Here is a 72,089-nt window from a genome sequence, read left to right on the forward strand (position 1 = left end):
GGGACATGTAATATACTTTTTATGTTGAGGAGTCTTTAATGACAATTTGATATGATTAATTAAATTTGGTTTAGTGAGTTTAACTAAGCTGCCTTCACAGTTTGTTACTCTATATTTACCTTTTTTTCATCAGGTTTCATATTATTTTTGTATGTGTAGTTTTGGGCTATGTGGTATAGACACATGTTTTCCAAAGAATTACTTCTGTTTGGGTAGTATGTGTCCAATAAATATTTTTTAAAATGTCTTGGCTGTTGGGATCATGTTTGGCTATTGTTTCTATATCTTCATATGATTTTAGAACTCTTTTTCTAGATTTAGCTGGACCAAGACTTAGCCATACTATATTTTCAGATTTACCATACAATGCAGTACCAGTTAAACGATCAGCTGCTTCATATGATCCACATTCTCTATGGGTGAGCATTTTTATGCCCAAGCTGTATAATTTCTGAGATACTGTTTTATCTGATGACAGGTCATTCCAGAGGTCTTGGAGCTCTGTCTTTTCTGCTTTAGTTAAGTATGCTGTGACATATCGTGCAACTGCAGTAGAATTGTCTGCAATGTACTGCACATCTATGTTTACATTCCATAAGTGGGCAATGATTGCATTATAATCATTGATATATTTTTCTTCTTCTTTTCTTTTTATGTAATATGTATTTTTAGGTGACTTACCTTTAAGACTATGTCTAACTGAAGACATGAGGTTGTTCACTTGACCTGCATTTGTAACTGGTCTAGGGAAACCAAATCGCCATTTGGTGTAGTATTTCCCTTTGTTTTTGTATTTGCGACGACAATATTTTCCACATTTGTGTCTTTGAAATTGTAAAATTTGTGCATGAAGATCACTATTTGTGGCTTCTGATGGAATTTCACAAGTGACATATTTTTCAATAAACTGTAAAACAGTGACATCACTGTCTTGACCAAATTTAGGAGTATTTTTAATCCATAAAAGCATGTGGATACGTGGTGCTCCTCTGGCTTGGTATTCTTTTCTCCAAAAGAAGTGTTGCACTTCTCCAAGGGGAGGAACAGTTTTATTACAAATAAAATGTAGCATAGCAATGAAGTGATTATGAAAATATCTTGAAACATTAACAGGATCCAAAGAACAAAGTTCTCCAGGTGTTAGTATATCTATGTTTGTTTTGTTTTTATTTGATATGCGTAGGAAAACATGTAAATCTTCCCATGCATATTCTGCACAACTTAATGTAACAAACCAAGTGGGTGGGCCAAGGTTTCTGATCATACAACGTACATCTCCATGACGTCGAAACCAGTACTCTTTAGTACCATGCATATTTGCTAATAGATTTGTAATATTTGATTGTAAAACCTCATCCTTTTGTTGCACTTTTTCTAATAATTGTGTAGCTGTCATATTTTGAAAGTGTGATCCTGATTTTAATATGTGTGCAACTCCGTAACATAAAGTTGCTAGTTCACTTTCAAAGAGTAGGTGGAATATGTATTCCACATTTTGTCTAAATCTGGGATCTTCAGAATACATCCATAATGAGCGGTATTCTGAAGCTGATATTTGAATAGGTCTAACATCATACCTTTCTCCTTTGCCAGTAGGAAAGAGTAGAGGAAAAGCACGTGCTTCTATACTTTTTTCCCATATGCTGATTGGTGATCCTTTTGTTTGACGCATTTGGTAAGTTTCCAGTGCATCTTCTACGGTGTCATTACAGTGCAAAGGATGAATTGTATAATGGTAAAAAGTATTTGATATTGTAGCAGGATCTAGTAGCTCAAATTGACCAGCTTCTTGTGTTTCTTGAATTATTTCAGTTGTATCTTTCAAGTTTTCTTCAATTTTAATTTCTTTGTAATATTCATTATTCTCTTTAAGATATTGGAAGGCTTGTCTAACTTTATATAAATCTACCAGCTGTTGCCATATTTTTTTGTCTTTTGTAGGTACTCCATTTACTAAGATAATTAAAGATTGCTGCATTGGACGTTGCACTCCTAGAGTATGCACATTTTCTTTTAGATCTAATGGTAAATAAACTACTTTTCCACGAATGCCTTTTACCAATTCAGAAGGAGGTAATTTTGCTGTTTTCGGTTGAAGGCGTATTATTGCTTGAAATGGGTGTACTGTTTGAATTATGATGCTCTCATATAAATTAAGTTGTTGTGGGGGTTTTGGTACTGGGTATAATTCCAAATTATTTGTGATTGCACGTGAAGGAGTTTGGTTGTTGTCAAGTTTTGTAGTGCAGTAACTGCAAAGTATTAAGGGGCTCAGTTATTTCGTATTTTTTTCTGCTACAAGGTAGAGAGCTAATTCAAACCATTTAGAATCTTCATTGTCTTCTATTTTGTATGATAGGTCTACAGTTTTTGTGTTACTTTTATAAAAAGTTCTACGGCAGCATACACATACATGGTTTGGTACTTCAGCTGATGTACTTTTAAATTTTAGTATTTCTTTTTTGTTTGTGTTTAGCAAAAAGTTGCCATGTGTAGAATTGTTGCTTAATTGGTTTAAAGCTATTTAATTCTGTAAATGGCTTTCAATTCCAAAATATTTTTTCTGGATTTAGTGAATTTCTTCAAGTAGGTCTTTTGCTGTACTATGTAGAAGGATGTTATTTAACTTTGCTAGTGCTAAAGCAGGACTTTTAGCATAGTACAGTTTATAGACTAGATTTCTTATAGTTGAATGATTTGTTGATATCCTTTTGATATCATGGAAAGTGGTTTTACAAGTAGGTCCTGTAATGCAGGCCAATGAATGTCCTTGTAGTCCTGTGTACTTGCGCACTGGACAGGTATCCAAATTTTGCAGTAATTTAATTTTTATTTTGTCTTTGCTTTTTACATATTTATTGAGGAATTGGCGTAAAGATTTGAAAGATTGGTTGGGAATGTTACACATTGACGTGCATGGCCATTTGTACACTAGACGTTCTGATTCAGTTGAATGGAGGGGTAACCCTAAGTTTTCAGGGCATATTTTTGTAAGGAGTACTTCTTGTTCCATTATGGTATTATTCACTTTTTCATAACCTCGACCACTGCTATGTATGGCAATTGTATTTGCTTGCTTTGTTTGTACGCTTCTTCATTAAAATATGGTTCTGTGCTCGTAGTGTGATTCCATTCACCTCCGCAGATACTTAAGAAGTTCTTTCTGTTTTGCATTTCGCTTATTGAGAATTCTTATTTGTAATTTAGTTATTAGTTTTGTTAGTGGTTTCATTTTGTTTAACAGTAAAATAAATAACTTTCTTTTCAGAAGAATTGCACTGTCCATCAACGCTTCTAAGATTAATTTCCTACGATAGGTTTTAAGCATTGAACCTGATTTCTCTCCTGTTTTTATAAGATTTTGAAGGACTTTGTGATGGTACATTTTGGCTAAAAAAAAATTCTGTTAATTGTTTTTTGGTTTGTTTTACATTTTGATAGAGGAGGCAAAGTTTTTGTACTTGAAACTTCTTGTGTTTCACTACATGACTGTATTAGCTGTTTTGTTTCAACTTTTTTTTACAAATTCTGCTAGAGATGGATGCTTATGTAGGACACTTTTATTTTCATTTGCTCTACTTTTGCGTTGCTTTCTATGGACTTGACTTTTGGTAGGCATTATTTAGGGTCTGTTGAAAAAAATAAAGAAGATATGGGTTGGTGTGTTCTGGAATATATGTGTGCTGTGTGCATGAGTGTTTGAGTAAGATGATAAAGATGTATGTAATGGTGTGTGATTGTGCATTGGGAACTACAACTAGTAGGGATAGGTATTCTTGAATTTATGTGTTACTAAACTGGGGTTCAGATGACAAAAAAAAGTAAGCTAGTGGTGTGGAAAAGTACAAATAGTAAATCTAATGTATACAATTAAAACAGTTGTTTGTTCTATAATATGAAAATTGTAGCAGTTCAGTTGGGTAATTTGTGTGTCCAAAAATAGGAATTTGTCGGCCATTCTGGCTGTAAATCGCTGTTTAAGACATGGAGATTTCTGGACAAAATGGTACACAATCTCTATTTTTAGACACCAAAATAGCTTGTATTAATGTTATAGTATGTTTGATTAATAATACAAATATTATGGTGATATTCTACTTACTTTTTTTCTTAAATTAACAGATAACTTTTTAGTTCTTCTTTGTTCTTCGAATTCGGCTGCTTCTTTTCAGTAGACTGGTCTTCACTGCAATTGTAAAAGCTTCAAATTAGTAACTTTGTTTCTATATAGCCCTTTTTTTAATTTAGATATTGATTTTTTTAATTGAAATCCTCAGTGCCTTCTTTAAAACCAATAAACTAATTTATTTACATAAGATACATTGCATCGGTTCAGTACATATGATATGTTCTTAATGAACAAATTGTATTGAATGACTAACTGTAGCAAAAAAAAATATCTTTACTATGTCTTGTGAAATTTATAATATACCAGTGAATACTACTATTTCTGTAAGTAATCTGTTCTAGGTAATAGCGCCTCAATGTCATGTCTAAATTAAAGTAATTAAGTAAATAAATAAATAAAAACAAAAAAATATGAAATTGTATAAGTATTTTTTTTTAAGATTTAAACATAGATTGTGCTTGCATGCAATTTTGTTTGAATATATGTAGTCTATATATTTCATTTAAAAAATGTTAGTTTAACATGATTTGAGTGTGTGTGTATAAAGAAAGTAAATAGTATAAAGGTTTATAAGTGACAGTTGATTTTAGGATATTGAAAACAATACAGTAAATTCATTTTACAGATTACACAAGCTAAAAGTCTGTTTGAAAATGTGTTCATCTACTGTACAGAAGTTTGTGTTCATGCATATGGATATGCATGGAGCTGCAAGTAGAAATCTTGGTGACTTGTACAGTATTTCTCGTGGATGGTGCTTGCCAATGATATGACACTTGTACTCAGAGAGATTCACAGTACATTTGCAGTGCTGATCTATGATGATGCAGTTAGATGTAGAGGTCTTGAATGTGATTGGTGCATGGTCATGTGATTTTTTAGCTACATCCAATGAGGGAATGGCAGAGAGAGTGAAGTGGAAATGGTAGAAGGGCTTGACATATCATTTTACGATATGTCCGCGGACATGGCGGTAGTTCACGGACATCAGGAGTTACATCCGGGGATTTTTGGGTTCAGAAGTCATGCAGATGAGAATAAGCACTGAAAGGGATTGGTCAGGAAAGTTTAGTGGGTGTGTTGTGCCAGGAGAGAATTTCTCAGATACTCTTTTTGCTGAGAGAACAAAAGATAGCTATGGCTGTGTGTTTCAGAAAACAGATTGTTTGGATTTTGGGAGATTCGTGGATACATTGGTTGAAGGTGCATGCAGAAAGCTGTGGAGTAGCTGTAGATCTTGGATTCCCACATGTGGAAGAACACTGGCATGGAGTACGTGGAATTAAGTGGTTGGACTTGCTACCTCTCTGTGCTACTTTGGAGACAGAGCAACATCCAGACATAATTGTAATTCATTGTGGAGGGAACAGTTTAGGACATGTGACTGGATTTTTTTTGCAATTTGCTATGAAAGAAGGACTTGGGAAGATTATGGACATGTTTCCTATTTCTCAAGTGATATTTTCACGGATTGCGCAGAGACAAATGTGGCTTCGTTCTTCTTCATTTGGTCCACAAATGGAAAAAGCAAGGCGCAATGTTAATAAGGCTGTTTGTGCCTTTCTAAGAGATTTTGGAATGTCCTCTTTTCACAATGAAAATATTATGTTTCGTAGTACATACATTTTTCGCAGAGATGGAGTCCATCTTACTTATGCTGGCAATCAGATTTTTCTGAGAAATGTACAAAATGCATTGCGACCTTTTCTGGAATTACAACAACCATTTTGAAGTAGGTGTTAAGCATTTATAGTTTTTGACTTACAAACACCACCCAAAGGCTCTTTTCAGAGCCACCACTTCTTCCCAGAGAAAATTGCAATGTTTGTGATGGGGTAGCAACCCAATTTTTTAAATGTTTGTGAACTGTCCGCGTACTTCTAAAAAATACAAAGGGCCCTGCTTCATTTATTTTCACTTCTATTTTTTAACTGTGAAAGGCGGCTCTGAAAAGAGCCTCATTTTTTTTTTTGATTTTTGATATTTTGTATTTTTTTTGTTTTTTTATACACGACACACTCGGAGAGGAGGGGAAAGGAAGGTAAAGGGGGGACACCAACCACAGGGATAAGAAAAGGCGAGCTGAGAGAGGAAGATGTAGAGTGGGTTTTATTTGGGTAGTGAGCAGATCTTCTCGTGCTCTGAGACGATAGTCTCAAAAGCACTACGAAGTCTCTCACCCCTGCAGAGTACTGTGTCACAATACATACATACAACTGTGACCCTCGAAAGGTAAGGGTCATCAGCATTCTGTATGGCATGTGAGGCAGCTTGAGGAAGACGCTGTCCCACAGAGGTGGTCCTTGTGGTGACAGGATCAGAAACAGAGGATGAAGTAGAGGAAATCAACCTGCTACGTTCTTCGCAAGGTACAACCCTGCGAATAGCCCCAGAGTGAAATGACCTCAGGTGTCGCTTCATAGTAGTGGTCCCAAAGCTGTACTTACCGTGCTTCCCACGACTGAGTATCATTTTGCACTCATTGCAGGTAACACGGTTCGCACGAGCCTTAGGAACATTACCATGAATGGTAAATAACCGCCACACCCAAGACTCACGCCTAGTGCGGGTAGTAGGGGTTTCCTCTACCTCATTCTCATCATCCTCTTCTTCCTCCTCTGCATCCTCACTCCCGTTCCCCTCTTCAGGCCCTTGGGGAGGTGGTGGTGGTGGAGGGGGTGGAGGTGGTGCTGAAGCAGATGCAGCACCAGGTGGCAGTTCTGCAGCCAGGGATGCCATCTCGATGGTTTAATCAGCAAGTTGCTGGAGAAATAGCTGTGCTCTGAAGAATAGCCAGAAACACAATGGGAATAAGCTCTAGGGCATGGTCTTTTATAGGGGTACTTGCGCGCAGTTCGCGGACATGCGCGCTGTCCGCGGACAGATCGAACACAAAAAAAAGTTTGAAAAGTTTCAAAAGGTATGTAGAAACTCAGGATTACTATGTGGGACTTGTGCCATGGTGAGATTTTATTGAAAAATATTATGGATTAATTGAAAATGTACTTTTAATTTGTTCGGGGACCCGAACAGTGTCCTCATTCAGAAAACGCGATCAGCGTGGGCGCGGTCATATGATCCATTCGCGAACAAGTCTGCGAAGGAAGCGCATGTCCGCAGGACACCAAATGCACGGAGATTGGCTAGCGCATGCACGTTGGTGTTCTACGGACACTGTTCGGGTCCTGAACTAATTAAAATTGTGTCACACGTGAAACGAACATTTCAGGACACTGCGTGTGTTCTTAGAACAGTTTAAATTTGCTAGCGAACAGTAAAGACAGATATACTGTTCTTCAGGACATGTTCAATTTCGTTTATGTACAAACATTTCAGGACACCAATTGTGTTCTTAGAACATTTTCAAGTTGCTAGCGAACAGTACGGACAGGTATAGTGTTCTTTAAGACACCTCCATTTTCGTTTAATTACGAACAATTCAGGACACCGCGTGTGTTCTTAGAACAGTTTGAACTTGGTAGCGAACACTACGGACATATATAGTGTTCTTTCGGACACTTTAATTTTTTTTTTTTTACGAACATTTCAGGACACCGCGTGTGTTCTTAGAATAGTTTCATCTTGCTAGCGAACAGTACAAACAGGTATAGTGTTCTTCAGGACACCTCCATTTTCGTTTATTTACGAACATTTTAGAACACCTGCACTGTCCGCGGACACCTACGCTGTTTTTTTTTTAAAAAACGAAACTATTTACAACACAATATAAAAATTAAACTTTATTTAACATATTAATAATTTATGACAGAGAAGGTGACAGAGGAGGTGAGGCAGAAACAGAAACAAAAACAGGAGAATTAGGGGTTTCATCATGATTGTTATTAGGTGAAGAAGGGATGGAAGTCTCATCAAAACGTTTTGGGTTATGGAGAGGGTTTGGGGATAATTGACTGGGATATGGTGAGGGGGGCAATGGTATGACGTTTTTGCTTTAAAATGATCTTCAACAAAAGTTTTCAAATTATTAAAATTGGTCAACAATAAATCAATTTTTTCTTTTATGCTGACAAGCGGGTTTTCCATAACAGCTTCTTCATATGTAGTTTCTATTTTGTTATGCTCTGTACAAATAAAATATATATATATGATAAATGTATACAAAATAATAATAATTAAATGGTTTATATTATAAAGTGTTTACCATTAGTTTCACTATCTTGTGACATTTCTTCATGTGGGAAATGTTCCTCTGGCCATTCCAGAGTACTAGACATTTCTGTGAGAGAAAAAAAAAAGATAATATATTTTTTTATCTAATACAGAAAGTTTATAAATATATGAATACAATTAAGTACACTTACTATTTCAGGTAAGATGTGTCCTATGTACTCAGTGGCTCTGCTCTTGTTCTCAGTTCTGTTGTGTTTGTGAGGTAATTATGTTGGAAGCCAATTTATTTTCTTGTGGTATATTCCATTTTAGAACATAGTGCATTTAAATGAATGGTTAGTGTGTTATATATATACATTTCTTATGTATTAGTACATATAATGTGTTTGTGTGCTTTTTTTGAATTTGTTAAATGTTCCTATGTTATGATATAACAATCAAACATACCCCCCCAGAGTTTTTTAGGTAGTGGTACTGTTCTTCGAACATGTCCGCGAACATTAAATGAGTTTGCGGACATCAAGTACAGTAGAAGAGATTCAGTCAGTTCCATATGATATGTATATAAAGTGAAAGTCATTTTTGTTAAGTTGCACTACTAAAAACCTACGAAATTCAATGAAAAAACTTTGTTAAAGGGACGTTATGGTTAAGTTGCGCTACTAAAAACCTATGAAATTCAGTGAAAAAACTTTGGTAAAGGGACGTTATGGTTAAGTTGCGCTACTAAAAACCTATGAAATTCAGTGAAAAAACTTTGTCAAAGGAACGTTATGGTTCCAAGTAAAACCGAAAAACCCTTGTAATTCGCCAGTTATGGTAAGCTAAGCAACCATAACTCGCGCCACCAACGTGCACTGCTAAGACTAACACCCAGGACATCAAAGATGACATCACTAATGTCATTGATGACATTACTGATGACATCACATGTGTAGGTACTTTTCATGAAATATGTGTACAAGGGATTCTTATTATAATGTCGCGAAACAAGTGGCAAGGATCATTGCAATAAATATCATACCCTAATTAGTGCATTGAACAATGCATTGATATAAATAGCATTCTATTACGGGGTTCTATCTGGTATACTAAGCTACTCATCAAGAAACATAACATTGTGTGCAGCGTACAAGATGAAGGTATAATATTCGTAATGTTAATATGTTGAATAATGAAATGATAATTGTTTTCTTAATAGATTTTTGTGTACTGTGAAATATGTAATACATAGCTAATAAAACACATGTATTACATAATTGCATTACTATAGACAAAACACAAAGACACAAGAACACATACCAGTATGGGTATATACAGGGAAAGTGAAGTTAGCAAAAAAGCACTAGTAGTAGCAGAAACAATTCATAACTTAACTGATTATTTTCATGCAAATAAATGATTGCTCTGTTTCAAAGCTGCTATTCACCCTATGTATATGTATCACTTGATGTGATTGGACCCACAGGGAAAGTACAGCCATAAAAAAAAACAGAACTATCAGGAAGTGCTCATAAGTCTATTGATTATCTTTATGCACAAAAGGGATTGCTGTCTTTCAAGCTTGTGTCTTCGGAAATCCACGGAATGGGGTGGGGTGTTCAAATGTCATGTATCCAGTAATGTTTGGAGGGTCCTAACAGGTAACCATGTACAATTTGGTGCAGATTGGTGAAAAGGTGTGAAATGGTATAAGGAACAACTCTTCACCAAACAACAAACCCACAAACACACAAAAACATGTTGACTTGTGTTTAAATCCAGGGAACCGGGTGGGGTGTCCAAATATCATGTAGCCAGTAATGTCTGGAGGGTCCTAACAGGTAACTATGCAAAATGTTGTGCAGATTGGTGAAACGGTGTGGAACTGTATAAGGAGCAACGCTTTTCCACAAACCCACAAACACATTTTGACTTTTGTTGCAATCCGAGGAAAGGGGTAGGGTGTCTAGATGTCATGTACCCAGTAATGTCTGGAGGGTCCTACCAGGCAACTATGCAACATTTGGTGCAAATTGGTGAAACGGTGTGGAATTGTATAAGGAACAACGCTTTGCCACAAACAAATGTTCACTTTCTATATATATATAGACATATTTTTTAAGTTACTGAATTTCCATGTGGTCCTGTGTCTTGTGGAATTCCAGTAATGTTTAACTCTTTTAACTGCCAAAACCATCCTTGGAATGTCAAAGAGTTATCTGACATTTGAGTGTTCATGCATGATTTTTATGCATTTTAAGTAGACAAGATTAATGGTAACATAATTTCTGGCTGGAACATCATGGAAGGGGTTGTCACCCCACATTGGGCTAGAAGTTGAAATAAAATTGAGATTTGGCCAAGAGTCCATAGAAGAGTGTAGTCAGTTTCCATGTTTGGATGTGAAGATACAAAGGTACTGATTTGAGTTGAAATATCATTCTCCCCTTACAAAAGATGTTTTGGGTATTGTGGCATACCAGAAAAAAGGACTGTGACCAGAAGACATGTTGTTATAAAAACATTTTTATTTGAGGTAAAGAAAATGCCTTACTGACTCTATTGCTAATGGGGAATCTTCTTACCTATGAAAATAAACTAAGGGTGCTTGTCAATATTGGTCTAAATAATAGAGCTTGTCCTCTGTCAGAATCTTAAGATTTAATCTGGCCCCACCACTTAGATAAACAAGTAAACAGGGAAAGTGGGTAATAAAGGCTGTCCTCATTATTGTTTGTACTGCTTTCTCCCAGTTCGTGAAGGAATCTCCCTTGCTTTAAGTCTCCAGAAAGATTTAATAGGAGGCAGATCTCCTGCCCTTATCAGTTGTAAGTCATCTTGTCAAAGTTCCAAATGAAGAGTAAGATTTCCCCCAGGGATATAAAGTAAAGTCTGAAGGTCCAATAAAAAGATAATTCTCTCAGTTGTCGTAGATGAAGGGATATCTCTATTATCTTTCTCCACCAACTACGTGGGTATTTCCCCATGAGATTCCAGTCTTGCTTGATTCTGAAATCCCCTTTGAATAATTCCTTGCTTATTTTATAGTTCTTTCCTGTTTCTCTTGTTCCCAATTTCTCATTTGAGTCGCAGAGGTATGGCTGCACCCACAAAATCTATCTTCCTCTTGTGTTGGATGTGCGACTTTGAGCCATTTGGCTAATTCCAAAGCTCTGGTTTGTAGTGCTCCGATAGCCACTGGTAGTATTTATGTTCCTCTCCCTCTCTAGACATTGTTGTCCCTCTTAGGGATCTAGATTATTTGTTCCTTCTCATGTTCTCACAGTTTGGTCTCTATGTTCCCCTCTACTGCGAGCAACCTGCATACCTTCTCCATTGCAGGTCATGCTCTAGTGAGGTGGCTTCTACTCAGTGATGATTGTCTTCTCCCCAGCTCATGGGTATCCTCTCCTGAACACAAGCAGGATGGTTTGTTTGCTCATCGCTGTGTTGCTCTCTCTCTGGTTATGCAAAGTGTTACCAGAAAACAGTTTCCTTTCTCACTCATCAGATTCAATGTTGTTTCCTGAGATCCAGGACCATTGTGTCCTACCTGTGGTCCAGCCTTTCCTAAGGGCTGGCTCTGCTAGGCCTCCCTGACTCTTCACAGCCCTGTGCCTCATCAGTCACATTTCTTTTTCTTTCAGGTTTCCTTCCCAGTTTCTCACTGGGTCTCTCTCTGGACCTCCTTCCGAGTCCTTCTCCGCACCACAGCCAGCTCTGCCTGGCCCAGTGGCTCCGCTTCACAATGACATCAGCAAGTCAGATTCAAGTGGGGGGAGTCCTGGTATTCGTGTTAACAGATACCAAAGGGTATATTTAAATGCCAATGCAGGCTCACCTTCATAGCCTCGAAGGGGGTTGCTCGCCCCAAGAAAAAGGGACAAAACCTCCAAATTCATCAAATGTATATGCAATGAGGTCGGCCCCCAGGGGTGCCAAGAGATGATCTAGCACCTCTGCGTCTCTCCCCACCATCCAGGCACAATCAGGACAAGAGTCCCTCCCATATCCCCCAAAGGGTTACTAATGTGACCCCCCCCTGTGGAGCCTGAACCCTGAGCAATGTGGTGAACAAAGAATGAACTCAGAGCACTGGAGATTGCCAAACTTCCAGCCCCGAAACGTACAGCGGTGCCAGTGCAGATCGGGGCCACTCCGCAACACCCTGCTCCCTCACTTGACAGCGTGGATTGCAGCGGGCCCAGGACAGTGGAGTGTGAGGGGTTCGGTGATGGGGTTGGATTTTCGCCCCACTCCCCGGCCAGTAACAGCAGAGAAGTGCAATGGCGGGCCTCGCCCCTCCCCAGCCATCCTCAGATTTGTTCACAGCATTGCTGGTGAGTGAGACTGCGTGAGCTGAACAACCCGGTTTTATAACCCAGCCCACCCGCCTGTGCACATCACCCTATGGAAACGCCAGCACTGTGTAATACTGAAATCCACGGCCCTGAGCTTGTTGTGTCAGCTCTGGCAATAGTAAACGCTCATTCGGGCCTCCCTTGAACACCAGACACCCTGCAGCAGAATGAAAAATTGGGCACTGGCATAGATTGAGTGCCCATACAGCAGGGATGCTTGACCTAGTAGGCCCCCTTCCGTGGTTCCCTGACCACACGGCCACCCTCTGAGTGGGTGGTACATGGAGGTATGGAGAACGGCACTCTGGTGAGGCACAGCAGATACTCACACCCAGAGAAAGCGCCTGAGCAATTGCAGTGATTCCAACCACCCCAAGTGAAATTGCCCCCTGCTGCCAGAGAATTCCTCTGCATTACGATCTCCCCCGTGAGTCACTGCGAGGAGTCAAGGGCAACCAAGTCTAACTGGGGACCCACACTGCTGTCTGCTCCTCCAACCCCGGGACCTGTACTGTGCCTGGTCCCAGGGGAGAGACCTGGGGGCCCGCACTTATCCCTGAACAGCAAATGAACTCCTCCAGAGGCCTTCTTGAGCCTCCCCCGGACCAGCTACAAATCTAACCTTGCACTAACCGGCCTCACGCAACCATATCTAAAAGAAAAGAACAGGACGTCACATCCTTTGGAGCCCACTAAAGGTGCAATCTGACCTCCACCACCTGAAGCTCAGAAGGCCTTGAGTGAGAGAGCTGATCTGTACCTCAGGAAGGCCCCAGTCCTTCCCCAGCTGTGCAGTGAGTCGTACACACCAAACCCTGAGCTTAGCACACCCAAACACAGTCCCCTGACTGGCACTCACACTCCCACTGGCAGACCTTTCCCAGCTGACCCGGAATTGCCTTGAACCAGCACCCCACCCATGAGATGGGCAACAGCTCTCCAGAAATTCCACTTTGTACAATGGCCCCCACGACCTCTGGGAAAAATGCCCACCATATCATCACCAGATGCAAAGGAGTCCCAATCGATGAGCAAAGGTATTGCAGTGTTTCTTGACAAAATAAAAGGATTCTGGGCGGATATCAGCAAAATACTGGACGGGCTGGATAAGAAAGTGTATAACATGGAGGATCGTATCCAAGGGCTCAAGGCAAATTGATCATCAGTGGACATACTGGAGACCCAAATTGATGTGAGGCTGTCGGAGATCGAGAGAACAGAGGAGAAATGTGCATTGAAAATGGCAGACTTCGATAAATCAGGAGCGCCGCAATAATCTAAGGTTTTTTCGGGTTCCCGGAATGAGAAGGAGAAACACAGACCAACATTATCATGGCCATAAATGAAGTCGTCAGGAAGATTTTCCGATGAGGACTACACCAACGAGCCAACTGTTGATAGGGCTCACAGGGCAGGCGGAGGCGCCCGAGGCCCACGATCTGTGCTGGTCAGATTTCACTTTTATAGAGGGAAATCTATGATTCTGGAGATGGTGAGAAAGAGAGGCCTTACGGACTAGGGAGCCTCGCAAATCACAGGCTAACAAGACCTGTCTGCATTCACCATGAGCAGGAGGAGACTCTGTGCACCCCTCACAAAATGGCTCACCGTCAAAGGAGTACGATACAGATGGGGCTTTCCCTTCTCCTTACCTTCGAGTTCGAGGGCTATAAATATAATCGTGTAACAGAAGATGACATAGGTAGAGAAACTCAAGTGATTCTGGGTTAGTCAGCCCTGGGGCCCTCCCCCAGGGATCAGGGAGGAGTGCAGAGCAAAGCTCCAAAGAACAAAGGCTTTGTTGACAGGAGACGTGTCAGAGGCCATCACAAATTGAAGAAACTCAACCCGACGCTCCCCACCCCCACAGACCTAGAGGGATGCAGCTTGGAGGGGACAACGGAAATCTTTTCTCCGGGACTCTGAGGGATTGTGTAACTCAAGCCCTGGATTGACATCAGAAGCAGGGCAGTTACGTAACAATTGTCAAAAGATAAAGAGGCTCTTTAAACCTCTCACAGTGGTACAAGGCTCCTGTCAGCTGATGTGATAATCGAGATGTAGTTGTATCCTTAAAATCCACAGGGGACCGGGGTGAGGTGAATGTGAATGTTAATGAATCAGGTTTATTTGGGGGGGCTCAGAGGTGATTATTGAACCCAAGAAAGCCCAAAGATGGGGTAGAAAAAGGTGGTCTAGCACTGCAACGTTCTCGATGTCGCCAGTAGTCCAGAAGCCAGGAAAGGGAGTGGGGGGGTTGGGAAGTTTGTTGTTGTTCAAAGGGTTTTTAGGTTGTACCCGTCAATTAAAGTTAGGACGGCTCGACAGGAGGCTATGGTAAAAAACATTAGTCAACTCAAAAGTAAGGCACTGGACCACAGATATCACTGCACTAAAAAGAGGAGGTACTTAGCTGGGGTCATGATAGACACAGTGAATACTATGGCACTGGGTTCCCTAAACGTTAGAGGGCTAAATTCCCCACACAAGAGATCTCTAACAATCTGTGAGTTCAACCGTTCGAAGTTAGGCCTCATGTTCCTGCAGGAGACCCACTGGCACCAGGAGAGGGAGCCATCCCTTAAATCTAAGTTCATAAGTGGGGTCTTCCATGCTTCATGCATGTCTAAAAAAAAGGGGTTGCCGTGGTAGTAGCCAATAACTTTAATTTGACCCTGACAGCGCAAATGAAAGATCCTGATGGCCGTTTTTTAATGGTGATGGGGAACATCAGTGGTCAAACACTAACTATGATTTCGCAATACTGCCTGAACGCAGCCCAAGAGCAATACTGGGATTCAGTTGAGGATAAGATCCAAACATTTGCTGAGGGTTCACTGATAATAGGGGTCAATTTTAATATGGTTCTAGATCCCAACCTAGATAGGAAAAGGGAGGACCCCCACGTAGCCCACCAATCACAGTACAGGAAGGCTTCTGCCTTACAGCGGATTAATGCAGAACTGGGGGTGGCGGATGCTCATACTCAGATATGTGGCCGGGACCCCCCCGTTCATGTACTACTCAAGGGTACATGATACATTTTCAAGGATCAACTACAGCCTTCTCGACATCCCCTGCAAAATAGGATATGGGAATCTACAACGGAAACCATACCTTGGTCAGACCATGACCTGATGAACATCAGAATAGGTGAACTACCCCCGGTCAGACCCATGTCTAAATTGTCATGCAACAACTTCTTGCTGAGAGATAAAAAGCTTGCTCTTGTGCTGCTGAAAATAATTAGAGAATATTTTGAATTAAACGACAATGGTGAGGTAGCGATCCCGGTAGTCTGAGAGGCCTTCAAGGCCACAATTCGGGGAGTCCTGATAGGGATGGGAGCCAAGAGAAAGAGAGACAGAGCAGTGGAGGAGGGAGCACTTAGGGGGACAATTGAGGCTCTTCAACCAGGAGGGAAACTGAAATCCCAGATGTTCCCGGGGAAATGGAACAAGCTCCAGAAACATAAGGCGAAATTGAAGGCCCTTTTGATTGGCCAATTGGAGCGTAAATTAGCTTTCCTGAAACAGAAATACATGGAAAAGGGGGAGCGTGCCAATAAGATACTGGGTTGGAAGTTGAGGGACAAGAGGAAAGCCAGAAGAGTGGCCACCATACACACATCAAGAGGAGAAAAGCTTCTCCACAACACACAGATAGCCGAGGAGTTTTGAGTATTTTATGAAACACTCTATAGAGCAGAGTATACAGGCGATTGTGCAAATGTAGACAGCGTCCTGAACTCCCTTCTGATCCCGAGCCTCCCCCAGATAAGGCAGTGTCTTGGAACCTCATATCACCGAGCAGGAAGTAGTGGATACTATCTGTGGCTTGAAGGGGGGCATTGCCCCGGGGGAGAATGGGTTCACTGTCTACTTCTTTAAAAGGTTCTTCTCCACCTTAGCCCCATTCTTGACTAAATAATAACGCAATGGAAACAGGCTCCCTCCCGAGCACCATGCTCTCGGCTTTGATTATAGCCATCCTGGAAGACAGAAAAGACCCACGCAAATGCCAACATTATCACCCAAATCTCCTTACTTAATATGGATGTTAAAATCATGGCGAAGGTGCTGGCCAATAGACTCCACCATCTTATGACCACCTTGGTAACCAAGTGGGATTTCTTCCAGACTGCCGGGGCTCCAAAACATAAGGAAAACTATAGATCTAATGCATGAGGCACTACGTCTGGGAACAAAGGCATACCTGATTTCCATAGATTCTGAAACATCCTTTGACTGAGTGGAGTGGGGTTAAATTGGGAAAAGTCTTATATTGGTAGTAACTTCAGGAGGTAGATTTCACCCCTATGCCATAACCCCTCCGTAAAGGTGGCAGTGAATTGCATCATCTCATCCCCACTCCATTTCCCCAAAGGTACGAGACAGGGCTGGCCCATCTCACCCCTGTTGTTTGCCCTCACTATGGAACCCCTGCCAATCGCAATTAGGGAAAACCTGGGGATCACAAGAATCCAATGTGGTGCAATGTCACTGGGCCTAGTAAGATCACTGTTGTGTTCTCCCCTCTTCCCCTCCCTTTCCTTGTCACTCTCTGAAACACTTGTGTACGAGCGCAATAGAAATAAAATATCAATCAATCAATCAATCAATCAACTTTAAACTGTCCCTATTTGCTGATGACATCCCCTGTTAAATGGACTTATGTCGAAAAGTCCCTTCCCAAGCTCTTTGGCCAAAAAGAGCGATTCGGTAGATTTTCAGGCGTGAAAATAAACATCCCCAAGTCCGATGTGATGTCCATTGGAGTCAACAATGCCATAACTAGAGGTAGACACGCCATATGTGAGAGGAGAATCCAGAATACGTCAACCCCATACCTGGGTGTCAGTCTTCCCAGCGACCTCTCGAGGTTGATAGAGCTTAACTTCCTCGCGTTACTAGACAACATTAGTTTGGACCTCTCCCGGAGGGCACCCCTTACTTTTTCTTGATTCAGGTGCATGGTGTCTGTAAAGATGAATATTCTCCCTCGCCTCCTATACCTGTTCACAGCACTTCCCACACTCCTGCCAGAATCCTTCTTCGTTAAATTAAAATGCATGGTATCCACATTTATGTGGAAAGGAATGAAACCCAGGATTAAATACGATACCCAAACTCTCCCTAGGGATTTTGTTGGCTTTGGTCTCCCTGATTTCGAACAATATAACAAAGCAGCACAATTGCAAGTCATGTTGGAACACCTCCGAGACAATCTGGGCACCTACTGAACCTACATAGAAGATCTCCTTACCCACCCTAAATAAGTCAGAGATTTGTTACGGTCCCCGGGCAAAGCAATCCCTACCCCCATTAAAAAGCACCCTACCTTGGCAGTACTCTGGAGTTTTTGGAAAAAGTTAATGCCCCCCTCTCCTCCTGGCCATCACAACTGAGCTCGGTATCAGGTGGCCCACTAGACATGGGGAAGAGGGGCTTCTGTCAAACACAAGCCTGGTCAGACAGGGGACAAAAGAGGGTGGCCAACTGTTTCGAACGGTCACTTCATTGATTACGAGGCCCTATCCAAGATCTTGTGAGCAAACATTCTGAGAATCTTGGACTACCTGCGCTTGAAGGGCATCATGTCCGACCCGAGATGGTGGGCTAAGATCACACGTCCCCTTACACCTCTTGAAAAGACCCTAAGTGAAGCAACCTCGAGGAAGGGGATTCTCTCTAGAATTCACAAGGTGCTTGTCACGGAAGAACTAGGAGGTAAATATATGTTTAAACAAGTGTGGACAGCCCATACAGGGGGGGGGGGAATTCCAGATAACACTTGATATGATTTGATAGTTTATTTATATAGTGCCTAAACACCATGTGTTTCAAAGCGCTTCAAGGCAAGGGAGGGAACAATGAGATTTTTAAAGTCCATGAACAGTAAGGATGTGCAATTAAATACGGTACTCAGCCTGATGACATTTCAGATAGTGCAAAAACTAAGACATAGATAAGGAAGGGAGGGGGAGAGTGGGAAGGAAATGGAAACAGACAGGTGACTGCCTTACTAGGCCTGATAACATTTCTGGTAGAGCCGGAGAAAACAAAAGGTGAGGGAGAGGGGTGCAGAAAGGGAGGGGAGGAACAAAACACATGACTATTATACAGGCCTGACAACATTTGAAATAGTGCTGGGAGGGGGGACAAGTAAGTGGAGGGGGAGGAGACAGACAAGGTTGCTATCATACTAGGTCCAGGGACAATTCTGATAGAGTAAGTGCATAGAAGAAAGTAAGGGAACGAGGGGACGAGATAGGCAGAGGGAGAAAGTGAGAGGAGGAGAGAACAGAGAGTAAGCAATCAAAAAGAGTGGAGAAGCAAGAGGGGAGAGCAAATACAATGGCAGAAGTCAGTAGTAACACATCATGTTGCAAGCCAGGATACAAGATGCAGATGAGAACAGCATGATTCAGGGCCACCATGAGTACAAGATGCAAAGGAAGTCCAGCATGAGAGTTGAGAAAGGATGACGCACCGTGAATCAATGAAGTCCATAAAAGTCAAATCCAGCATTGGCCACAAGACGGTGATGGTGAAACCAGAATCTATCAGGACAGACTCCTGCAGAAGTAGGCTGGAGGGGGCGAGCAGGGTAGAAGAATTAAGCAAAACAGGCAACACCTGTGTGTGAGAAGGGCGGGGGCAAAAGGGAACATCGCAGAGGGGACAGAGGGGACCAGAGGATGGCCTGTTGGGACAGAGGGATTAAACACAAAAAAGAAGTGATTGTTGTCGGTAAACATGTATGATTGTTTTGTCTTCCAAAAAACTGCCACTAAACATCAAAGTGAAGAAAAAAAAATGTACATGCAACTACATTATCCAGACTAAAGTGTACTGAAATAAGAATGAGAGTCAAAAGCCCTCCAGTGGGTATTGAGTTTGAGGACAACAATCAGCATATGCAGTATTGTCTAATATGTGACAGGACATTTTGCCAATATAGGGCTCTGCACCTCAGCGGTCAGCCGTCCACATGTTTCTTTATTGTTCCCATCTCCACTGGTCAAACTGAGAGCCACTCCCCACTTCTTTGAAGATGTGGCCCTCGATACAAACCAAACTATACATGTGAAAGCTTTTAGTCATTCCCAACATGTGCCTACTGCCCTGGAGGGTGGGTACATAGCCAATGCAACCACCAAAAGGCATCAAGCAAATTTTGACATCGTGCTAAGTTTAAGATTGTACCAATATGTACCTGCGTTTTGAGCACAGCATTGAAAATTTAGAACATTGAACATCATAACTGTGAAAGGAAACAGCAATTGTATCTAGCTTGGAAGACTCCAGGCAATTTTTTTTTTTTTTATGTGAACTGTTAATGGCCTAAAATGGTGTAAAATTAAAACATAATTACCATAATATGATCATTTGAGCAAGTTATTTTTCCCCACCTTAACCAAGAAATGCTCTTCTAATTTTTTTTTATCTCTGAAATGCCACTATGCAATGATTACCAATTACAGAACACCTTGAGTGAAATGTATGATATTGTTTGTGAACAGATAATGCAATTTCCAGAATTTGATCAGTTCTGCTGAAATTACAACTAAAGAGGTACAACAGGGGTTCCAGGTACAGGGAAGTGCCAAAAAGCAAGACACCCCGAGAGTGGGGCTCAACATGACCTGCCAGACGTCTACTTTATTTCAGGGGTGCAGGGCCACGACTGGCATGATGGGGCAGTGGCAAGAGTTGGAAACCTTGCTGTGAAGTCTTTCTGCCATGCCATTTTAATATTGACTGTGGTGCCCCTATAATATGGAAAGATGTTTTAAGGTCCTATACAGTGCATGGCACTGCATAGTGTTTTGAGGTACTGTGGCCTCTTGCAATGTGATTGTGAACTTTCTGATGGGTGATTACAATCTTCCCAGGATGAAAATCCAGTTGGCCGTGATTCGTGAAGCCCCACACCAAGAATGCTCGGTTCAACCCAGTACTCTGCGGATTGTGTGTTTTTGTTTTTTGAAATGTATTGACTGGAAAAGATAACGCTGAGAATTGCCATTACAGGCAGTTGCCAAATGGAAGTGGTGTCTTTGTTACAGTTGTTACTGCCCCAAACCCCAACGGCAAATGCAAAGGGAAAAGTGCATTTTTAGAGGCCACTTCCTTTCAAAATCTCCCACTCCCCAATAACACCTAATGCACAATTAAAACACACTTGAATTACTGACGGGGTTCACCTGGAAGGCTGGGATTAATGCCTTCCAAGAGAAGCCAATGCAATGGAAAGCAATGTACTTTTCTGTCATGCAACTTAGTTTTTGTTTAGGTTTAATGATATAAATAGCCTTTCTTCAGCCAATATTTAAATTTTGTATTTAATTGATGAGACCAAGGACTGCAAGTCCCATAATGCATTTGGTTGATTAATAAAATCCAGCCTTCTATAGTTTTGTATTGTATTGTATTGTATTTATTTATAATGCGCACCTAACCCAGGGGTAGCCAGGCGCAAAGGCAGCAAGAGGGTTGCAAAAACATAGTTACATACAGAAGGGTGAGGTCCAGCTGCGGTTACAGTGCTGGACGTATCACGCCGAATAGGAAGGGTGGAACATATACACTATAAGCAATATTATATACATATTTACATACAATGAGGTAAAAAGCCAGGTGGTAGTGGCGCATCCAGGCATCGGAGAGTCGTTATGAGTCGAGTGTTTTAAGCCAGTGGATGGTTCTGGCTCTGAACTGGTGGTAGGGTAGGTCCTCCCTGCAGGTAGGAGGAAGGGAGTTCCAGAATTGCGCTGCTTTTACTGGGAAGCTGTTGCCTCCAGACATAGTACGTTTGAACCTGGGCACCAGAAGAAGGTTGGAATTGGCCGTTCTCGCGGGGCGAGAGAAGGTGGGTCTAGTAAATCTGGAGATGAGGTATTGAGGGGCTGCTTGGTGGAGGCATTTATGAATCAGAGACACCGATTTAAGGAATATCTTGTCCTTGGTGGATAGCCAGTTGACGGATCTTCTGGAATCAGAGATGTGGGCTTTCTTCAGGATACTGAGGGCCGCTCTAAGGGCATTATTTTGGAGGATTTGGATTTTGTTTGAGATGTATTTGTTACAGCCTACATATAGAGCGTTGCAATAATCCAACTTGGAGAGGATCAGCGCCCTGGCCAAGGTGGTGCAGTTGGTAGGGGAGAGAAAGGGTTTGGCTGCCCTAATGAGTTTGCAAGTGTACGCGGTGGCGCAGGCCATTGCGTTCACTTGTTTGTTGAAGGTGAGGGAGGAATCTAGATAGAAGCCGAGGGTTTTAACCTCCTTAGCTACCTTGATCGTGTTATCATCAATTTTGAACGATGAGTAATTGTGGCCCAGCTTGTTGAGGTAGTGTGTTGAGCCTAGAATAAGGAGTTCCGTCTTGTCATCATTCAGGCATAGACCGTGTGAGGCCATCCATGCCTGGATGATGAGGTACACTTTATTAACGAAGGCCAAATCCTTGTCATAATCCCCCGACAACGGGATGAGGATCTGGGTATCATCGGCGTAATTAGTGTAGGTGATTCCCAGATCGTCTAGATCATCAAAAAGAGGCTTCTTGAAGATGTTATAAAGTGTAGGGGAGACGCAAGATCCTTGAGGCACGCCGCAAGTGATAGGTGTAGGGTCGGCTGCTGCTGACAATAAGAAGACTCTCATCGAGCGGTTATTAAGGAAGGATTGGTTCCAATTGGTTGCTTCTTGAGAGAAGTGGGCAGCTTTTTGTAGGTGATTGCACAAGATCTCATGGTCGACCAGATCGAAGGCCGCAGAGAGATCAAGGAGTAGCAATAGTGCTGTTTTACCCTGGTCTCTCAGCTCGTCTATTTGTGCCTTGAGATCTATAAGTGCAGTTTCGGTTCCATGCTTTGGCCTGAAACCAGATTGTCGGGCGCCTAGGAGATGGAAGTGCTCAAGGTAATGTTGGATCTGTTGGTAAGCTATTTTGTCGAGGACTTTAAGAAGGAACGGTACTGTGGTGATGGGGCGGTAGTTAGTTGGAGTGGATGGGTCTAAATTCGGTTTTTTAAGCAGAGGGAGGACTCAGGACTGTTTTAAGTTGTTAGGTACGGTGCCTGATGTGAAGGACGCATTTATTAGTTTGGTAATAAATGGTGCGAGATCACGGGCTGCATCCTTTATCAGTTGAGCGGGGCATAGGTCTCCGTGGCAATTTGAAGGTTTGAGGGTGAGAATAGTATTTTCTACCTCTTTGGTGGATACTTTATGGAAATTAAAGGGGGGGTTGTGCGCTGGGGGAGCTGCTTGAGTCAGGTGAACCTTATTGTGGGTGACGGTACTCGGTTTAGTAGAGGCGAGCAGAGATTCTTTTTTAATGCTTATCTTAGTCTTAAGGGAAGAGTGCATTTTGTATGCCCGTGCACCAGTTTTTATCTTTGATGCATGAGTCAGGCACTTGGATCGGGGATTCAACCTCTTTAAGTATTGTGAAAAGCTCTCTAGTGTTAGATTTAGCTTGAGCGATGCGTGTACTATAGGACGTTTGTTTGGCCAGTATAATTTCTTTTTTATATTGGGAAGCTAGACTGCTCAAGTTTTTTTTGTTGTTTTCTGAAGGGTGAGCTCGCCAGATTTTTTCCTGGCGTCGTTTTTCCTGTCTGAGGGCTTTAAGATGAGGTGAAAACCAGGAATTGATGTGTTTCCGGGGCTTACTCTTTTTTTAACTTCAAAGGGGCTATGGCATCAAGGGATGAAAGCATGATTTTATTATAGATGTCCACCATCATGAATGGATCTGTATGATCCGGGATGGCATTCAAGGTTGGTGTGATTAGCGGGATCAAGTTTTCGGGGGTGATGTTTTTTTTTATTTCGGGATTGGACAGCTAGAGCTATGCTGTTAGCTTGTGCTGGGATTGCCTCTAGGGTGAACGAGATCAAGTAATGGTCTGTCCAGGGCTGTGGGAGTATGGCAAAGACTAGGACTGGGCAGTTGTGCACCGCTAGCCAGTCCAGAGTTCTCCCTTTGATATGTGTGGGCTCGGTGATCTTCTGGGTGAAGCCCAGTTCCTCTATAGTGTTATTAATAGTACTTGCATTTGTGTCTGCGGGGTCGCTAAATCCGAGGTTAAAGTCTCCTAGTAAGATGCATTGTGAGGAGTTTTTAAGATTGTTTGATAAAATGTCTGTGAGGTCTTCTTCAAATGACCCTAGAGGGCCCGGTGGTCGGTAGATAAGGTGGATGGAGATGGAGATAGTTACTTGTGTGATGAGATGTGCAGTGACTGGACACACGTTTGCCCCAAATATTTGTGAAATGCAGTTTAACATGATGGACTCCGAAGTTAAGGCCAGATTTGTAAATGAAAGGGCTCTTTAAATGACAAAATAAGCATAGCATTTTCAAAGCTATTCTGAAATTCAGTTGCTTCCACCAATTTCTGCCTTCATGTGCTTTCACGACATATTTCTGATTCCCAATTTCCATATGATTTGTTTTGTTTAATACAAGCACCTTTCAGGTGCATTACGTTATAGATGAGCCATTGGTTCAACATTGAACGTTTGTGACCATGGTTGCAATGTGCTGACACAGAAGTTCTAGTCTCCAAAATATTTATAAACATATTTGCCCCATTTCCTACATCACCCACCCCACTGACACACATCAATCTAGCAGTGTAAACGATCAACCCCACCCAATTCGGACTCTTTCCATCGCTTGTCACATAAGGAGCTGGAAGCAGATACATAGCTTCCATACCCAGCGAACTTCTTCGTTACACCTAGTGATGCATACATTGGGTAAAGCAGTGCTCTAGACAATATCATCTACTCCAAATACCAGCATAGCACAATTCTGTAGTGGATTAATCCAGACCATACAATCCAAATTAATAATGGTTATGGCAATACATATGGGCCCATGTTCTGATCCTCCCATACATGCACACGGATTTGATAAAGGGCAACTGTGTATCCAATAAAATACAGAGAGAGATCACATTTAAAAGATCAGAGCTACTGACAAATGATGATTATAAGTAAAAAGCAACACATTATATAGTGATACACACGAAAAAACAAAATTACAAAAGTTACAAATAGATGCCTAACAGCTATGGTCACCCAACTTAATGTTTCACAGAGAAAATCACATCATGCCACTCTAACGTCAGAAATAAGCGGAATAGTGTATGATTAAAATTAAAATGAAGAATTGTGCATTTAGACAGCGTTATTTTGAGACTTAATACAGTGACCACAAACCCATTATGGAAAAACTTTTTTTACCCACTGTTTTTATGAAAATCTTCTTTTTAATTCCATTTTGATATTTCAACAAGTCATAGTATAATTAGGCATTAGGCCCTCAACCGCTTTCTCAATACAGTAAATATTAGAAATATGAAATACTAATTGGCAAACTACTGGTACCGATGCATAGCGCTATCACACTGATGCGGTCACCGTTCCCAGAACATGGCCGCCACAAACATTAGGGAACGTGAAAACAAACGTTAGGGAACGTGAAAATCAAAATCAAGGTAGGACTAACGTAACTATGGAGGTCATTACAAGGTTGGAGGTAAGTAACTGTCCTTACCGGCATGGAGCAAATACCGTGTCCGTGTAGGTAAGAGCCCGCTAATAGAGGGCTAATACGACTTCGCGGGCATGAGCTTTGCGTCATGCCGGTAAGGACATTACCGGCATGCTGCTAAAGACCCAAACTGGCCCTTAGCGGCATCATGTATAGCGCAGATTACACTACCGGCATGAATCAAGACAGTTTTAGGGGCCATCGCTAATAGCAGTGACCGCTAATAACGGTCACCGTAAATAAGTGGAACCGGAAGTGGTGTCATCGCACAGGAACATTAAAGAGCACGGCGGCCATCTTTAAAAACACAATCCATTGCCATCCTCAGCAGCCAGGACCTGTAGTATAATGCTGTGTGCCAAATTCCATCCACAACTACATCACAATGCCCAAGGCTGTGAAAAAGGGCGCCTTCCGCCAGCGCAAGGAGCGCTTTAATGAAGATGAGCTAACCATGCTTGCCGAGACCCTGGCAGAGAATGGCGATGTTGTTTTTGCCCAGAGCCTCAAGAGGGAGGCTGTAGTCCGAAAGAAGGAGATCTGGGCACTGGTGGCAGAAAAAGTCAGCGCTGTTGGCAACACACCCCGTACAACTAAAGACTGCAGGAAGAGTTGGGATGACTTGTGCCTGCGAGTCTGCAACATCCTCTCAGCAAACAGGAGCCAGGCCATGGCAACTGGCGGAGGAGCAAGCTCTCCCATAAAGCTGTCCCGGTGGGAGGACATATGTGCAAGCCTGATCTGCATGAAGAATTGAAGACGTTGGTGATATGGAGTGTGGCGCAACATCATTGGTGGAAGGAGGTGAGTGTCCTAAGAAAACATTGTGATGCATAGTCTGATGATAGTCCACCAATGTGTCTGTCTGAGGAGGCAAGCTATGCCCTAATACACACACATTTCAAGCCTACTTGTCTGCAGCACAGACACATGCAGATGCCTGCAGCAAGACAATGCCATACCTTACACAAACCACACTAAGGTGTTAATGGTATAGGTCACACTGCATGCAGGCCACAACCAATATGCATGTCACATAGCATACGTCTGCCCCAACATGACTGACCCTGACGGATTCCTACATTACCCACCCATATAGCAAGCAACGTGATCATCTCAACTCCACTGACTATTACCCTCTATTGTGTAGATGAGCAATTATAAAAATGTATGCATGATGCTTCTCAAACCATCACTCATGCCGTCCCTCTCTTCGACCCACACAGGCTCAGATCATGACAGAGAGGCCCGGGACTCACCCCCACAGCCGACCACACCCCGGAAGAGGGCTCGGGATGAGGGCAACAGGCCTTCATCTCAAAAGCACAACACAAGCCTCGGCATGCACCACAGAGGAAACCACCTCTGGATGCCACGGCACCGGTGCAGCCAAGGACCGTCTACACAGAATCCACACCTCCAGTCACACTGGCACAGGACACTGTCAAAGCCACACTCTCAGCAGAGAACAGTTCTGTCAGGGAGGCGGCAGCTATGGCACCCCTGGCTGAGGACGAGCCACAGGAACAGGTGTGGATGCTCGTGGAGGACTACTACTCCGAACAGCCTGCACACCAAGTCCAGCACCATCCCCGCAGCTCACATCCATAGACTCTGACCACGCCACCACCCGGAAGCAGTCTGGGGGGAGTACAACCAAGGGGCCATGATTCCCATAGGGGATCCAATAGAAATTGTGCATGATCCACAAGCACCCTCCACCTCCACAGGTATACCGGCGGGGGTGCAGCGGCAGGAGGAGCTGACTGCCCTGGTGCGACAATTCGTAAATGACAATGCCCAAGCAAGGCAGAGTGGCGCGAAAACACTGCCTTTCTGGGCAAGATCATTGCCGAGAGCACAACTAGACTGTGTGAGGAGGTATCAACCCTGCGACAGGTCCTCTGCCACATCGCTGATGCAATGGAGGCTGAGCATCCGGCACCCCAAATGGAGCAGGCAGCCACCCCATCGTCCTCAAGCTCAACACAGACTAGCCCACTGCGCAGGTCGGCACGCACCCTGTGCCGCCCGGACCTGCCGCCACCAGGTGCAGGGAGTGGCAGGAAGTAGACTAGCCTGCCTGATGAAGGCAATAGATACTTGTTTGGACATGTGTTGGGGAGTTGTGGGGGGAGGGGAAGGGGGTGAGGGTGTGTTGGGGAGTTGTGGGGGAAGGAGGGGGAGATGGTGTGTTGGGGAGTTGTGGGGGGATGGGAGGGGGTGAAGGTGTGTTGGGGAGTTGTGGGGCGAGGTGGACGGGGGGAGGATGGTGGGGGTTTAGTGCACTTTCATCTTCATTGTAAATTTCAATACACCAGTTGTGTGAAAAAAAACATCTTGAGTGGACATTCATCATTGTGCATGTGTCATTAATTCATATACAGTGCATAGTGTACATGTACTCCCACACCCAGTGCCCTCTGTCAAACTATCATGTGACCCTCTGCAGCCATGTGTGTCAGAAATATTGTGCTATCACTGACTGACGCACATCACGTCCCTCCTGTGCATCGGCACTGCGATGATGTGCAGCCACATCTTCTCCATCCCCTTCATCATCACCAGGTGGTAGCAGTTCAATGTCAGGGGGCAGGGGCACGGTCCGTCGGATGCACATATTGTGCAGCATTGCACAAGCCATGATGATCTTGGCCACCTTCTCATGCCTGTAGAGGAGTGCCCCACCCGACCGGCTAAGGTAGCGAAATCGTGCCTTCAACAGGCCAAAGGTCTGCTCAATAACCACACGGGTACGGGTGTGTGAATGATTGTACTCCTCCACACGCCTGTTCTGTGGGTTTCGGACAGGGGTGATAAGCCACGGCTTCAAGAGATAGCCACTGTCACCTGCATGGGAGGCACAAAAAGGTATATGTCAGTCGATTCATGATGGACAGCTGTACTAGTCACACATGCCTGCAGATTATCATTGGTCACATGCACATGTCCATGGTTGTATGCACAGCATTTTCAGGCCCTCAATGTGTCCTGTGCCATGGGCTAATGGTGTGGGTTGCATCTTCAAGATGATACACGGTGTGCACTGCCGTCTTGTTGCACATGCATCGTGTACGCATACAGCTGTGTTCGTTTCTAATTTGTGATGTGTTGTGTTCTGTAGTAATTGCTGACTGGGAGTGTTGGCAGTAGGCTCTGCAAAGTTTGGCATTCCCATGGTGAAATGCTGCATTCCTGTGGTTGTGGCGGCCCTGTGACAGACAGTGGATTCCCTTGGTGGTTTTGTTCAGTGCACTCCCAGGGATGCTTGTCCTGTGTGGTGATTTGCTGGAGACAACAACATAGTGCATATTCACTGCATGTTGCTGGATGGTGTTACGCAGGGTGAGGTCCACTGATGAGTGGTACACGTGTAGATGGATGTCGGGGGGTTTACTGTTTGTCATGTTGTGATAGGTGTCAACCTTACTTCATTACTATGGGATTTGGATGTCATGTTCTGTTTGGGATGCTTTGGGGCACAGTGTTTAGTGATGTGCACATTGTGCTGTCACATCAACATTGACACCATGGTGGCATGTGCATCTCTCCCCCCAATTCAGTGCCATATGCCTGTCATGCAATTTACCAAGCAGCCAGGCATGTCCTCCAGCATGTCGCTCCATGTAGCGTCGTAGTGTGGAGTTCCGCAGGACCATAGAGTCATGGGTTGATCCGGGATATCGGACACAACAATGTGTCATGATCTTGCTGTCGTCACATACCATCTGCACATTGATGGAGTGGTATTGCTTGCGGTTGCAGTACACCAGCTCAATGGCATGTGGGACCACCAACTCCACGTGGGTGCATTCGAGGGCATCTATACAATTTGGCATGCCTGCCAGTGCATGGAAGCCAACATTTGTATCAAGAATCTCCTGGGGAGTCCGTGGAAGGGATATGTAGTCCCTTGTGTGCTTGAGGAGAGCATTGAGCACTTGGTTAAGGATGCAAGAAAATAAGGGTTGTGATATGCCATGCATGCGACCTCACTGTGTCCTGGAAGGTGCCTCTGGCAAGGAAGTGGAGCACCGACACTACCTTGAGTAGTGGGGGGATGGCAGTGCGTACTTCAATGAGGCTGAAAATGTCATTGTCTATCATGTCCACAATGGCGGTGATGATGTCCCGGTCCAGACGGTACAGGGTGTGGATCTGCTCAGGGCTTAGGTTGAATGGACTGGCTCTGATGCGAGGGATTGAGGGCTGCCTGCGTGGTACCAGTGGCTGCACTGGTGGGGCATGCTGGGCCTGTCTCCATCTCCTTCTCCTCCTGCGTCTCCTCTGTGGTGCCTGCTGTTGTTGTTGTAGCTGGCGTTCCAATGCAAGCATGTCTTCAAGCCCCAGTATTGCTACTACTAGTGGAATCATTTTGGTGTGGGAAGGGGTGTGGTGTTTGGGTGTTCTCCTTTTGTGCTGGCTCAGCTCCATTGCCTCCACCTGTGCTGATTGTGTGCACCTGTGGCAGTTGGGAACACTGCACATAGCATTTAATGGTTGGTTTTCGATGCCGGTATTATCGGCATGCCGGTATCCCCAATTAGCACCTTCATGATGCCGCTATTTGCATGTCCGCCTGACTTGTGATGTCCACGGATTTGCGGCATGCCGGTATTGCCGGTATGATGGGCCGCATGCTCGCGCATTTGCCACTATTAGCGGCACCATTATTAACGGTGCCGCTAATATCGGGTTGTTAGGTCAGAATAGCCCGGAGCGGAATGCAATGCCGGTATTCCTTTACCAACATCGTTTTTCCATTACCTCTAACCTCGTAATGACCCCCTATGACTACAATAATAAACAGGAGACCGATAAGAACGTATGGCGTCTTTTGGGACTCGCCCTACAAGCAGGGACCATACTGAATGCTGGTAAGGTAAGCGCAAACTCAATTAGCGTAATCAAGTGGTCCTTGCTCTTTAATTGAGCAAACCACACATCTATAAGTAGAAGAATCGTGTTTGAGGTGTCTATGAATTAAAAATAGTAAGAGAGCTCATATTTACAGATTTGCAGCGTATACACACACAGGATTACTTCCTTAAAGAGCAACTGTATAAAAGGTTACTCCATGAGCTGTAGTTTTAAACACAACGTGTTTTCGCATAACAACAGGGTACAAGGTATTTAAGAATAAAAAATATACCGGAACCTGTGCTAATTAATAGTTCAATAGAACACTATTTATTTTTTATACTCCTGGCGAGAAATAGTGTGCATTCAGCGGGCAAATTTGGGGTAGTTTAAAATGAAAGGTCATTGGAACATTAAAGTCTTCTATGAAAACCCACTATTTTTTTTTAATTCATATTTTTTTTCTAAACAATAATACTGTATATATTTTACAGGAGGGATTTAACCCAGGACTCAAGCACTGACCATAACCATATATAACACCATACTAATTATAAACAACAAGAAACTACTGGTAAGAAATTTTGTTCTCCTTAATAATACACAAATTTGGATTTCAACAACTCATACTACCAAATAATGTAACAAGCAATGTGTACTAATTTCATGTTTCATTCTTTTTCCATTTTTCTTCATTACATAAACATCCACCCTTCTCCCCACTTCCTAATCTCTGTGGTCAAACCATATTATTTAAACCTAATATGTCATAAAAGTTTTCTTTCTGATTATCAATGGTGCCTTTAATCAATATGTGATTTTTTCTGTGAAACATAACATTGGGTGACCATACCTGTTATGCATCTATTTGCAACTTTTGTAATTTTGTTTTTTCGTGTCTATCACTATATAATGTGTTGCTTTTTACTTATAATCATCATTTGTCAGTAGACCTGATTGAAAAAGGCCCAGTACGTGCCGAAATATGTGTCTCTTATAAGGGCTACCAGATAAATAAACTAACCACTTAATTACTATAAGCAATTTTTGCTGTACAAGTTTTCTTTTACTATAATGGTGCAGCCCATGTGTGGAAGCTTCATGTGACAGAAATACTATAACGGAGTAGGGGTAACTCCTTACTTACACGGGTTTGCAACACATTTCTTAGGTTTGGGCGCTGAGCAACCAGAGTTGATATACCAAAAAACCCCAACAGTCATTGTCACATTTAAAAGATACTACATTGAATCCCTGATAGTGGGGGTGTGAGGAGAGATTGCCATTCTAATTGTGCAATACACAAAGTTAATTTCCTCATTAGCACATATATACGGAAGGGAATCGTTTCCTAATACGTGTTCCCAAGATTTGCTTGGAACAAAATGGCATATGAGATGCCAAATCTTTCTTAACTTCAAGGAATGCTTTTATCATTGAATTCAGGGACAGACTCTACTTAGATATTACGAGGAAATTAGATGGCTGCTAGTTGAGTTCCTCCATATAGCTTGAAGTCATTGGGTTCAGGCTCTGGCCTAACGATACAGAATTCTTACAATGATGGAACATCCTGGATTGGTGATTTTTTTTTCTTCTAAATACATGATATGATATGATATTTTATTTATATCGTGCTCATACACAGGTGTTTCAAAGCGCGACCAGGCAAAGGGAGGGGAACAGTTGAGAGAACAAACACAACGATTTTACTAGGCCCAGTGACATTGAGAACGCGCAAGTGCATGGGGAAGGGAAAAGGGAGAAAGTGCATGGGAGGGGGGAAAAATTGGAAAGTGCAGAGCATAAGAGAGGACAGGATAAATAATAAGTAATGAAATAAATAAATACGGTCATCAGAAACAGTGGTAGTGCAGCCTGTGCGGGCCAAGTGCAAGGGTAGTCAGATAGGGAGTATCTGATCAGTGCAGACAAAGAATAGGGGGCCTTTATGGGTACAGATACAGGCCCCAGTGCAAGGGGTGGCCAGGGGGCAGTGCAGGAGGGCGACAGGGTGAGCAGGTACCTCATAGCTCTCAACTCACCCGCTTTTGGCGGGTGTCACCCGCCTTGTAAACAGGTGAGTCACCCGCCAAGCCTCGTGCACGCCCATTACTTTCAATGGGCCTCTCACCCGCCAAACACAAAATCGGGTGATTTCACCCGCCTTTGCATCGAAAAAGGTTGAGAGCTATGGGTACCTGGGCCCACAAGGCAGACGGTGGCTAGGTGCAGCATTGCTGAGAGAGAAAGCAGATCAGCAGGGGAGAAGAGGGGGAAAGGCAGAGGCGAAGAGGAAGGTCTTGAGGAGCTTCCGGAACCGTAGGTGGTTCTCCTCAAGTTTCAAGGTAGCGGGTAGGCAGTTCCAGAGGGAGGCCCCCGCAGAAGACAAAGATCTACCAGTAGCTTGTTTCTTTGAGAAACAATTGACCCTGAGGGAGTTGGAGGTAGAGGAGCGAAGGGCTCTAGAGGAGAGGTATTTAAAGGGGGATAGTTGAAGGTAATTTGGACTCATTTGGACTAATATGAAGAAGTTGCATGAAACCCGGCTTACCCAGCAATGCTGTTAGCAGTTATTTGAGGCAAACCTCTAGTGGGGCAATCGTGAAAGACTCTGAGATCCAAACAATCCTGATATTATTAATGCTTAACCTTTTTTTCAGGTCTTTTGTGCTGGGACTTAAGTGTAGCCAAGCTACTTTTCAGCATATCTGTCTCATGTTCTGTTCCCTGTTGTGAATCCTATGCCAATCCAATTCTCTGCTCTGCCTCCCATACATTTTTTTTAAACATTTTTCCAGTTGACACTTCCTCCTTACATTTTGGTGCATTCAATTTCTGATCTTTACATTCCTTGCTTTCTTTCACATATATCAATATGGACACAAGGTCAATTTAAGTCTTTCCTTGCCTGTCTGTGCTCCGTCACTGGAGGCTCCTCCCTGTAGTCCCATGTGATTGCTTCTGCCTAATCCTAATATGGTCAAGTTTCACGTGTCACTTACATGACGACAGCACGTGGCACTAATACCAGTACATTAAAAACCGTGATTAGGCCGCCTGAGTCTCCAGCAGTAGTTTTTGTAGTTACTTTTCTGCACCAGCACACAATAAATATACATGGCACACTCACAGGCAAATGGTTGTCACTATAGATGAGCATGGAATAACAAAGACATTTGTCAGGTACATGTTCATGGGTGTAGGACATGGGGGGATAGGGGTGACAAATCCCCCCACAATTTTAAGTGGGGGGTATAATGGCATTTACCCCCCCCACCAGAATATGTCTGTGTTATGCACAGTTCACTGTTTCTCTACCACTATCTGCTGCACATTCCAGTTGCATGCAGCGTGTAAAAATACTTCTTGAGCCATCAGCATGAAAAAGTACACGTTTTTCAGGCTAAAAGTACTTCTGCTCGCAGTCTGCCGTGCACCTGCACATTTGGTACGTGCCGGTGAACAAACTGCACGTGCCCCTGTGCAGTGCATTGCTGTGCAGCCTGCATTTGTCCAGTCAGTGTGTGACTCATTGTCAAAGCGAAGTGGAGCAGCCATGCAGCAACGCATGCTGAGACTGAGCAGGCAGGCTGAGCCGGCCTCCGCAATGGCATTTGACTGATTAGCGAGGGAGAGAGACTCGACTCGAGCTAAGGTAAGTGAGTACTAGTGTGTGATGTCGTGTGAGGATGAGGGGGGACAGCAAGGGAAGGCCCAAGTGAGAGGAGATGAATGGAGCATAAAGATGCCACTGAATTTGCTAGAGTGGTATATTTTATTTATTTTTACATTTGTAAAGCGCCATACAGCCCAGAGGCATCGGGGCGCTGTTGCACGAAAATGACTTAGTTGCAGTGCAGGGAGGGGTAGATTGAGGGTGTTACAGCGAGATTGTGTCTACCCCTAGCCTGGAAAAAAAGGACATTTGTCTTTACAGAGGTTATACAGTTGACAGGGCCCAGGTGGGGTTTATACAAACAGCATAGTTTGTATTGCTTTCCTGAAGCCCAGGTGGGATTCGATGCCTCTGATCTTGGTGGGTAATAGGTTCCAGTTGGTGGCGGTGAGGACTGGGAAGCTAGCGCCCCCTGCTCTGGTTCTGATGCTTTTTGGAATTGCTAGGCGGTTAGTGTGGCTCGACCTAGTTGGTCTGTTAGAGGGGGTATCAGAGAATCTCTGAGCAAGGTAGCGCGGTGCTGTGTCGTGTCAACATTTGTGGGTGAGTGCCAGTGATTTGAAAAGGATCCGTTCCTTGATCGAAAGCCAGTGGACAGATTTTCTGGTGGCTGAGATGTGGTCTCTTTTCGAGATTCCTGTGGCTGCTCTGAGGGCATTGTTCGGCACCGTTTGAAGTTTTTTAATGTTTTTGGCTGAAGTGCCTAGTAGGAGTGCATTGCAGTAGTCTAGGCGGGAGCCGATGATGGCTCTTGCGATGATGAGGGAGTTTTCCTGTGAGAGGAAGTGCCTTGCAGTAGTGATGGGTTTTAAGTGGTAGGCTGCTGCTGAAGAGATTGCGTTGACCTGTCTGTCCATGGGGAGGTTTGAGTCCAGGTAAACTCCAAGGGTTTTGACTGCTTTGGAGACCGAGATGCGGCAATTGTCGATGATGAAGGAGTCATATTGTGGCCCCATTTTATCGATTGTGGCTGGTGATCCGATGATGAGTAACTATGTTTTTTCGCTGTTGAGGCAGAGCCAGTTTTCTGTCATCCAGGTTTGGATGGTGGTGTAAATGGAGATGAGGGTTTGTTGGTCGGCTTCATAGTCTCCGGTGAGAGGGATGAGGACTATATAGGTTAAGGGTTCCCTTGGAACCTCAGCAGAGGCAAGTATTGGCCGTTTGCATTGGTATTGTATGCAGTGCTGTATTCAAGAGCAAGATACGTAAGTGCACTTGTGCACTTTCAGCGTCTGCCGCCTGGGATTGTTCAGGTGGGAACAGTGTGGTGTGTCCGCGGCTGCCCCTCCCCGCCTCTGGTTCATTTATGAACCATTGTCTTTGGTCAAAGAACATAAACCTGCCGTGTCGCATTCTTTTTCTTACTCCCCGACATAAAATTAGCAACACTTCATTATGTACCGTTGAAATACGGGACCGTTCATAAAAAGACGCTACCTCTTAAAAGAGGGTATGTGTGGGGCACGATCATTCACGTATCGGGCGTGCCTGACTCCGATTTTCATCCTTGTAAGGATGAAGACATGAGTAAAAGTGAGATTGGTAAACATTTAAAGGTGGGATTTAATATTACAAGTCAGAACCTCTACGACTCTGGAAGGGCTGGGGAAGAGACATGTCTGCCACGTGTAAGGATTTGCATTGCTCAGGCTTTCATACATTTTAGTATGATATGATATGCTATGACATTTATTATGCGCATGTACCCAAGTGTTTCTAGGCGCGACAAGAAAAGGTATGGAAGGCAGAGGGAGGACAAAACCACGGTCTTACTAGGCCTTGTGTCATTCATATTGTGCAAGTGCAGGTAAGAGGAAGGGGAGAGGTGCCAGGGGGAGAAGTGGATAACATGACATTAAAATCAGCACTTGGGAATTTTCATGACAGCCCAGAGCCCCTCAAAAGCCATCAGGGCTCAGGTACAGCCAGTCCTAACTTTCAGGCAAATGATTGGCACATTAAAAGGCATTTTACTTCTGGCATCCACTGAAAATGCCATTCTAACTAAGCCATTTTAATTGTACCTTTCAACCCTCAGTTGTTGCTGTTGAAATGTGGAGTGCTGGGAGCAGGTAAAACACACTCATGTCTCCAAATATGTGAATACTGGAAAGAAGACCCCTTCAGATATTTTACTGGGGTCGGAACCACAGACGCACACACCCACACACCCTGTAGCCTGGGGCCGGCCTCACCCCTGGCAGCGCCCGGGCCAATACAAAATGTGTGTACACCCCTGCTCAAGGTGGCAGGGGGCACCAAATTTGGGGTTGCGCTGCCACACCAGCATAGGGCCTTTCAAATGTTTCTCTGTGCTATTGTAGCAGCAACGCTCTATTAAAATGAAAAGCATTGGGATGACTGGGAGCATTTGAAATCATGGTAGAGAGGCAATGGCAGAGCTCTATGGATGTGTCGGCAACCGGATACCAGTGCATAGAGGTTAAGCAAGAGGTTGTTCCTGTAAACCCTGTGGATCTCTCACGACTGCGGTAACAGAATGCACTTAAAGGCAGGATACGACGGTATTGCAAAAGCTCTGCAGGCGTCTCTGTACTGGGAGACAGGTGTGGAAAGAAGCACAGTGAGGGAGCATGGTGGCTGTCTCAATACATGTATATTACTATGTGATATAGGTCAAAACAGAGGTGGATTGTATGAGCTCTTTGGATGTCCCAGAACTAGGCAACAAGTGCATACTGCAGGCCAGGCAATACATGAATTGTGAGAGCTCTGAAGAGGCCTCAATACATTGATGCAAGGCCTCCACGAGGTCAGGCAAGATGTACATTGAGAGAGACCCATTGGTATCACAGTACTTGTATAAAAGTGCATTCCACAGATCAGGAAAAGGTGCATTAGAAAATACTTTTTTTTTTTAAAAAAAGCAAAGTCCCCAAGGTTTCCCCTGTCTGCCCCAGATTTTATGTGTCTCCTACACCCCTGTACGAGCTGACACTAAAATGACACTTTGTAAAGGAGGGTTCACACTTCTCTGATCTATTCTCATGGCTAAGGGGAGATGGCCCAACGCGGTGGCCTAATGCCCCAGCCAGCAGTGCCCTACCAAACAACAAGATTTGAGTGAAGATTCAAGTCACGGTCCAGGTCTGATCTCCAAACTGCCTACCTCTAACATGTCTCTGCTGCCTCAGACTTTTCCCGCCATTATTTGCCCTCTCTTTCCGTATAAGCCATTGGCTATGACTGAGGACTATAACAAATTAAAAGAACACATAACGGCGATATACCCCTGAGGAAAATATTTTTTTTGTAAGTCCCATTAGTTTGACCGAATATATGAACATGTGTTGCAAATATACCTGTGAGGTACGGCCTTGGGGAGGCGTTGTGCAGGGGCACGGGCGCAGCGCGCAGCGGAATAAGACCCAGATATAGGGCTATGAGTGTCTGGAGCAGGAACTGCCTTTTGGCAGGCTCTACCCTTCTTTTATTTGCTCGTCCATGTTACAAGGGTCACATGCACGTCACATCCCTTTCTAACTTTGGATGAACAAAACAAACACAGTTAACATCAGAGAACAAACACATGGTCACAGACGGAGCAGTGGAGACAGGGTTGTCCTTGACTGTGTTGCGGAGCTTGTCATGTTGTTCAGCCTCCCTTGCGCACGTAGAGGCCGTTCAATACATAAGCTTGCAGTCTAGTTCACGGCGCTAGTTGTTTTCGGAGTGAGTAATGTTCCCCTTGCTCTCAGTGTGGTGTTTGGGGTATGGCCGTGCTCCTCTCTTCTTCTTTCTGATCTGGACCCTTCCGAGTTGGTTCCTCATCTGGCCTCTCGCTTGCCGTGGGGCTGCCTTCATGTGAGGGCCGTGCTCCTGTGGGGCTAGGGCTCATGCTCACTTCTTACCATAGAGTTGGTGGGATCCTTTGGAAGTGTGAGACATTCCTCGACACTGTTTCGCATCTTCCCCTTTTGGGTCCTGTTCTTCACGAGTACCATGTTTCCTACTTGGAGCTCATTAGGGATGGCTCTTCTGACCTGGTCTTCCTTGGCGTTGTGTTTGCACCTTCTGGCTTCCACCTCTTCTATGTCCACCAGTGGAGGCTTCCAGGAGTGGTGTAGGGGTAGGCTTCCCTGGATGGGGACACCAAAAATCATGGCTGCTGGACTGACACAAGTTGTTGATTGGGGAGTCAGCCGATAGGCTAGGAGAAAACTGTAGAGCTCTGGGAGCCATGGTCAACCTTTGTCTTTGGGAATTCTCACTGTCTTGTTAATTGATGCCATGAACCTCTTGGCGTCTCCGTTGGTCTGCGGCCAGTACGGGCTGATGTGGTGGTGGCGTATTCCTAGACTGTCCATGAAAGTTCTGAATCCTCTGCTTGTAAAGGGGGATCTGTTATCGCTTCGGATTGAGGATAGGATGCCGTGCGTCGCAAACATCTTTTGAAGCACAGTGGTGACTGATGTGGTGTCTGTTGAGGCAACAGGTTCGACTTCCGTGTATCTAGTGTGTTCATCGATCACTACGAGTAGGTACGTCTCGTTCACAATTGTGCAGAAATCGATACTTATGGCGTCCCACCTGCGTTCGCTCCGGGGGGGAAACTCCATGGGTTCCGGTAGTCCTGGTCGGCGTGTGGACAAGCATGCAGTGCAGGCTTCTACGAGTGCTATGACTTTACCTTGCATGTGGGGTAGCATATGCAGGACTTGAGAAATGCCTGCGTTTTCACTATTCCCTGGTGTCCCTCATGCGCCAGTCTGAGGGCTCTCTCGTGGAGGTAGGCGGGCAGCACGATTCGGTGTCCTTTCAGGATTAGGCCATCTAGTGAAATGCATAGCTCGTGGTGTATCCCAAAGAGTGCCTGTATCAGCTCTTGAGCTGGGGCTGTTTTCCGTGCGACTGCTGTCAGAATTGTTTTCCATTTGACTGATATGATTGCTGTCTTTGCAAGTTGCAGACATGGATCCTTGTCCGTCTCGACTTAGATCTCTTCAATGTTCATGGTTTTAGGCCTGGCACATGCGATGATCTGGCATACATGTTCTTCTGTCACTTTCGCGGCTTCATGTTCGGTGGTGGTGGCCGGGCAAGGGTGACTTGACTGGAAGTCCGCCGGATTGTCAGCACCTGCTCGGTACTGAACGTCCAGGCTGAATTGTTGCATCTGAAGTAGCAAGCGCTCGATCCTGGCGGGGGTGTGGTGCTGATCCCCCGAATATAGGAATGAGTGGCTTGTGGTCTGTCATCACTTTTGCTGGGTGTCCCAAGATGTATACGTGGAAGTGTTTGCACCCCCAGATGATTGCTAACGCTTCTTTTTCAATGTTGGCATAGTTTCTTTCTGTTGGTGTGAGCGCCCTGCTCGCGAATACGATGGTGAAGATGGTCCCTTCTTTCTCCCTCTGCGTTAGCACTGCTCCTAACCTCACAGGGCTTGCGTCAACGAGCAGTTCTGTCATGCGGGTCATGTCAAAGAACACCATGGTGGCATCACTGGAGAGGGAGTCCTTGATCTTCTTGAATGCCTGTTCTTGTTCGATGCCCCACTGCCAGGGAGCTTTTGCTTTCATGAGTTCACGCATGGGGCAGCGGTGGTGGCTAGGTCAGGAATGAAGCAACCACAGTAAGTGGCCATGCCTAGAAAACTTCGAATGTCGGTCGCTGTGGTAGCCGCGTTCTTAATGTCATTGACTTTGCCAGGATTGGGTGATACGTCATGCTTTTTGAAGACATAGCCAAAGAAACTCAGCGATCGTTTACCAAATTCTCACTTTTCTTCATGGAGCATGAGCCCCGAGTCTTCTAGTCGTTGAAGGGTGCTGCCAGTCATTTGGTGTGTTTAGCTTCCATTTTTCCATAGACCAGGATAACGTTGCTGATGTTTGTCACTCCTGGTAGGTCTTGTAGGACTTCCCGTATCTCATGTTGAAAAAACTCTGCCACCGAAGAGATCCCGAAGTTGGAGAGGCGGTAGCGTTGGAGACCCAGGTGTGAGGAAAACGTGGTGTTATAGCGAGATTCCGTTGCAAGGCGGATCTGGTGGTAGCCTAATCGGAGGTCAAGCTTGCTGAAGATGGTTTCACCAGTCAGATCAACAATCAGTTCAACTATTGTTGCGTGATGTGTCTCTCTCACCCAATCAGTGTTGGGGAGCCACATATCAATACATATGCGGAGCGCATTAGGTTGCTTTGGTTTGGTTGTGACTACACAGGGGTGGGCCCTGAGGTTTTCTCAATGATCTTGAGGTCTTCTAGCTTCTTGAGCTCTGCCTCTACTGCGGCCCTCATGTGAAATGGTACCCTTCTGTGTTGTACAACCTGTGGCTCGATGGAGGGGTCGATGTAAATTTTCACTGACCTGCCTTTGAGACAGCCGATTCCTGTGAAGAGGTTATTGTGCTTCGCCAGCAGGTGCTTTATGTCCTCCGATTGGATTGCGAGGTTGAACTGGATAACCTCCAGGCATTCTGCTGTTGCACAGCTGAGTAGGGATGCATGTTCTACAGCTGATTCCCCGGTGAGAGAGTGTTGTCTTGATGTAACCAGCCACAGGGAGAGGCTTTTTGTAGCCGTAGGGGTAGAGCAGGACTGAATGCCGCCAGAGCGTATGTTTCACGTCGTGTGTGCTGAATCTGGAGGACGGCATGATATTCACATTGGCCCCTGTGTCGATCATCATAGTTACTGGGACCTCTTCTACTAATATCGAGCACCGCCATGACCGGGTCCCGCTAGGCTGATTCTCATATCCAGGTTTTACTGCTGAGATCATGTGTACCTTCTCCCTTCTATGGTTGTGGGGCCTGTCGTCGTGGTTTGGGGATTGATCCCTGCTGGATCGCTCTTCATCTCTGCTAAAACTGTCTGTGTTCTTGCCGTCAATGGCACGGACGCGTCCTCTTTTGGTGTTGCGTGACCTGTCTGGCTGTCTTTTTTGCTGGTGGTAGGGTCATTCTGGATGGCATGGAAGGGGTCTGCAGAGTCCTGTATTGTTCCTGTGGTGCGGGGTGAACTCCCAGGGTGCATATTATTTGGGTTGCTTGGAGCTCAGGCACACCGATGTATAGTGGTTGATTTTTCCAAATTTATGGCACGTGGTGCCAGATGCTGGGCATGGGTCAATTCTGCCATGCTGTCCTCAACACCATATGCAGTCCTTTTGCCGGGTGGTAGGCTGGCTTTGTCAGGGTTTTCTGGTGTCTTTGGCCGTTGATTGTTGAAGTGTTGTTCTTCGTTAGCTCAGTGTCCAGTGGCAGGCGACTTATTATTTGCTCCATCTCAGTTGCATGGTCATCCGTCCTATCTCGTAGTCGTCCCATGGTCAGGATGGTGTTCAATTGAAGGTCTGTTTCTGAGAGAATGGCCCATCTGAGTTTTTCAGAGGACAGGCCATGTATAACTTGTTGTCTCACCGAGAATTCTTCGTTTGTGCCATTTCTCTCAGGCGGCTGTGGAAGTCATCTATGCTTTCCTGTGGGTGTTGTCTGGCCTGGCTCATTTTAAACCGTTTGAAGTCGGGGTTGACCTGCAGCTTGAATTTTCTTGTGAGTACATCTTTCGCTGTCTCATAATCATCAGACGTGCCTCGGTTTGTCAGGGTGTTGAATATGCGGAGTGCCATCGTGCCTAGATTGAGCATGAGGAATGCTCTTTTCTTTTCTTCACTGTTAATGTCGCGTGTGAGGGGGCATGACTCAAATCGTTGCATCTACAGCACTCATCGAAGGCTAGTGCATGCTCCAAAGGGTTGAAAAGGCTGCATGAATGTTCCTTGCATGGTGTCTAGCCACATGCTATTGTCTGGGTTGCGGCCCTGTAGCCTTTGTGGCGTTGTGATGTCATCTGTCATGTTGTGGTGGGCTTAGGTTCGTTGTCGCTGTGCTCTTGTGTGTCAACCCATTGTTGGTGTCCTTGCTGTTAGGGGGTGCAGAGACTGTGGCCTGCTGGTTGTGGAGCTTCCCTGGATTGTGGGTCTTTTGCCCGTAAGGCTGGAGCTGGTGCGTGGTGTTTCTGCCGTGCTGGGCGTATTAATGGTGGTTTGGCAGTCACAAGGGAGGTTTGTAGTGGTCTGCCCTCCCCTGGGGTTGTCCTTCTGTGAGCTGCTGGGCTCGTGTGCATGTGATTATGCTGTCCTGTAGGGATGAAGTGTTTCTTTTCCCTTCCCCTTTTCCAGGCTGCGTGATTTGCCTGGCACTCTTCACTAGTTGCTGGCTGTGTGGCGCAGGGTATGTGTGTGGGGCTTGTGCACGTGTTCCTGCTGCTGCTGCGCGGTACACTTACTGTACGGTCTGCCAGCTGGCAGGCATGCAGCTACACGCTGCTGGTCGTCCGTGTTGCTCCCAGCGTGATAACTTTGTTTTTTGCCCCTTCACCTCTGCAGCTCTCCCAGGCTCCCGTTCCGTAGGCGCGAGTAACTCGGCGAGCCTCTAGTAGCCTGGGGGCGTGGAAGATAGACTGCCCGCTCTTTGTTAGTGTGGGGCCATGTTGCGCCTGTCTTATAGATCCCACCTCGTCGCCAGTGTGAGGTACGGCGTGGGGGGCGGGCCGTTTTGCAGGGGTGCGGGCACAGCGCACAGCGGAATAAGACACAGATAGAGGGCTATGGGTGTTTGGAGCGGGAACTGCCTTTTGGCGGGCTCTCCCCTCCTTTTATTTGCTTGTCCACATGACAAGGGTCACATGGGCATCACAATACCGATCATTGTATGCTTTTTAGTAAAATTAGTACTATGTATGCTCTCTCCTGTGTGTTCTTCAAACCGTTTTTTTTTTCCTCAATAGGATGAAACTCTTTAATTGGCTTGTATCTCGCCATTCAAATGAAATTGAAAAAATAAGTGTTGTGCATTAGCAGAATGCGCGTTCACAATACGTTACTTTTTTTTTTTTATTAACAGCTATTACCCGCATATGCAGAGTCCATGACTGCTTTATAATTAACATGTCTGAGATGCTTTGATGAGCCTGTCAGAGTAAAATAAAACGGATGTTGCAGTAATGGTGTTTGCAAGACGAGCCTGAGTGAAGTGTTTCGAAAAGCCGCCGTGTGATTAAAGTAGTGAGACCCACAGGTTATGTGATTTCGCATTGTGAGGCGGGAGGAGAGCACAGAAATTACATTTTCAACAGCACGCATGGGATTTTCTTTTTAAATTATCACATTGCAGCTTTATTGTTTGAAGGAATGAATAAGAGAAATCATTAAAAAACATTCTTTTTCCCAGTAATATAAAGTTAAGTGCCTGCCATGTCTCACTGTGCCGTTCATGCGGTTTAATTCGCTTTTTTTAAAAAAGAGCATACTTCAAGCTGTGCAGAATAATGTTAATACCGATGTGTGTCAAAGAAACTCTTATTTAGAGTTATTTCTGTCTGAACCAACAATAAGTAAAGAAATGAAAAGAAAAAGTGACACATTTTAGACTGATACCAACTGCCTGATACTGATTTTGCAGTTGGCACTTAAAACAAGATTTTACTTTGGATGTTGAAACTGTTTGGCCTTGTATATTTACCAACTGCATAATTTTCAGCGTTTAGTAAAGCTAGGACCGCATCATAGTGGAGTGTTAAAAGCACCAGCCATTCATTTTAATTCAAACTGGCCGACATTCCATTCATTCATGAACTCATTATTGTTGATGTACTGCACTTAAAAGAAAACACACAGATTTTAGTTAAGAAATTAATCTTTTTTTTATTTATTTTAATGTGCATATTATTTCGAATGCACTATTTCACATATAAATAAAAAAAACAAAACTAAACAAACTTAAAAATACAAAACAGTTAAAATGTGAATCATTCATAATGCACGTAAACAAACTTAAAAATACGAAACAGTCAAAATGTGAATCAGTCATAATGCACGTTTGAATTAAAATGCACCATAAACACTCAATTAAAATAAACCGTAAAAAATGACATAACATGCACATCAGCCAGGTGGCCCATTCCCTAATTTACCCTCAGCAATCTTCCAAACATTATACAAGGCAATTGATCCAAAAAGCGTCTTCGCCTAGACTGGACAATGAAGCAACAAAGCGACCTAATAGTTTCTCATAGGTCTTAGCCAATTGATTACAACCAGTCAATAAGTGATACCCAGTTTCTAGTGTGTCCACCATTGCACACATACAACAGTTTTGTATCTCTTTCACCACACCCAGTTGAGTACCAGTTACAGACAAAACTGAAAGTTGGTCAAGCCTCAACAAGAGATACACGCCTCTTAATCGTACATCAGGCCATTTGATCAGGTATTGTATTGGGGACATGAATTTGTAATTCAGCTCATAATGTTTTTGGTTCCCTTTTTAGCTTTCGAGATGTTTAAAATGTTCAATCTAATCCCATGCCTTCACTTTTGTTTGTAAATTCTTCTTTCAGTTTCGAAAAACCTAATGTGAAGTCCGGAAGCCAATTTATGCTTTTAAAAAAGAACAAAGATAATTTCACCCATGCAAATACACTGTTGTTTCTAGGTTCCTTTTTCATCGCCTGACCCAAGAAGACAAGCAGTGGGCATTGTGCGGTCTTCCATGCCTTTAATAAAAGCAATCCTCTTCTCCTAGAAACTTGGGACTTTAGCGAGGACAGTCCCAGTTCTAGTCTAATATGCTCGATAGGAACTGAGCAAGGAAGGCCTAAAAGAATATGCAAGAATCTCCCTTCTAACTAATTAACCCACTGCAAGTCTCACATGAAAATGGCCCCCAGACCGTATCATACTGCTGGGCAGAAACTTTGTTTTTAAAGCTTCAATAGTCCAACATAACTGTACTCAGCAGTATTTGATGCAAATCTCTTCTTGAGGAGGGTTTGGATCCTAGCTTTCTGTTTTCTCCCTCCCTTATTGCCTCATATTTGCCCGTATCCATTTCTTGTCCTAAGAATTTATAGGTAAGGACATTTTCAATTGATTCCCCTGTTAATCTTAAAGTTGGAATCATTCCACACTTGGCATACCTCTTGAACTTGGTCTTCTCATAATTCTTAATCAGACCGTTCTCTTCTAGATAAAACACCAAGGCATTGGCGGCCCTACGCAGAACTACAAAAGTATCATCAAATATTTTAATATGGTCAGCATAGGACAGCCAATCAAAATGGGTATTGCCAATCTCTGGTGGCTGTCGCTGGATCCTAGACAAGATGCCAGGCAAATCAGATAGAAAGAAATTAAATAAGAATGGGACCAGCCCGCAACCTTATTTAACCCCACAACCAGTGGGTATAAGAAGCGTGCTGACACCACTACCATCCAACTATACTGACACAGAGGTTTGTTCATGTAGCTGTCTGATGGCTGACAAGAGCTATCCAGGAATGCCCATTAAACGTAACTTCTCACATAACCTTACTTGATCCACCGTGCCAAATGCTGCTCGTGGATGTACAAACAACATATTTAATGAAGGCATATCACAAGCTGGCTCTCTTCTCACCAGAATGTCAAACAATAGTAGGTTATGAGTCAGTGACAAACCTGTCCTTATGCCAGTTTAAAAGGCTCCTAGGATCTTCTGTACCACAACCCATTCCTGCAATGATTTTAATATTAGTATTGCAGAAATCTTTCCAGTAACATCTAACATTGATTACAAACGAACGCTAGTTAACTGGATTAATAAAACAGCTCTTTTTCTATAAATTGGGATTAATATTGAATGACACCAAGATTTTGGAATCTGCACAGATGAACAGAATTTATCGAACAATATTTCTTATCAAAGCTGCCACTGTCCAGGGTTATCTTTTAAGGCAATATTGGCAAGGCCATTAGGGCCCGTAGATTGTGAATGTTTAAGTCTAGTTATACAGTTGAACAGATCATCCTCATCGTAAATTAACCCAAAAGTGGTATAATACTTTAACTGAGTTGTGACCTGCTCCACCTTGCATTTAAAAGTCTTTTCAATGCAGATGGTCCAGTCATTAGCCAAGATATAATTGACAGAAGTATTGTTGTTTCCTTTATAAGCACCTACGGCTTCCCAACTCTTCCTTATATTCCCTCCAGCCAGGGTTTTAATAGTGTTTTGCCATTGAGCATTTTTCAAGGAGAATTGATGCCTTCTCAGCCAATTATCATATTTATTTTTTGCATGCCTGATTAAAGTGCAGGGCACATTAGTATCTTTCACTGCACAGCATATGCTCCTGATCTTTAATCTCAAAGTCTGCTTGGCATTCTTGATGCTTATATCAATCTTTTTAGCACATAGGGCATTCTTAATTTGAAATGCCACAGGTAGATTTACACTAACAAATCTAGATGTTGATAGTGCGATACACTTGTCAATCTCGTCAGGACATTTGCAGCTCAAATCACTTAATTCTATGGCACCATTTTCCCCATATAATCGCACATAGGGTGCAAGTTATTTCCAGACCAGCTAATTCTATTTTTGGGATAATTAACCTGTACCCCACCTATGAGTCCATACAGTTACTAGTTCCAGCCAAAACAAGGGAAGGATTAATTACACAATGATCACTGTTAACGTTTGAAGAGAGTGACAAACCTCTAACATCATTGGTTAATTACCGTGAACAATACTGATAATCAATGTTCCCTCTCTTAGGTCCAGAATGCCAGGTGTAACTGCCCCATGAGTCGCTAAGAGTACGCTGGTTGAGCATTACAACGTCACACTCAGAAAGGAACCTGGACCATTGTTGTCCTGACCTATTAGTGTGTTCCTGCAGCAATATGGAGTCAAAGGAAACCCATGCATTTACATTGATCTTACTAAGGTCCTTACAGTGACCGTTTAAATCACCTGCTTGTATTATGTAGTCAGAACTGGATTTCCACCAACTTAAAATCAATTCTGTACATTTGCCCCCGACCCCAGTGCGTCATAAATATTAATAATAAGAGTTCTATGATCACTGTTTAAAGTACTCAAACGTATTTCAACTGCTAAGCCATTATTGTTACTCGTACACATTTCAACTCACTTGTGCAAATAGTGTTTCTAATACCAATGACAAGGCTTCCAAATGGCCTCCCTAAATAACCTTTCTGTGTCTTATTTTGATAGATAGAAAACCCTTTAACTAACAATTCACCAGTGGTCCAGGTTTCTTGCAGTAGGACGATTGCTGACGATACCAGCAGGGCAATGAACCAGTTTGAGCCAGTAAATGAGTGAACCCACGTGAGTTCCAGGATAATAGTTTGATTCACTCATGATTCATTAGGACTTTCGGAAGAAGTTTAGTAAGCCACTCCCAGCCCTGAATATCATTGATAGCCTCTTCCTTTCCACTGGGGTCAACCTTTTTGTTTTGGTTCAACTGCGCCGGTCCGTGACCTATTAGTCTGTTTGTCAAAGATCTGGACTTGGAGTCCACTTGGAGTCCACGTGTTTCATTAAAAAGCCCAATTTCATAAAGTGAGCACCATGATCGCTAAACAAGTCAGCCCCCTCCTGATAAGTGCAATGAACGTGTCATGAGCAAGTAAAAAAAAGAAAATCAATATCTCAACAAACTGAACCAAAGACTCTCAGTAAAGGGATTTGTTGCAGTATGTTTAAGCGGACCAACCTATTGATCATTTTCTCCATTTTATTTGAGTATAGACTAGTCAGAGATATTAACAAAGGTTCAGCGACAAAGAGATGAACAATATCAGCATCTTTAAACACAACATCCTTCAAACACAGGTTCTTCCGTATTTCGTATTTCGCTCTAGTTAGCCAACGGTTCAGGGGTAGAGCACCTTTCAATCACGGCCGAAACGTCCACTAGTGAATTTTTCTTTCTAGCAGTTTGCTGGCGCATGGTCCTGAATAAACCGTCCAGTGATTGAATCACGTTTCTTCACTCCCTCCCTTCTTCTCTTACAATTTATCTGTTTCCTGGTTCTACAACAAGTTATGTTGGTTACGTTTTCAGAGTTGATTTTATTTTCCATTCGGACTTTCTTTCCGGATTGTCCTTGCTGAGTTTTCCTGATGGAAACTCATCTGAGTTATTTACGTCATTGGTATTCGATTGTAGGTCACTTTCACACTGTATTTCCATCGACTTATCCTTATGGGAACCCTCGGCTCCCTGCCCCTACTTGTTTCTTAACTTTGATGGCTGCTCAGCAACGTGGTAGGGAAATTGCACTTGGTTGTAGCAATTTAGATTACATTTTTACTATAACGGGCCCTATATGGGCCATTTATTTGTTCAGTCTGCCACCTAATTTAATAGAATTTTCAGTGCAAATTGCACTGTTGACATTGCTGACATCACATCCAGAGACGACTCTTGAGTCGAATTTACACTCACGGTTGACTCTTCTACCAACTCTGGGTAGAGAACTGGTGTTGCACATAGTCTAGGCACTGTAGTGTCTTCCAAGAGCGAAATTAAGGCTTTATTAGGGGTAACACTAGGAATGGATGGCATCAAGTCCATCATGGGGGGCACGGAATCTTGTGCCGCAATTGCAGTCTGAAGCGAATATCACACATTAAGCAACACATTGAATGAATGTGCAGTGTCTTGTGCATTCATCACTACTGTGTTAATTGGTTTTTCATGTGCCCGCTTAGTGTTAGCCCCTTTGTCCACTGAAAAATAAGACATGATTTTCCATTCACCTTAAGTCACATTCAGGCTTTCAAGCTACTCTGCGTACACACTGTTCTCTCAGCTAACTCTCCAGTGCTATTGGCACCTGCACCGTTTTGCTGAGTGTCCTCTTTCCCATTCATACCTTAGTAATTTTTTGCTTTCCTAGACTTTGATCAAGTCGCCATTATGGGAATATCCTGTGGTCGAGATACAGCACTTTAGAGACTGGGTTAGTAAAGTTCAGTGTTAAACCGCTGCTTAATCTAAGCAGCATGAAGCCTTGAAATATGATTAGTCTATAAAATAGCTCACCATCTCACCTAAACACCACAAAACCACTGTGTACACTTGCGCATCATTTCTCATGAGCGTGCTCTCACGAGCGGTAGGCCGGCTCTTATAGTGTTCACCTGCAATCCATAGGTGGAGCCCAGGTGCAAGCAAGACAACCGCAGGAAAAGCGACTAGCACCAAACCTCTGTGCACTTCCACAGCACTTCTCAAGAGTGTGCTCTCATGAGCAGGAGGTGGGCTCTTGATGGGCCCGATTCATGGAATAATCTGCGCTGAAAATAGGGTACTTGCGTGCGAAATCGTGCGCAAGTCCCCGTTCGTCGATTCATGGAACACAATGTGTGGGGCTTACCCGGGACTTGCCAGGAATCCGCACCGGTACACCATGTCACTGCGACCTGCGACCTTGCGTGAGACTCCAAGAGAAGGGCCTGCCAGGCCTGTGCAGGCACCTAAAAAGGGGGTGGAACACGTGGAATGAGGATGAACAAGCAAAAATGTGGGTGTTACGAGGGACATTCCATCATCAAACTATCACACTGCCCATTCACGTGCCAAACAAATGTATTCATGGAATTGAACAGGAAAAGCAGGGTTGCAAAAAAGTATGCGCAAATCCAGAAACATGTCCCGAGATAGCAGGCGTAAACGTCAACGTGCACACTAACAAATGCAAAAAAAGCATGCACACTAAAAAAAACACATATACAGTCACAAGGAATGCACCCCCTGTTGCAGAAATCATCCAGGGACATCGCAGGAGGAGGAGGATGGCCAGAGCCTGGACCTTCCATCCAAGGACGAGCCTTTTTGGAATGCCTGATGACCAGTTCTATGGCAGGTATATGTTCCCCTCCCCATATCATCCTAGACCTGGTCACTGAGTGAGAAGATGACCTCACATCACCCACCATGTGCTCACAAGCACTGAGCCCCTAGAAAAAGGGGCTCATGCTCTGCATTTTTTTGCCCACTGACTCATTCCAGGGGACCACCGCCATAGTAGGTGGCATCTCCCAGGCCACGCAGACTTGCTGCTTACACCAGGTGTTGGCAATCATAACTGCACATCTTTCTGTCCGCCAGCATATCTATATGCCCAGAGAACCTGCAAAAAGGCAGGCAGTGGTCCAGGACTTTTATGGGGTGGTGCACTTCCCTAAAATGCTAGATGCCATTGATTGCACCCATGTTGATCTACGTCCACCTAGAGCAACAGAGCACATCTACCTGTCACGACCCCCATCCAGAAGACCCCCTGGCAAGCCCATGGGCTAGGAAGGGTCTTCACTAAAACCAGGCATCCTTGGCCTAGGCCTTCTTGGGGCCAGTCCTGGCACCTTTGGCGCCAGGCTCATACTTGATAAAGGACTTGTATTGGGAACTACTTTATTTCAGTGTCAATCAACATGGAGGCATCCACATAGCTTAGTTCCTTGGAACCAAGCTATGCGATATAGTATTTTTGGGTGTGGTACCATAGGAACTATTTTACCTGGACTACTTTCTTGAAGCTATTTAAACCACACCTGACTGGGATAACATGCTTTGCGTTACTTTGCAATTCTGCAACGTGACGCTCACCGTGTTCAGCTGCACCCGCGAACCTCGGAAGAACAGCATCTGTAAAGGAGAATAAGGACATAGTTAGCAGCAGCAGCTTACCTGTAATTTCTTCGTAAGCTGTCCACGGCCCTTGAGATCAGCATCCTGGAACCAGCGCTCCTCCCGAACTGACAGATCTGCAAAAAGGGAAGAAACAAGGCATTAGACATTTTTACAATTTAATGAACGGTGCCGAAAGCTTACCTCTCAAGCCGCTCCTCGACCAGCATCGCCACAGGAATTCCATGTACCGGGTGAGCACCGTGACCTGTGGGAAGACAAGACAACAGGTTAGCAAGAGGCAAGACATCATAGCGCAGCGCTTAGTGCCTACTCACCGCATCAAGGCGCTCTAAAAACGCCATTACTTACCGGCGAGACCCAATTCAGTCTATGCCACATATTGGGCTTCCGCGCACCTAAGGAAGAGAAAAGACATTAGTTAAACCAAAAAGGCATGCAAGGACAATAATATAGCACAGCAATAAGACCTACCTGAAAGACTCAAAGTGGGCCACATCAGTGAAGTAACTCGATCCAATGCGCCCCGCCATGAAGGCAGGACGGAGAACACACCTGCATTAAAAACAAGATGAGGAGAGGTCCAGTGAGGCCGCGGGTATACGGAGTGGTGGGAAACTGTTTACCCCAGTTGCCCGTCTTGAACATTGCCCACCTGTATTCCAGGCAGAACCCTCCCGCTGGTCACACCTGGGAACCGCATAGAAGGATACCTGAGTCCTAACTGCTGGGTGGCGTCCCCGTGGAACCAGGTGAGCGTAACACTACCGCAACCAGAAACATTGGCACTCCATCAACGTTCTGGTTGTGTGTGATGCCAAGGCATAATTACTGAAGTGTATGCCAACTATCCTCGTAGCACACATAGTTACATCTTCAGGATGTCCCCGCTACACCGGGCCGTGGAAGCTGAGTAGCATGGCAACACATGGCTCATTCCTGAGTATAAATGGCCATGCACATGCATGCATGTTGCACACAGACCAATAGACACTGTCTACAAATGACAATGAAAACCATTCTCACCTCTACAGGGGACAGTGCCTACCCTCTGAGCGCATACATGATGACACCCATACGCAACCCCAATACACCGGTCGAGGTAAGGTACAACACTGCCCATATTGCAACTCGAGGCATAGTGGAGCGCACATTCAGAGTGCTCAAGTCACATTTTCGCTCCCTTGACCACTCTGGTGGTGTGTTGCTATATGCAAAAAAGGTAGTCAGCAGGATCATTGTGGCAGCATGTGTCCTGCACAATGTTGCAACAGGGTGTGGCGTCCCGCTGGGCATGGTGTTGGCACACCATCCACACCCACAGGCACACCACTTGCATATGGTTGGTAAAAACGCATGTGGAGAGGCTGCATGTACCCACCTTGTGCAATCTTTATTCACCTAAAATCATTCCCCTGTGGAGTGCATACGATTCAGCTAAATCACAGGAGCCATTCAATGATGACAATGGGCCAATCAACTGTGCCCACACAACAACCCTGAGAAAGTGCCTTGAAGTGCAAATGTGTGTGCATCCCTTTGAACTAAAATTACATTTCATTTTGTGTTTGACAAAGAAACGCATTGAAGAGGGAGACATCACTACCACCATGCCAACCATTTAATGAAATCACCCCTTTGGCACATAAAACATCCCATATGACGCACTAACATACCTGTCAAATGTGTAAGCAGAGATAAATCCTTAAACATGTCTCAGCTGCAAGCCATACATGGCCTCAAAAATTAACATGGAAACAAAATGAAACAAGCACAATGGCATATTGATGCAAACATGTCCTAGAATGTGCATGATGGGCACAAACATGTCGCTATTGTTGGGGTGTAGAAAAGCAATGCAGTATCGATCCACATATAACTCAATCTGGCAACATGGCCACACTAAACTCTATCCCAAAAACGAAAATTAACAAGCGGTAATAGACAATTGTGACAAAGAGGGTGACACACCAGAATGGCCACATCCAGACACGCATCAGCTAATGTAGCCAGTCCACAATAATCAAGATAAATGCACATTTTACCCGTCCCCTAGGCATGCAGTCGACAGTCAAACTTCATCCCCTGGAATAGCCATCATTCCCTGATGGAAGAATCTGCAGAAAATGAACAAAATGAAACAGAGTGCAGCTAACACATCCATGCACCCAAGAACTTAAGACCCACGGGCCCCCCTCAGTGACATACAACACATGCAAACAACAACTCACAAGACAACCATCTAATGTGTCCCAGCACACATGCAGCAACACCTGCCTGCACATTGCATGCAAATCAAACACACACACTGACAAACAACAACACCCCCTACACTGCCTGTCCCTCTGAATGACATGCAGCAAATGTGCATGTCACATAGCCCCATTGACAAGATGATGGTCATACACAACGCAGTCAAAATGCTGCATGAAAATGAGAATACATCACATATACAGATGATTGAGCTGCCAAAGAAGTAGAGACACCCCTGGAAGACGATCAATGACATGACAAGGCATGCTATCACCTGCTTAGTAGTGGGACACTGCACTGAACACAGTCATGAGAGCCCATGATGCAAATCACAAGAATGCAAGTACACAAATACTCACCTCTTGCACTCCAGGCAGGCTCATGCTTGATGCAGCAATTCACAGATGCCGATGTCAGATTGGAAGGCTGGCCACCGAGGCAACTGCCATGGCAGACATTGCAGACAGGGCAGAGCTATGTTATACTGCATGCAAGGATAAATGCATGCTAAAAGTAGGATGCAAAGTAAAACTGCAATGTCAATGCAGACTTCTTTTTGACAGCATACAATTGGTACAATGGTGCATTCGAATGAATGCAGCAGTTCCATGCACCCGGGAGTGGTCAACTGGAAGCTGCAAAACCCATGGTGCAGCATACTTGGGACATGTATGTGAAAACACCAACACCGCTCAGCGTAATGTGCTGGTTCACAACATAGCATCCCAAAAAGGTTCATCAATGGTTCCATGGTTGTGACTGCGAACTGGGTCTGCACCCCATAATGGTAGAAACCTAAGCAAGAGAGGCCACATGTGCCATAGAACCATTTACCCACAAACATTGCAAGGGATTTGAAGTGTCAATCAGTACACATGGTTAAAGTGCAATGAGACACACACCAGCACAACCTTCAACATCTGTCACAGGTCACAAACATCCGGCCCTGCCACCCACTCCCAACCACTCACCCAAGAAAAGCCCACACAGTTGGAAATCCCACAATTTTGAATATGAAACCAGTGGCCCCACTAATCCATAGAAACAACACCATGCCCAGACCTATCACCAGAACCACACCCTGTGAAATAGTCACCCATAAAGTAGTACTGGTGCCCCACAAGACAAGTCAATCGAAAGTCATCACACACAGTGCAAGACTCCCAGCCAAACACCACACAAGCGTCTGCAAATCCCCTTCACTTACTTGCACAGGGTACCCATTTGACTTGCATACAATGCAACCCATCGGGAGACGTATTTCCTAAATGCAATCATATGCATAGTAACAACAGAAAGAACATGCACATCCATGACAACACATGTATGGATCCTGAAAATATGCAGAGACACCCACTGCAGAAGCACCACAAGGTGCAAGATGGTGATAGGACAACGATTATGATCTGCCCATGAGTGCAGAGTAGCAAAACAGAGAGAAGGAGAGAGAAAGTGACAGTAAGAGGAAAGACCAAGTTAAACACAGATCAAGGAGTACACTGCCTGGATTGGAGATGAGCAATGACATGCACTACACCAATGTAGTTGCAGGCATAGATGAGTTGACCGAGGGAGGTAACACAGTGACATGCGTACCACTTAAAAAAACATCCTAGCATGGTAGCATGCAAACCACATATAAGTAAAGTTACACATGCAGCAATCATGGGGAACATTGGCGCATGCTTAACATGCAAGACAGTGCTCATGCTTACCCGCTGACTGCACCAGCATGGTGTGAATCCCGCATCACCTTCACCAGGAACTGTGTCTCTGAAGAAGTGACAGGAGGACCAGTGCCTGGTGGAAGACATGGTGAGCATGGACGCCAAAGGGTGCAGGGTGTCTCCCCCGGGACAGCAGTCACAAACACATCACGGATTACTGAAACAACATTGGAGAAGACATTACAACAGGCTTAGTGAGGTAACATTCACACAGCACACATGTGCAGGGATACACTGAACCCATAGTTACCTGCACATGCCATCCTGTGCACCACCATGCAAACATGCAATTTGATCTCAGTATGCATGCCTGCATGTCCACTACTGCAAATGTCATGGCATGTCCACTGGTGGTTTGACGCACCACAGACTCTTCTTCATCCTCTTCCTCCTCCTCTGCATCTGGTACCTCCTCACCTGAGAGGGGGTGGCATCTCTGTGCTGGCACCCCCATCCTGCATTGAATCTGAAGGTGGAAGTGGTGCTGCAGGCTCACCACGCAGTGCCCTGGCCGGGTCCTCAGTGGCAGCCGCCATGAGTGACACTGATGAATGCACCATCAGAGTGAGGGCTTGGACGTCACTATATACAACCTCACGGGTTGCACAGAGTTCCTCTGATATTATCTGCCTCAATGATCACATCTCCTGGTGGAACCATTTTCTGCGGGCTGCCTCTATCTCATGGATTGCAGTTCTGTGGTGCAACAACTCACACCTCAGGGCTTCCCTGTGTGCCTGACCCTCTGCAAGCAGGGATGCCTGCAGACACTGCCAATCTGCCCGTCGGCCTCTGATGTTGGCCTACATGTGCAGCCTGTGGGAGTGGCATGTGGACCGAATGACCTCCAGCTCTTGCTCCACCTGCGTTGCTGGGGGGATCATGGAAGTGGCCACCCTATCCATGCCATCAGCCAAACTCTCATAGGAAGCACCCTGTCGGTGTGTGGAACAAAACATCTGCTGTTCCCACGCTGTCTGACCAGTCTGCACACGTCCCACATGTGTGCAGGGCCCACACCTGCTTCATCCAAAGGAGCATGGCCCTTGCTGTGATCCCCATGTCCCTGGCTGCAGAACTGCAACACTCCCTTGGACATCTGTCCCAGGACCAGAAACCAACACATGGGAGCATGGCCTTGAAGCCTTAACTACCACAGAAGAGTGTGCCACCATTGACTGGCCTTGTGAAGGCACCTGACCCCCTGCAGATTCACGGGCCCCAGCTGCTCCACCCATTGGTGCACTCACCTCGGCCAGAATTGAGGACTGCACATTCGGTTCAGCATCAGAGCCAGTTGATTCCAAAGATTCAGAAGTGTCTGCAGCACGTCTCTGGATGTTCTATAGCATGAGTGGGTGTTCACTGTCTGACACACCGCGTCCTCCACTGGTGGTTTGAAGCACTTCTTCCTCCTCCTATGCATATGGTGTCTCCTCACCTGCACATGGATAGAAAAAGACATGTGGAATCATGTGCAACATGTGTACAGTAAACATGTGTATCACATTGCTGTCATGCAACTAATTGCAGGGCATGTTGCTATAAGAAATACAGCATCCACACACTATGGACAACAAGCTATCCGAGCGTGGCATATGCAGACTGGCAACAAAATTCACTGCTCTGTGCCATGATGCCAGTGGACACATTGCCAACCAACAGGGTTGTTAAGAAGCACATTACGGCCCATGGCACAGCAAACTGTTGACTAATACCAGTGAAATGGGCATGAATGTGTGGCTCTGTGATGTGCAATTACATCACATGGCAACAGGCAGACACACATAACCACATCCAAGTCTGCAATCATAACATGCAACACCAGTGTTGTCTTGGTACAGGGACTGCACACAATGGGAAAAGGCTGTAAATCTGAGGAAAAGGAAACAGTCCCAGGTGATGTATGGATATAAGAGTACCACCTAGGCAAGGTCCGTGAAGTGGAGAATAGACCCATGGAGTGTGGGCTGAGTGTGGGAGGGTAACAGGGAGCAGGTCTCAAAACGAGTTGCCCCAGGAGTCATTGCCATTGGGGCAGCAGGGATGTGCTCGGTCTAGACAAATGCAAACTCACTCAGGGCACACCATAAGGCGTGTTGGTTGTCATCTTGAAGGATCTATGTAGCATGGAAGCACACACGTTCATGTGTGAAAAGAGATGATGTACCCTGCAGGGCATGAAGTGTAACTCCTATTTCGGACACATGCACATGTCTAGCAGAGCACAGTCAATTACATCAAGGGTGCAGCAAACAACTGTGCACATGGTGGTATCATGTTTCAGATGTTGGGGGTATGCTAGTGGGGGATGAGTACAGTCACACGGACCTGTTCAACTCATGTACAACACATGGTTTGTATCAATTCTTGTGTACGCCGAACAGGAGTCAGTACACCCCATGACATGTATCACCCGGTGCAGTCCTTCCAATGCAGCCAGATGTGCATCACAATTATACATCTTGGTGATGTTTTATTTCACATATGATGCCCAATGTTGGGCACTCACCGGACATGTCCTCGTAATTCTCCAGGCCTCCCATGCCTTGCACCTGCTCCAGTAGAATGAATTGGCTAGTAGCCTCTTCATGCTTGGTCAGCTGCTCCTGCTCTGGTGATCCCCTCCAGTTGCCAGAGCAGAGGTGAGGTTGGCACCCAGCTTGGACTTGGTGAGATGGGTAAGATCATTCCAGCACTCACTTCCTGTGCAGCAGTGCGCTTCTCAAACCCTAAGGTGTTGATCTCATCTGTGACATGCTGACAATGCACCATACGCTGAGCTGGTGTATGTGTGCTCTTCTGATGCTTGCACATGTCACGGTGGTGAATGGTCACATAGTCCATGAGGATCTTGAGTTCTTCATCATGGAAGTTCTTCTTCCTCAACGTGCCAGTGTTCTGTGCCATGTCATGGGGTTAAACCTCTTCCTGCTGTGCAGGCTTTGCCTTCTTGCCACAAAGTATTGGTGCCAACCCTGTGTGGCTGGGACCACTCTGGGGTCCAGATGCCAGACCACAAGTAGTATGGAGCATGGCATTACCCCCTGGGGCTGGACAGCATGTCCCTTAGCCTTTCGGGCAGGAACAGTTGCTTCCACAGGACATGCCAGAACCCCTGGGTCAAGGACAGCTGCTTCCACAGCACATCCCTTAGCCTTTCAGGCTGTAAATGTTGCGTCCACAGAACATTCAAGAACCCCTCGTGCTGGGACAGCTGCTTCAGAGCACATCCCAGAACCCTGGGGCTGGATTAACACTCATGTTCCAGGTGTAGCAGAAATATGGAAGGCACACCAAGTAATTGTCCTGAGAAATTTGAGTGAGGGTGCAGTCTACGTGACGGAAGACGTAGTTCTGTGGACCAGCAAGGCTCAATTGTACCCCAGGTGTGAAAAATGTGGTATGCATAATGCACACGCACCCCCCCCAAAAAAAATAGATGCGTATGTGATACCAGGATAGCTTCCAAAAAAACAAAAAAGCGGTACGCAATATGCAGTGGCACCCAGCTACACATAAAATGTGTACGCGAAACCCGGAAAGCTACCAGAAAGGTAAGAATAGTGGTATACAATACACAGAGGCATCCAGAGTTGAAATAAATGCATAAGCAACTCACCATTAGCCTTGCAAAAATCAAAAGTACATGGTCATATGCGCTGAGGCAAAGCCCCCACCAAAATAAGACGTTTGTACGGTCCCAGAAGTGAACGGATTGCATGGTAACAAATAAACAGTACTCCACTCATCTGTCTCCTCCCCTTCGCATGCACGTTCGGAGTTGTTTCTACAAGTAGTAGTGCGTCCCCGAATATGGCATGATGAACGCATGCGGCAGCGCGTGTCATGTAAGTTATGCACTGAGGGCCTTTCCTCAAATTTCATGTGTCAGCGCTTTCCTCATTTTTACACGTTAAGTCTCTTCACTCTGTTTCCGTCGGTCTACATTGTGAGACAAGGAAGACCCAAACTCATGCCTCTGTGCCATTTTACCTGCCTCCTACTGCCCTGTGCTGCCTCCAACCTGGCCATCTGCTGCTGCCTGTACACTGTGGGTCTTGTAACACAGGGACATAGGCTACCCCACCTGTATGGCACTTGCCGGTAGTGTGATATCGCAGTAAAGACTATGGCATTGGTATTTTCATAAAACAAAGTACACCAATATTTATTCTCATATGTGACAATTTATTTTTCAATTAGTAATAAAACTCCTGGATAGGATGCTGAATTTATGTCACCAATTTCCAACTCCTTTCTCATGGAGAAGTATACATAAAAAAAAGCCATCATATTATATCTACATATGACTGACAAATTGCAGTGCTAATAACTGGTGAAGGTTACTATCAAAAGTGACTTATGATGTGGTTAGGCTACATAACACATCTATCTGGTCGACACTTCTGGTGTTTCTGGCACGAGCTAGATGGTTGGCTGTGCTAGTGCCGTCTTCAGGACTGGGCGGGTGAGCATGGAACAATCTCTTGCGGACCCTTTTTGTGTGACATCTATGGAAGTAAGTGAAAAACTAAAATCAGATATTGATGTCTATATGTAGGGGTTGAGAAAGCCTACATGTTGTGCTGCGATATCGTCCTACCTGAGCCAGTGAATCGTGGTGCCACAGGTATGTCGGAGAACTATTCTTCTATGAAGGAGCTGGGTGTGTGCCTTCTGGGTCTTGATCGAAGTCGAGGTGGTCTGGTCAATGGCAACGTGGTGACACTGTGAAATTAATGGAGGCCATTAGTTGCCTACAGAAACTATCAGAGAGTAACTTCTTTCTTGTCAGTTGGAGCTGCATTCATAAATGCGGGCTGTTGGGAGGAACTAACTGTCCTTTCCATCCCTGCTAGTGGATGGCCTGTATGTGGGTCATTATACATGTGCCGTATCCATTATGAAATGAATCGGTTTTCAAAATGGCTGAAAAGCCGTGCATTTAACGATTGTGCTGAGCGCTACTTTTCTATTTTTGGCCCCGAGGGTTCCCAGGGGGTGGGGTGGGCTGTCTATCTTTCCCGCAACTCTAAAGTCGGGTATAAGGGCAGCGCCGCTCTAAATAGAGTGGTAGTCTTACCTGTGTCCGCTTGCTGTAGTGCGTCGCAGTGCTCCGGAATGGTTGTGCTCGCCCGCGCATGCGTATTCCTATTAAAGGATGCGTCGCGTGTAACTAAGCGACCGCGGGATGCACTGCGCATGCGTGTATGGTTAGTGTTTTCATATCGTGATGTATACGGAAGGCTAGAGTGGAGCCGTGTTGTTTGCAAGCCGTATGAAGGCGAACTAAGGGGTTAGCCTGGTACTATTTGTCTAGTGTGGCATGGATTCCTTTCCAATAATGGTGCTAGGCAGGGATCTTGAATGTTTTGGTTGTGATATTCAGATACGTCCTACCTATTCCTATATCATTGCTCAAATTGTGCCATATATACATTCAGTATAACAGGTAAGGAAGACATCAGTAATCCAGTGGCTTTACATCACGACAGTATATAACATGTAATTCAAAACACAGACAAGGTTCATGTGGAACAGGTCATATGTGATCTCGTGGTTTGATTGTGATATCCAGATACATCCTACCTGTTCCTATATCATTGCTCTAATTGTGCCATATATACATTTTAATCAGAATAACAAGTCAGTAATCCAGTGGCTTTACATCGTGACAATATATAACCTGTAGTTCAAAACACAGACAAGGTTCATGTGGAACAGGTCACTTGTGATCTCGTAGTTTGTATATGGTTACAAGCATATGCATAACAAATATCATCTTAACTCAACCGGGGTATGCCTGACAGGGTAGGCGCCCATTGCTGAACCTGTACATCCTCATGTATGTGTGTAGTGTCAAGTGTACAGGGCTGAATATGCTTTTGCAGAGGTGTTCTTATTAGAAAAACAAGTTCCATTCTATTGAAACGTTAAGTCCATTTTTTACCGTATCTAGACGGTGTATCCATTTCTGCTCGAGTTTTCTAAGCTCTAGATCTCTATTCCTCTCCTTGCTTTGGCGTTGACTGTTTGAAGGATACACCACCTTAACTCTGTGTGTTTGTGTTGTTTTTTGAGAAAATGGCTACCATTGGCTTGTCCTCGACACTGTTTTTTAGGCAAGTCCTGTGTTCACAGATTCTTTGCCGAACCTCTCGCTTGCTCTTGCCGATATACATCAGATTGCATGGACATTTTATCATATAGATACTCCATTTCGTGCGGCAATTTGAAAAAGTTTTATATTTCCACGTCATGTCCTTGAGAGAGATCTCTTTCTGGTCTTGCGTCAGATGACAGACTGAGCATTTGCTGCATCTGAAGTGTCCAACAACTGGGGGGTGATGCCATAGCGTGGTTTGGTCTGTGTCTTCATTTTTCTTGATAGGGTAAGTGTGTACTAGGCGGTCTTTTAAATTTGTGCTTCTTTTGAATGCGAACCTAGGTGTTTCTGGAGTGAAGGTGTCTGTTTGCAATAGCTTCCAGTTCTGTAGAATCGTTTTTCTGATGGCATTACTGACTGGGGTGAATGTTGTGACACATGTCATTTTATCTTTGTGTTCCTCCCTTGGTCTTTTTGTCAGGCACTCTGTCCTGTTGGTGTTTCTGGCTGCCTTCCGGGCCTTTCTGATGATAGCTGATGGGTATCCTCTGGCTTTTAGACGCTCCTCTAGTTCTTTGCCATGATGGTCATATTCTGGTAGTAAGGTACAGTTCCTTCTGATTCTTAGGAACTGCCCGTATGGTAGATTTTCTTTGAGGGCTTGTGGGTGAAAGCTGGTGAATTTCAAGAGTGTATTTTTGTCTGTTGGTTTGCGGTACAGAGTGGTGGTGATGGTGCCGTCTTCCGCTCAGATGATGTTCAAATCCAAGAAGGCTATGCTGGTTTTATCATAATGCATTGTGAAATTAATGCAGGTGTCGAGACTGTTGAGCCACACATGGAAATCATGTAGTTGTTTCGTGGTACCTCTCCAGATCGTGAAGATGTCATCTATGTATCTAACCCATCCGATCAGGTGGTTTTTATATATGTTGTTATCATTGTAAACAAACTGCTTTTCTAAGTTGTCAATTTACAGATTGGCAATGTCCGGAGCGAAGGTCAATCCCATACTGGTTCCTCTTATCTGTTGATAGAATTGTTCCTGGTGTATGAAAAAGTTTTCAGTGAGTGCTAGTCTAATACACTCTTGGATGAAAGAGGTTGGTGTGGACAAATCAGTTCTTTCATCTTAGTAGGTTCTCATTATATTAATGCACTCAATTTGCGGGATGCTTGTATAGAGAGCCTCAACATCGAAAGTGACAAGTATGTCTTGTTGAGATGTCTGTAGGGTGTTGAGATGGTGTAACATCGCTGTGGTGTCCTGAATAAATGATTTCATCTTTCTGACAAATGGGCGGAGGAAGACATCTGTGTAGATGGACAGAGGCTCCAGGAGTGATCCTATTGCAGATATGATCGGTCTGCCTGGTGGGTTATTGATATTTTTGTGCAGACCAATCGTATCTACAATAGGATCGACCTTCGCTCCGGACATTGCACCCATGAGCAGTGCAGGTGCCGTACGCCCCCGGGTATTGTCATGAGCTCAGAAGGTGTACCCACATAGCAGGCACCAGACACTGTGGCAGCAGTTGTCAACGAGGAGAAGGCTATTTGTTGTAGGGTAGACAACCAAAAGGAGGTAGGTGCAAAGTGTGAGGCTGGAGGCACACGTGGACCTGAGGCACAGGATGTCTTCTGTGTTCCAAGGATAGAAAGAGCAGATCGGGCAGAGAGGCAGCGGGCTTGGGAAGCAAAGGTAGTGATGGCCAGGGCTGAGATTGCGCTGCGTAGGGCAAGGAGGCGGGCTTCCATCCTGGAGGCCACTTGCAGGGACACCCAAGTGATAGAGACACAAATGCTCGAGAACCTTTGTGCCTCGAGGCGACAACGGAGGCCCGCATGAGGGGTGACGATTTAACGCTGCACTCAGCCATGGTGGAAAGGGTTAGTGAGATTGGAGAGGAGGACTAGCCTGCTGCTTTTAGTTTAGTTATTTAGGTGTAAGTTTCCATTTTTATTATTTTCCCCAGACTTTTTTGAGTTTCCTTCCCAGATTTTATTGTATATAGTTCTTTAGGCATTGGATATTAGTTTGATTTTATATTTCCCGTGGACTGCTTTGAGCTTGATTGCCTGTTTATTGTTGTACATATTTATGTCCAATGCATTATTCTGTTTGTTACATTCCATGATTCATGCAGTTCATTTGTGTGTTGGCTTCTTTGATAGTTCTATTTTCAGCCAGTGCATCTCTTCATTGCAAGTCATGTATCTTGTGGCATGTATGCTTGTGTGTTGTTGTTGCTGGGGTGGTTGTGGATGGAAGGATGCACATGTGTCTGATATGTGGAGGTGGGTCCATCAGACGGCTGGGTCTGCACTGTATGTTTTCAATTGCATTTACCTGTGCAGCATCACTGTGTGTTTGGCATCAGTGTGGTTGGGGTGGAGGGAGGCGGGATCACTGTGGAGGAGTTCCATGGTCACGTTAATAGCACATTTGTTTGTCATTGCTGTGTATACCCATGTCGGACAGATACCCCCTCCAGCATATGCAGTACCAAACTGCCTTCTCTAATGTGTTGCTCTCTCTCTACCACTGGAATGCAGTAGTGGCCCATGTTTGCTCTTCCGGAGTGGCAGCACAATTCTCCGGTCTCTGTGACTCGTGGTCTCTATAACTGACCTACCATCATCCATGCATGACCCTGTCCTGTGATTGTTCCCTGACAGGTATTTTGCCACCCATTGCACACAGGTCACCGATGCTCAGGATGTGACACGCCTGGCCATTGTTTGTGGATCTTGCAACATCTTTTGGTGGGTTTGCTTCTTCGTGGGCACACATTCAGTTACTGTGCTTTGATGCCTTGGCAATGTCCCATGGAAAATATGCACATGAGTTTGCATTCACTTTTCACATGTGAATGAGGGGGCTTATTAAGGCCTGGAAGATGATGTTAGACTACAGAAGTTCAGGTGAGCTGCAGAAATGCATTGCACTGGTATTGTGGGAGACTGTCAGGGGGCTGTCAAAGGTGAGAAGTACTGAGGAGTGGTGTGCAGTCTGGAGTGGGATGCCTGTAGTGGTGTCACAGGCGAGGGGGCTGTTGGGTAGTATTCAGTCTGGAGGGGGCTGCCTGGGGGTTGTCACAGGAGAGGGGGGCTGGTGGGTGGTGTTCAGCCTGTAAGGGGACTGGTGGGTGTTGTCCACGCTAGAGGGTGCTGCCTGAGGGGTATCACAGGTGCGGGAGCAGAGGGTGGTGTCCAGTCTGGAGGGGGCTGTCTGGGGGGGGTGGCACTGATGAGGGAGCTGGGAGTGGTTTCCAATCTGGAGGGGGCTGTTTGGCAGGGGTGTCACAGGTGATGGGGCTGGGGGCATTGTCCAGTCTTGAGGGGGATACCTGGGGGGTGTTAGGCAGAATCACCTGCAGTACCCTTGGGGAAAACTACAGGCAATTAGGATTACAAGTGTAAGCACAATTTCACCTTTGGTACAAGCCTGTACTACACAGTAAAGTGATAGCGTTGGCTAAGCAGCCAAACTTATCTCAAGAGTTTAAGTGAGCAGTAGAACAAGATACACAAAGGACCAACCAATACAGTGATTCAAGTACACACTTACTCAAGGTTTACTGGTAAAAGAATATACATTTATGTACTCAGTCAGTTAGAAAGCATTACTCTAGTACAAGCAGCTCAATATCACACACTAATACACCACAAAAATCCAACCTGCTTTTAAACAGTTTTCCCCCATTCATTCCAGCCTGGCTGTCACTCACACAGCAAGGTAGCTGTCCTTTCCGGACAACCAGCCGGCCAATCACGTAGAGTGCATTCCGGTCTCCAAGGAGACTAAGCACAGGGAGTTTCAGGCACCTCCCTCACATCCTTTCCACCCAGACACTCAGGTGCCAGAGGAGGGCTTCAGCACTGAAGCCCGCCAAAGGCCAATGAACAAAGGGACCAACTCTGGTTTGTCACGCAGAGACAAACACAAGAAGGACCTTTCCTAAAAGAAATGGTGAAAAAAGATGACCGGAGTCTGTTTTTCCAGATAGGTCTTGGGCGCCATATTGAAAAACATGGCTGACCCGATTTTTAGCTACCGTTTTTAGCGTTCGGGAAAAATCATGATAGTTTGATCAAAACCACTCCCACCAGCCATTTAAAGTAAGAAAGGGTGACATGTTATTGTTACATGAGTGTTTTGACTCAGGGGAAGCTAAGCAAACACTCCAGCACTCTATAGGAAGATAGGGTGTGATGGGTCAGTAAATTTAAAGAGACTAGTAAAGTCAATTTAACTTTACATGCTCTGGGAGATAGTAGTCAGTCCCAGAGAAGGCATCTAAACCTTGGGAAGTCTGAAAGACATCCCTGTACCACTGCACTGAAGGTGCTGTGTGACACACAGAAAAGATGATGCCTATGTAGTTGGTTTAAAACTCCATAACCAAAGAACACAAACGTAAAACACATTGAAAATGAAAAATTCAAAGCCCCAAAATATAGCAAAAGAGCTGGAGGGCTCCAAGGTAGAGGGAATTAAGCACTTGTGTGAGAAATGACCCTAACAAGGGGTGTCACAGGTGAGGGTGGCTGGGGTGGTGTCCAGTCTGGAGGGGGCTGCCTGGGGGGTCACAGGTGAGGGAGGCGGGAGGGTGGTGCCCAGTCTGGAGGGGGCTGCCTAGGGGGTGTCACAGGTGAGGGGGGCTGGTGGGTGGTGTCCAGTCTGTAGGGGGCTGCCTGGGGGATGTCCCTGGTGAGGGGGGCTGGGGTGGTGGACTGTCTGCAGGGGGTTTGCCTGGGGGGAGTCACATATGAGGGGGCCTGGGGGGTGATGTCCAGTCTGGAGATGGCTGGCTGGGGGGTATTCCAGGTGAGGGGGTCTGGTGGGTGGTGTCCAGTCTGTAGGGGGGCTGGTGGGTGTTGTCCAGTCCGGAGGTGGCTGCCTGGGAAGTGTCACAGGTGAGGTCAGCTGGGGGTGGTGTCCAGTCTGCAGGGGGTTTGCCTGGGGGGAGTCACATATGAGGGGGGGTCTGGGGGGTGATGTCCAGTCTGGAGGGGGCTGCCTGGGGGGTATTCCAGGTGAGGGGGTATGGTGGGTGGTGCCCAGTCTGTAGGGGGGCTGGTGGGTGTTGTGCAGTCTGGAGGTGGCTGCCTGGGAAGTGTCACAGGTGAGGTCAGCTGGGGGTGGTGTCCAGTCTGCAGGGGGTTTGCCTGGGGGGAGTCACATATGAGGGGGCCTGGGGGGTGATGTCCAGTCTGGAGGTGGCTGCCTGGGAGGTGTCACAGGTGAGGTCAGCTGGGGGTGGTGTCCAGTCTGGAGGAGGCTGTCTGGGGGGTCACAGGTGAGGGGGCTGGAGGCTGGTGTCCAGTCTGGAGGTGGCTGCCTGGAGGGGGGTCACAGGTGAGGGGGTTTAGGGGTGGTGTCCAGTCTGGGGGTGCTGCCTGGGGGGGTCACAGGCGTGGGGGGCTGCTGGGTGGTGTCCAGTCTGGAGGGGGGCTGGTGGGTGTTTTCTAGTCTGGAGGGTGCTGCCTGGGGATTGTCACAAGTGAGGGGAATGGGGGTGTTGTCCAGTCTGGAGGGGGCTGCCTGGGGAGGTTTCACATTTGAGGGTCGATGGGGGTGGTTTCCAGTCTGGAGTGGGCTGCCTGGTGGGTGTCACAGGTGAGGGGGTTATGGGGGGTGGTGTCAAGTCTAAGGGGGACAGGTGGGTGTTGTCCAGTCTGGAGGCGGCTGCCAGGGGGTTTCACAGGTGAGGGGGGCTGGTCGGTGGTGTCCTATCTGGAGGCCGCTGCCTGAGGGGGTATCACAGGTGAGGGGGGATGGTGGGTGGTGTCGTCTGGAGGGGACTGTTTGGGGGGGGTGTCAAACGTGAGGGGGGCCTGTGGGTGGTGTCCAGTCTGGAGGGGGCTGCCTGGGGGGGGTCAAAGGCGAGGGAGGCTGGTGGCTGGTGCCCAGTCTGGAGGGAGCTGCCTGGGGGGGGTGTCGCAGGTGAGGGGGGCTGAAGGCTTGAGTCCATTCTGAAGGGGGATGCCTGAGGGGGTGTCACAGGTGAGGGGGGCTGGGAGTGGTGTCTAGTCTGGAGGGGGATGCTTTGGGGTGTGTCACAGGTGAGGGGTGTTGCGGGTGGTGTCCAGTCTGGAGGGGGCTGTCCTGACGGGGGGTGTCACAGGTGAGGGGGGCTGGGGGCTAGTGTCTGGGCTAGAAGGGTTGATGTGAAGTAGGGGGGTATGCGGCCTGAATGGGTGCCAAGTGTGTAGGCCGAGTCTATAGGGGGGACTCACGTTTTGGTTAGGGGTGTGGTGTCCGCTTACGGGGGGCCTGCCTTATCACTGGGGTGCAGCTTGCGCTTGCGAGGGAGGGCCTGCATTTTCGCTCGGGTGAGGCCTGGGCTTGTGAGGCGAGGCATGCAATTTAGCTGTGCTTTGGCCTTGGCTTGCGGGGTGAGGTGTGCAATTTCACTGGGGTGCAGCCTGGCCTTGCGAGGGTGGGCACGTGTTTTCGCTGGGGTGCGGCCTGGGCTTGCGAGGTGAGGCGTGCGATTTTGCTGGTGTGCAGCCTGGGCTTGTGAGCTGATGCGTTTGATTTCGCTGGAGTGCAGTTCGGCCTTGTGATGGAGGGAGGGCGTGCGTTTTTGCTGGGGAGCAGCCTGGGCTTGTGAGGTGAGACATGTGATTTTGCTGGTGTGCAGCCTGGGCTTGCGAGTTGAGACGTGTGATTTTGCTGAGGTGCAGCCTGGGCTTGCGAGGTGAGATGAGCGATTTTACTGGGGTGCAGACTGGGCTTGCGAGGTGCGGCGCGCCTTCTCACAGGAGTACTGGTTGGTGGGACAGGGATGGCACGGAGGGTTGTGCAGTGTTTGTCCTTTTGTTTGATTTTTGCTGTTCTTGGGTGCGTGTTGTGGGCGCTACTCGCACAGCTTGTTTTTACTTACGTGACGGCTAGTAATGTGTCTTTAAATTCATAAATATATGTGGCACGCAATATTTTGTCTGTGCCGCGGCTCACGCACGGTCCTTCTTGGCGCACGGACCATGCACCATTTCTGCGCCCCATTCCATGAATCGGGCCCTTAGTGTTCAGCTGCAATCCGTAGGTGGAGCCCACGTGCAAGAAAGACAAACGCAGGAAAAAAACCTCCTACCAAACCACTGTGCACTTCCACAGCACTTCCCACTAGTTCACTGTCATGAGCTGGATGCTGGCTCTTATAGTGTTCAGCTGCAATCTGTAGGTGGAACTCAAGAGCAAGCAAGAAAACAGCAGGAAAATCGACTCCCACACAACCACCATGCACTTCCAGGGCACTTCTCATGAGCGGGAGCCCAGCTCTCATAGTGTTCAGCTGCAATCCATAGTTGGAGCCCAGGTTCAAGCAAGACAACAGCAGGAAAAGTGACTCCCACCACTCCCACCAAACCACTGTACATTTCCACAGCACGTCTCATGAATAATTAAAAGGGAACTGTTGCGCATATGAAAACAACGTCGAGGCGAGTCAACCAAAATCTGCAAAACATTAGCAAAATACAGGTGATAGCAAAAACGGGTTATCATTTCACGTTGGGGTACTTTGTAGATACCTTTATTTGTCTCCTACAAGGACATGTTTTGGCTTGTAAGACAGAATTTAACGAAATTATATATCATGTCTAAACATCTGAAAATCCACGTGAGACACAGAGATTACCTTCTAATAACATTGACAAGAGCCATCTCCCATTTAATACAATTGGCAGCGACTTTTCACACGAATGCAATACTCTTTATGAAAACACAACTTACTTGATGGTAATACTTAATCATTTTCTAGATCAAAGGGGGAATTTAAACAGTTGCAATTCATGTAAAAGGTCCTGCAATCAATAGAAGTCAACCTTTTATTCAAAGTAAACACGTCAGACTATTGAACAGATAACCTTTGAGAGAGCCATACAACTAGCAATACGGTGTGTGCCTTAGTAAGGTAGATCGCATGTGGACATTTACTCTCAGACAAGAGTGAGGCTACTGGAGGACCCACGCTGGGAAGAGACAGCCATACATTTGACTGTCAAGGGGTTCCATGTGTTTCTCGTGCCAAGGTTTTCAATGCAGGTCTTTTGCACGCCTTATTATTTGCCATGCAAACTTTTGCAGTTTAAACCCCCCCTTTTTCGCTTGCTCCCTCTCTCTGCCTTCTGTGAATCACACTCCCTGCATCCTGCTCCTTCCTGCCTGCTACTTTAACAAACACGTCCTTGACACACCTTAACACCCCCCTCTCAACTCAGACATATTGTCATGGTTGCCCTTAAGACGACCACCCTTAGGACTGGAGTCACCACACATGAAGGACCGGGGAAGCCACTCCCACACATACTCCACCACCTGGAAGTTCTGGGGAAGTTATATTATGTTTTGTTAAACATTATTTAATCTAGCTTTCTGCCCCATTACCACTGCACCTCTCCCATTACGGCTGTGCTTCATTTCTAGGTGTTTTTCAAATACTGGTGTGTTTTCGAAATCTAGGCGTTTGCCCCATTCCCACTTTTCCTATTACTATTGTGATATGATATGATAAGCTATTTATGATGCGCCTGTACACAAGTGTGTCCAGGCGTGAGAAGACAAGGAAGGGGGAAGACAAAGGGGAAGAAAACAAACAATCTTACTAGGCCTCGTGTCATTCAGATCGTGCAAGTGCAAGGGGAAGGGAGAGGAGAAGTTCCGGGGGGGGGGGGGGGGGGGAGAGTGCAAATCGAAGCTCAAGTAAGTGCTGCCAGGGTGGCCGGTTCTAATTAAGTCCAGGAGGCAGGGGAATGTAGGGGTGCGGATACAGTCCCTAGTGCTCAGTGGGTCCGGAGGCATTGCATGTGGCTGCTCCTCGTGACAGAGCCTGGTACCCATAATGTTCAGAGGGAGGCCAGGTATCCAGTTAGTGCAGCAGACAAGAACATCAGCAGGGGAGAGAGAGAGAGAGAGAGAGCGAGAGAGAGAGAGAAAGCAGAAGAGAAAAGGAAGGTATTGTGTTCCTTCCGGAACCTGAAGTGGTCCTGTTCAAGTATGTGAGAGTATTGTTGTCTCAATTCTAGGTCGCCCATTCCAGTATTTCATTTCAGTCCTAAACGTTTCTCCAACTACTGCTGTGTCTCAATTATAGGTAATGCTTTGTTTCAATTAAAGGTTGTCTAACCAGCTACTGCAGTGGTTCATTTCTAGGTGTCTCTTCCACTACTGCTGTGTTGCAATTCTAGTTTGTCTAAACCAGCTACTGCAGCGTCTTAATTCTAGGCGTCTCTCCAACTACCACTGAGTTTCAATTCTAGGTTATCTAACCTACCACTGATTTACTCAACTCAAGGTAGTTTCCACTTCTGGTATATTTCAAATCCAGGTTGTTTATCCCATTTACCACAATGCTTCAATTTAAGGTGTCTCTAGGTATTTCCCACTGCTGTTTTGTTTTAAAATGTAGGTTGGAATACCACTATCGCTGCTTCGCTTCAACTCAGCTAGATTTAATCTAGTGATTCTTCTGGTTAATGCTGCCGTCAAACTTAGCGGCCTAGTGACCCTGTCCCATTCCCCCTGCTTCACGATCACCAATCCAAGCCAGGCTCCAAACACCACCATGACTGCCAACACTTACTCGAGCTGGGCACACCAACAACCAAGACCTCTGCCCCCACACAATTCTCAGCCACTTGAAGCACACTCGTCCTGAGCCACACACCCACCATCTCAAAAACAAGTGGTGTTCTATGGCAGTCCAGTAAACTACCAATTCACTCTGCCTCCGTTACCCTAGCTCCCGCATTCAGGAATCCTCAAGACACGCCACAAAACCGTTTAATCGCCAACCCTTCCATCACAACCCTCCCCATAGATGGATCCCCTGCCACCACCTCACACCACACATCCTCCAACTCTCAGACCAGAGGAGTTCTCTGGCACACCAACAAACACCCCATCCTTACCCACCACTCAACTACCTCGGTCTACTCCCTCCTCATCCCCAACCCCACTACCCCACCGACCCTACTGGAAAACGTACACCCACCCACATCCACAAAATGCAAAGCTTCCAACTCTCAGACCAGAAGAGCTCTCTGGCGCACCAATAATCACCCCAAACCTGCCCCCCACTCAACTACCTCCACCCACAACTTCTCCATTGCCCAACCCATCCCTCCTACGTGACTGGAAGACTTACACCCACCGGCAGCCACACACCACACAGCCACACACCGCACAACTTGCAACTCTCAGACCCGAGGAGCCCTCTGGCTCTCCAAAAAACACGACGGCCCCACAATCCTTGCACTATTTTTCAGGAACTCATCGTCCAATCCTCCCCCTTCCAATACCTCTCATCCTTAGTTAGAACTCTAGGGACCTCCTTACATCACACATCATCAAACCCCCACATGAAGGAAGTACCCCAGAATTCCAAAAGACCCCTTCACCTCCTCCACCCTCCGACCTTGCACCCACTATCCTGTTCACGTCTGAACCATCTCACACCCTCTTCAACCCCTGTCCAGGGAATCCCTGTGGGGCTGTGACAGCCAAAGCTCACCCCCACTGCTCACCACCCCTCCACACCTCCCATGATAAACATAGGCCCTCAACATAGCCCCTCAACCACCAAACCCGTCCACACTCCTGACCACCTCCACAAGAGCACCCCCTGCTACTTCTTTCCATTCTCACATTATGGCACGTCTTGCCCTATGCTGAACCATCACCTCAACCCCCTTCCGTGCCAACCCCCCACCATCTCGCACACACCTCTTGCACCCAAACACAGAAAACACAGAGACAGGGACTGCCTCTCCCCATCAGCTCTACCCGCCTTTCCGGCCCTGCATTAAACCTACCTATTACACCTTTCCATCGCCTCTGTTACATATGCCTTACACCTCCCTCTTTCAACATGATTTGAGCCCCTGTCATCTCCAACCACATACAACACCACCTCACCCACGACCTGGACACCAAACCCAAACAGCACATAGGACAGTGACCACCCACTCTCTATTCCCAATATTGATCCACCAACCACACACTCAGATCCCACCAACTGAATCCCATCCTCTGACCAAAACCATCCCTCTAGTAATGTAGACGGACCAAGTCTGACCAATCACACTGTCCTTCCCAGTGACCAATTCCATCCCACCAGCTACTATGACCGCACCAGTCCTGCCAACCATGGACACCCGGGGAATCACTGCCCCCACTACGTCCCACAAAATCACATGCCTCCTTATCAATGCCCACTGTGGCCAAAAACAGACACAGCATCTATGACCTCCTAACCCCCCGACAACCCTGATCTCACATTCATCACTGAAACATGCTTCTTGGATGAGGTCAAACAATCGCACATGAAGTATTCCCACCAGGCTACTCACTCATCACCCACAACAGGCCCTCTAGGGGCATCGGAGTAGCCATCCTCCACCAACCGCAAATATCCATCACTTTCACTGAAACACAGTCTTGGGAGGATAGCTCCGGGGCAACGTGCTCGCCTTGGAGCAACACAGGTTCGATCCCCGGGTCTGCGCTTAGAAACCTCTGGGTATTAAGTGCGTTATAATTAACCTATCATATATCATATACAGCCTTGCACAGCCAACTGCACATCACTACTAGTCAAACTCTCTCTCCTGCACACTCTCTCCCACAGCTTCCTACTCATCTACAGACCACAACGCCCTAGGCAACTCGGTAGCAGCCACTTTAGTCAGTCACCAAGCACTCACCCTACTGGAGGGCTTTAATAACTTACCAAACAATCCCATCACTCAACCCCTGGTTGACAGTCTAGTGGCACTCAACCTTACCA

The sequence above is a fragment of the Ambystoma mexicanum genome, chromosome 4p, assembly GCF_040938575.1.
Source record: "Ambystoma mexicanum isolate Mex_15411 chromosome 4p, UKY_AmexF1_1, whole genome shotgun sequence".
Taxonomy (NCBI): domain Eukaryota; kingdom Metazoa; phylum Chordata; class Amphibia; order Caudata; family Ambystomatidae; genus Ambystoma; species Ambystoma mexicanum.